Source organism: Chenopodium album, chromosome 3 (genome assembly GCF_948465745.1).
Source record: "Chenopodium album chromosome 3, dcCheAlbu1.1, whole genome shotgun sequence".
Taxonomy (NCBI): Eukaryota; Viridiplantae; Streptophyta; class Magnoliopsida; order Caryophyllales; family Amaranthaceae; genus Chenopodium; species Chenopodium album.
The window spans coordinates 10,494,043-10,565,271 of record NC_137836.1 but is presented as its reverse complement, the minus strand read 5'-3'; the positions used below and the strand labels follow the sequence as shown (position 1 = coordinate 10,565,271).

The 71,229-nt window shown below is 38.7% G+C and overlaps 7 protein-coding genes across 7 annotated transcripts; 1 reads left to right on the top strand and 6 right to left on the bottom strand.

Annotated features, from left to right (window-relative positions):
* Window positions 1–14,132: 14,132 nt before the first annotated feature.
* On the bottom strand, window positions 14,133–14,597 carry LOC145624827 (uncharacterized). Its single transcript, XM_081677915.1, has one exon. The coding sequence runs from the start codon at window positions 14,595–14,597 to the stop codon at window positions 14,133–14,135; it is 465 nt and encodes a 154-aa protein (XP_081534041.1).
* A 10,486-nt stretch (window positions 14,598–25,083) lies between these two features.
* On the bottom strand, window positions 25,084–25,956 carry LOC145624826 (uncharacterized). Its single transcript, XM_081677914.1, has 2 exons — window positions 25,344–25,956; window positions 25,084–25,103 (listed from the first exon to the last, which is right to left on the bottom strand). The coding sequence occupies exons 1-2, from the start codon at window positions 25,954–25,956 to the stop codon at window positions 25,084–25,086; spliced, it is 633 nt and encodes a 210-aa protein (XP_081534040.1).
* A 134-nt stretch (window positions 25,957–26,090) lies between these two features.
* LOC145624825 (uncharacterized) lies at window positions 26,091–27,235 on the bottom strand. Its single transcript, XM_081677913.1, has 2 exons — window positions 27,034–27,235; window positions 26,091–26,869 (listed from the first exon to the last, which is right to left on the bottom strand). The coding sequence occupies exons 1-2, from the start codon at window positions 27,233–27,235 to the stop codon at window positions 26,091–26,093; spliced, it is 981 nt and encodes a 326-aa protein (XP_081534039.1).
* A 6,419-nt stretch (window positions 27,236–33,654) lies between these two features.
* On the top strand, window positions 33,655–35,524 carry LOC145611500 (putative 6-phosphogluconolactonase 4, chloroplastic). The gene is made up of 3 exons (XM_081666835.1): window positions 33,655–33,993; window positions 34,081–34,216; window positions 34,921–35,524. The coding sequence occupies exons 1-3, from the start codon at window positions 33,830–33,832 to the stop codon at window positions 35,383–35,385; spliced, it is 765 nt and encodes a 254-aa protein (XP_081522961.1). The 5' UTR covers window positions 33,655–33,829; the 3' UTR covers window positions 35,386–35,524.
* Window positions 35,525–38,024: 2,500 nt separating this feature from the next.
* LOC145623824 (uncharacterized) lies at window positions 38,025–51,539 on the bottom strand. The gene is made up of 6 exons (XM_081676699.1): window positions 51,118–51,539; window positions 49,741–50,323; window positions 49,339–49,649; window positions 39,017–39,064; window positions 38,489–38,919; window positions 38,025–38,342 (listed from the first exon to the last, which is right to left on the bottom strand). The coding sequence occupies exons 1-6, from the start codon at window positions 51,391–51,393 to the stop codon at window positions 38,288–38,290; spliced, it is 1,704 nt and encodes a 567-aa protein (XP_081532825.1). The 5' UTR covers window positions 51,394–51,539; the 3' UTR covers window positions 38,025–38,287.
* Window positions 51,540–53,104: 1,565 nt separating this feature from the next.
* On the bottom strand, window positions 53,105–55,576 carry LOC145611491 (putative homeobox-leucine zipper protein ATHB-51). Its single transcript, XM_081666826.1, has 3 exons — window positions 55,290–55,576; window positions 54,099–54,454; window positions 53,105–53,492 (listed from the first exon to the last, which is right to left on the bottom strand). Exons 1-3 carry the CDS (start codon window positions 55,381–55,383, stop codon window positions 53,268–53,270), a joined length of 675 nt encoding a protein of 224 aa, XP_081522952.1. The 5' UTR covers window positions 55,384–55,576; the 3' UTR covers window positions 53,105–53,267.
* A 3,731-nt stretch (window positions 55,577–59,307) lies between these two features.
* Window positions 59,308–67,114, bottom strand: LOC145623822 (F-box protein PP2-A15-like). The gene is made up of 3 exons (XM_081676698.1): window positions 66,597–67,114; window positions 65,990–66,108; window positions 59,308–60,080 (listed from the first exon to the last, which is right to left on the bottom strand). The coding sequence occupies exons 1-3, from the start codon at window positions 66,912–66,914 to the stop codon at window positions 59,621–59,623; spliced, it is 897 nt and encodes a 298-aa protein (XP_081532824.1). The 5' UTR covers window positions 66,915–67,114; the 3' UTR covers window positions 59,308–59,620.
* Window positions 67,115–71,229: the final 4,115 nt, after the last annotated feature.

Genomic DNA, 71,229 nt, shown 5'->3' with positions numbered 1-71,229 from the left:
CCATTTGAAGGCTTTTTCCGCAACTATGGCTCTTAAGGGAGTAGATGTGACACTCTTCCCTACGGTGTTTCCTCTTTCCTTAGAGCATGCCTGTCAACAGTGGTTCTATTCTTTGGAATCCAAGCATGTCGCGACCTGGGAGGATGTTGCTGAAAGCTTTATGAATCGGTACAAGTGTAACATCCAGGCCAAGACTTCTGAACGTGAACTCTCCATTCTCAAACATAAAGAGAATGAAGGCTTCACCACTTACTTAAGCAGGTGGAGAGAAACAGCTGCGCTCTTGGTGGATCCTCCCAAGGAGAAGGAAATGGTTCGCTTGTTCATTGCCAATCTGACTCATAAGTACAAGCAACACTTAAAGTTTCTGCCTCTAAGTACCTTTGAAGCTGTATACGATATTGGAATCAATATCGAAGATGAACTGATGAAGTCTGTTGGTAGTAACAATAACAACAGCACTTAGAAAAACAAGAAGAACGACACTCCTTCTTCTTCGTCTTCTAAGCCCAATAATACTACCAACAATATCAACATCAATGATGTGTTGGCCCTTAATGCTCCTCCTCAAATATTCCAAAGGCAAAGGAGGGTTTATACACCTTTGGGAATGACTTATGATGCTGCTTATGACCGTTTGCATGGTCAGGGACTGATTATGCCAATCGGACCATTTCCAGAACCTCGACCTGAGAATAGGATCGCTAGCTATGACCCCAATGCTTATTGCAAGTATCATCAAGGCAAGGGTCATAACACTGAGAAGTGTTGGAGGCTGAAAGATGCAATCCAAGACCTGATTGATGCTAACCAACTTCCTGTCCCTCCAGGGGGCAAGAAGCCTAACATTCAAACAGGTCCTCTTTCTGATGCTTTGGCTATCATAGGAGATGAAGTCTCCTTTGATCCGTCAATACTCATTCAACCTGTGAATGAACCTCTGCTGGAAGTTGTATTTATCTCAAGTACTGAAGAAGTGAATGGGATCTGGGATAGTGATAATGAATTCGTCTATCTCAAAGACATAGCATGTTCATCTCCCAGCACCAGTGAAGATGTTTGGGGGGACTTTGAGGTCAAGGTTCTCACCAGAAGTGGACGGTTGCAACAACCTAGCCCACCTCCACCTCCACCACAATCACATCCGATAGTTGATCCCATCGACCCTGTGAATAGCGATGTGGTCAAACAACTGCAAAAGACCAAGGTGGAGATGAATGTATGGAAGCTTTTGGCCACTTCCCACGAGCATCGAAAGGCTGTTATGAATGCTCTGGTGAAAATAGGAGTCGATGATGACATGACTCCTCAAGGATTGGTCAACTTTATCACTACTGAGCTGCCGAGTACTAGCAATCTGATTTCCTTTTCTGATAAGGATCTACCCCCGGAAGGGGACCAACATAATAAGGCCTTACACCTCACTGTAGTGTGTAGGCAGATGAATGTTCCTATGAGCCTGGTTGATAATGGCTCTGAAATCAATGTGTGCCCACTCCGTACTGCAAAGAAGTTGGGTATAAAGAATAAAGAATTGACTCCCTCCACTCAAGGGATTCGAGCTTACGATAATACTCGCCGTCAAGCCGTGGGTACTATCATATTGAATATAACTACTGGGGCCATTGAACGTCGCACCAAATTTCAGGTGGTGGATATTAAGGCCTCTTTCAATCTGTTGTTAGGACGCCCTTGGCTTCATGAGCTAAAGGCGATTCCGTCATCGCTTCACCAGAAAGTGAAAGCCATAGTTGGAGGGGTTCCGATTACTATCGATGCTTCTCCTATGCGCATTCAAGTTATTGATACTCCTATCGTCCATGTTGAACATGACGAAGAAGATGAAGATCTTTGGGGGTTTTCACTAGATGATGTTCTTGTGATCAAAGAAGAGGAAAAGTGCCATCTCGACTACGATCCCTATTCAAACACCAGTATCAATGCTATTCTGAAGAAGCAAGGTCACTTCCTTGGAATGACCCTTGGGCTCAAGAAGACAATGGCTAAATCTTGGGGCCATCCTGGTGCGCTCAAGAAGGATACTTTCGGCTTAGGATTCAAGCCAACAAAAGAAGATCTGAAACGAGCTGCATTGAAAATGAAGGCTCGCAACAACGCTCGAATCACGAAGACGGAAATGGCCATGGATCCATATCCGTTCACCCTTAATGGCCAGTACATCAAAGAAGGGGAAGACTTCCCATGCTATGAATTCCCCGAACCATTTGTCCATAACGGGATCCGTGAACCGGGATTCGAGGTGTTCCTCGATTGTGACTTCATCGATGAAGAGCTCTCCACAGCCGAGAAGCCAGCTAGCCTGAACTCTGATGATCTGGGAATCAACCTTCTTTTTGGAATGGAGAAAAATGAATCCAAGGCCGTCTGCAATGATAACAAGGATTTTGACCCCTTTGAGTTAATCGTCCAAGCTGACAACATTTCAAGGGGATGGCGCAAGACATTGAGGATCACTACGCCGAGTGGAGAGAAGTTGGAAATAACCGCTGGCGAGGGTCCTATGTTTGATGAGTCTGAGTCGTCTGGGTCTGAGTCCGAGTCTGAGTCTAAGTCTGTAGACGAGTCCTTAGAGTCTGAGGTCGACCCTCTTTCTGCTATAGAGTTCAACCCTGAGTCTCTTGTTGAGTCCTCTCTTTCTAGTCCTAATAATTCTGGTGAGGTCGCAGCCGACCTTGCCTCTCTTAATGTATTAGCTAGTGAATTCAATGAAATGAGTACTTTTGCTTACGATGCGTGCCACTCCCCTAGCCCTGATCAATATTGCTTTGCTAATGATAAAAATGACAAAGAAATAATAAAAGCAATGGAAGAACACGAAAATAAAACAGCATTTATTGAAGATACAGAAACAGTTAACATTTCCAATGATACGACTGTTAAAGAAGTAAAAATTGGATTAACACTAAGTCAAGATGAACGCAAAGAGCTAATTAACTTGCTTAGTAAATTTGTTGATGTATTTGCTTGGTCATACCAAGATATGCCAGGAATTGACAGGGATATAGCTCAGCATACGATACCACTCATTCCAGGTATGAAGCCTGTCAAACAAAAGCTGCGCCGAATGAAACCAGATGTGGCTCTCAAAATCAAGGAAGAAATCAGGAAGCAATTGGCCGCAGGTTTCATTAGAGTATCCAAGTATCCGGAATGGATAGCAAATGTGGTTCCAGTTCCAAAGAAAGATGGAAGGGTCAGAATGTGCGTTGATTACAGGGATCTCAATAAAGCAAGCCCAAAAGATGGGTTCCCTCTACCTCACATTGACATTCTGGTCGATAATACAGCAAACCATGCACTCCTGTCATTCATGGATGGTTACGCCGGATATAATCAAGTGTTGATGGCCGAAGAAGACATGGAGAAAACCACATTCATCACGCAATGGGGTACATATTGCTATACGGTAATGCCATTCGGGTTGAAAAACGCGGGTGCCACCTACCAAAGAGCAGCTACAGCATTGTTACATGACATGATGCACAAAGAGGTGGAGGTCTATGTCGATGATATGATTGTCAAGTCTAAAGATCGCCCAGGCCATATTGTTGCACTTCGCAAGTTTTTTTAAAGACTCCGTAAGTACAACATGAGATTAAATCCAGCAAAATGTGCATTCGGAGTCACGTCAGGCAAGTTACTTGGATATGTGATCAGTTCTCGAGGGATTGAAATAGATCCTTCAAAAGTAAAAGCGATCATGGCCATGCCACCACCCAAAAATGAGAAGGAGATTCGAGGCTTCATTGGAAGGTTGCAGTATATAAGTAGGTTCATATCAAAGCTCACAGCAATATGTGAACCTATATTCAAGAAGCTTAAGAAGAATGTCCCAGTCACATGGGATGATGATTGCCAAAAGGCTTTCGACAAAATCAAAGAGTATTTGGCAAACCCACCCGTGCTAGCGCCAGCAATACCTGACTTTCCTCTTAGACTCTACCTTACGGTCACAAGAGAAACGATGGGGGCAATGCTAGCACAAGAGATCGAAAGCAAGGAGAATGCAATCTATTGCTTGAGCAAGAAAATTCAAGGGTATGAGACGCGATACACACCACTCGAGAAGTTGTGTCTCGCACTTGTATGGGCCGCACAGAAACTAAGACATTACATGCTCACTCATACAGTGCATGTCGTGTCCAAGATGGATCCTCTCAAATACTTGTTCGAGAAAGCAACACTCAACGGCAGATTATCAAGGTGGATAGTCAATCTAGCTCAATTTGACTTGAGATTTGTGCCACAAAAAGCCATCAAAGGTTCTGCAGTTTCTGACTTCTTAGCAGACTTTCCGCTAGAAGAAGCTGAAAAAGAAGAAGATGAGTACGATTTCCCTGACGAAGATTTACTCATGACCGAAGACGATAGTTGGACGCTCTATTTCGATGGAGCTTCAAACCAAAAAGGATGTGGTGTAGGAGTCTTACTCGTATCACCCAATGAAGAACACATCCCAATTTCCATGAAGCTCGACTTTGATGTCACCAACAATGCCGCAGAATATGAAGCATGCATTTTGGGGTTAGAAACAGCTATCGCCTTGGGAATTAAGAAACTCAGAATCTATGGTGATTCTTCACTAATCATTAACCAAATCTCTAAGAGATGGAAAGTGAGAAGTGAAAGTCTCGCTGCGTATCAAGCTCATTTGGAAACTCTCACGGAGCAACTAGATGAAGTGGAATATACGTATTTGCCAAGAGAAGAAAACCAGTAAGAAAACCAGTTCGCCGACGCACTAGCTAAATTAGAATCAATGGTGCGAATTCCAGCTGACACAATCAGAATGCCACTGACCATAGAGAGAAGATATGAACCAGCTTATGTTCATGCACTTGACGATGAACAAGAACCACAGGAAGAAGATGAAGAACCATGGTATACAGACATCCTTAATTATGTGACAAGAGCAGAATACCCTCCTGATACTGATAAAAGGGCACGTCGTGCTTTGAGGCTCCTGGCCTCACAATATGTGCTCATCAGGGGAGAACTCCACAAGAGAACTACAACGGGAAGGAATCTCTTATGTATAGCCAAGAAAGAAGCACATAAAACCATGGAAAACCTTCATGCTGGTATATGTGGAACTCACATGAATGCAAAGATGCTAGTCCAAAAGATTCAACGACAAGGTTACTATTGGACTACTATGGAAAGAGATTGTCACGAATACGTCAAGAAATGTATGAAGTGTCAAATCTACGCAAACTTACAGCATGTTCCACCTTCGCTTCTCTACACGTATACTTCTCCATGGCCTTTCTCCACTTGGGGCATTGACATCATTGGAAAAATAACACCACCAGGACAAGGGGGGCATGAATTCATTCTCGTAGCAATCGACTATTTCACCAAATGGGTCGAGGCTGCCTCATATGCCAAGCTGACGGCAAAACACGTAGCTCAATTCATTGAGAAAAATATCATATGCCGCTATGGGGTACCACATGAGATGATCAGTGACAATGGAACACATTTCCAAGCCGAATGCGCGGAATTATTGCAAAAATATCATATCAAACATCACCGATCATCACCTTACAGACCACAAACAAACGGAGCAGTCGAATCGGCCAACAAAAATGTGAAGACCATCATCGAAAAGATGACGGAAAATTATAAAGATTGGCCAAGTAAGCTACATTTCGCCCTTTGGGGTTATAGAACCTCTGTTCGTACATCGACAGGGGCTACCCCTTTCTCTTTGGTCTATGGAGTTGAAGCTGTACAACCAATCGAGCTCGAAATACCTTTTCTTCGAATCGCATTGGAAAGCCAACTAGATGAAGTCGACTGGATTAGAGCAAGATACGACGAACTGGTCTTGCTTGATGAAAAACTCTTGGCAGCTTTGCATCATGTCCAAACCTACCAACAGCGTATGGCACGACATTTTAATAAAAAAGTCAAGACCAGAAATATCAAAGAGGGTGACCTAGTGCTTAAGGCACTTCGTAAAAATGTGTTAGATCCAAGAGGAAAATTCAGACCGAACTGGTCAGGCCCGTACATTGTTAAAGCCATCCTGTCTGGCGGAGCGGCACAATTGGTAGACATGGATGGTAACGGCTTCCATAATTTGACCAACTTGGATCAACTCAAGAAATTCTATGCCTAGTCGCATGGGTTCATGACCCAATAGAGCTACGTTTGGCCTGATTCCTTTTTAGGATACGTAGGCAACCCCTCAAGGGGGCCTGGCCACTTTAAAATAAAAAAATCCTCCCTCTGTTGATCAAATATGCGCGTCGGTTCAGCATTGCGTCACGGTACTGTTCACCGTGACACGGTGGGCCTGAACGAAGAAAAAAGGAAAGAGGGACTCCCGTGACACGGGAATTTATCCCGTCTGACGGGAGAAATGTCCCGTGCCACGTCACCCCCTGTCAAAAAAAAAAAAAATTTGTCGTCACGCGGGAATTTGTATCGTGTCACGGGACCCTTTCACCGTGACACGGTGGAATTTCAGTTTTCCCGTTTTATTTTTAGAATATTGGCGCATTCGTTGCGAATTCATTGTTCAAGTTTTTATTTTCGTTCTTCCATTGCGTCCGACTCCTTGACTCGGATAAATAAATAATGAATAAAAGTCATTGTAATTTTTTATTTTTAAGGCTGAAATAAATGTGCTATTATTAAAATAAATGCGACTACAAGTATTGGCATCATATGCCTTATTTTAAATAAAAATTATAAATAATAAAAATCAAAGCACTATTGATCTAATCTCTCTTCTCTTTAGGAACATCCTTCTCATGCTCAATTAGGTCGGCCTTCACCATTAATGTGTCTTTTGTAGCCCGAACCGTCACACCCCTAGTCGAACTTTCACCCCTTTCACCTTTCTTGAACTTTTTCGGTTGTTTCTCCCTATACACCATCTTTTCTTTACCCTTTCCTTTCACATAGGTCTTCTTTCTTGGCATCTTAGGAGTCTTAAACTCAATTCCTTGTGTTCTCGGACCTAGATGATCTTTAAGAGGAGCTTTCTTATCTCCAAGACGACTCTTTACATCAGACTTGCGTGATCCAAATCGTTCCCTCCTACTTCTAGGATTCAACCATGCCTTGTATGCACTAGATAAAGGAGGAGGAGCTTGGTCACTTGCAGAAACAGTCCATAAAGGTCTTCCAATCCAATAAGCCTCGTACTTGTGAACGTTACTTTCATGCAACGATACTTCACGAGGACTATCGTTGTAGCGTGGAATTACTTGTTCAAGTCCATACTGCCGCATCAGTCGAGAGGGACAGTAAAAGGTCAGTTTGGAGATACTAGGAACGCGGCAATATGGAGTTTCATTCGTGCCAACCATCCTAGTAAGCCTCCACCAAGGCACCACCCAACGAATGGAAAATTCCCTCTTTGCAAAGAAATTTTTCCAATCTTCATACGACATGTTCGCAGAGTAATTCTTTTTCCTACGGACTAAGTCGTTAGGGCCATATTTTTCAATATCGTCGGGGGCTTCAAATAATTTCAAACGCTCCGTCAACCAAATCTGCAAAAAAAGAAAAGAAAAAAAAGAAAAATAATAAAAAAAAAAAAATGCAGATTCCCGTGACACGGCAGTTTTAACCGTGTCACGGCAGACACCCACCGTGACACGGTGCCTGTTTTGTGTCACGGGGGCTATTCGGAGCGTGTTTTTACCTACAGTAGTACCAGAGAGCCCTTCCTGATGGCTTTCCGGTCAGCTTTTGCCTCGTCAAGACCACGAAGTGTTTCTCCAAGGCACGTCGGCATAGGAGATCTTCCGGATTCAACATGCTCAAGCACAGACGCTAGACAAGCATGTCCTACCCTACCGTTTGCAAATAGTAGCTTGCTAAACATGCAAAAAATATATGCCCTTCTACGATATACATGATAAGACTCAGAGATAGGGCGATTAAAATATAAATTAGCAAGTTTTTCTAAGTCTACTTCATTACCACAAACAATTCTATTTAAATCTGGATCTGTTAGATTCAGATGGCGTTCAAAATCTTGGTAATAATATTCACGTAAGGTAGGCATGGCAATAAGATTTCTAGCAGGATATTCAAAGATTGCACCAAATTCCTCCGGCAGAGGACAGATTTCATCATAATCAAATTTGAAACAGTGTGTTTCTGGACTCCAATAATCTAATGCTGCCCTAAGAAAATCATGTTCAATAGCTACGTGTCGCAGGGCTAGCAAACCCCTGACATGAAATAATTCTAACTCTCTTTTTTCAGCATTGGTCAAAGAATAAGACCAGTCGCGCAATGTATTATCAAAATTCTGAGACATGATTATTGAAATATGAAATTCTAAATTATTTTGTGTTTCGTAATTATGCATATCATGAATAATCTGGTCTTATTTTATAGCAAAAGCGCTCGAAACTGCCCAGAGTTTATCTTTTCACACGCGTAAAACAAACCGCTGGCTAATACGCGTCCCGTGACACGGAAAATTCCACCGTGTCACGGGAACCTTTGCCGTGACACGGCAAGTTTTGCCGTGACACGGTGTACAGTGCTGTGTCACGGCACTTTACGCGCTTTCTTTTTTCATCTTTTCCCGTATCTATCTGGATTTTTTATGATTTTTTTATCTTCACCGTTTATTTTTCAGTTTTTTCTGAGAGTTTTATTTCTAATAAAATTTTCACCTTTTTTATTTTTATCTTTATTTTATTTATTTTAAGATTTTATTTCTTTATCACACTATTTATATTTGCTTTTTTTTTTTATTATTATTATTATTTTGGGGAAGGTAATTTCATTTATTCTATTTCTTTATCATTTTATTTTTGTGGAAGGTAATTTTTATTTATTTCTTTATCATTTTATTTCTTTTCTTTTATTTTTGGGGAAAGTAATTTTATTTTGCATGTGGTCCACCCTGTGCATATGGGAACGGCGAACCGAAGAGTCCCTCGACCATCCGAGTACGGGGAGTAGCGTCCCTACTAGTCCCCGTAGGCCCAGCAGTAGCCAAGCTCAAGGCAGGACCCGTCCAGCCGGAAAACGGAGTAGACTGGCCCAAAGATACTGGAATCGTCGGTGAAGGCATCGTCCCATACATCGGAACCGAGAACAAGCCCGACATCGGTGGAGGAATCCCGGATAATGGAGCTGAAAATGAACCAGGATCCAAAGGAGACCCAAACTCGGGAACTGGAGGCTGTGAAAATGACTGACGCTGCCCCTGACTCTGGCCCGGAAAACGCTGAGAAGACTGACCCTGCTGCCACTGAGCCTCATGAAATGGCTGAGTAGTCTGAGGCTCTCGCTGAGAACGGCGGTGAGCCTCAGGAGATCGTCTACCACGACCAAGCTCCTCCTCGTCCGAGCCTCTGGGCCTCGAGCGCGAGCGGGACCTCCGTCGCTCCTGAAAGATACAAAATCAAAAGGTGTCAACAATGCAAAAAAAAAACAAATGGTAGAAATGAAAAAAAAAAAAACATAAGTGATACCTCAAGAACGTCGCTAGAGCTCCGACAACTCGCACCACGCCGAAGCTTGATGATGCAATACTTCATCGCGTCCACCAGCTTCATGATTCCCATCATCTCCGGGCGGTTAGGCTGAGGATAAAACAAAGAAAAATCAGTAATAAGCAGCATTAAAAGGGTGGATAATGCGTCGAAGAAAACTCACCGGCTCAAAGACCTCGGGCAGAGACTCCTGCGCCTGTCTATAACCCTCCGGCGCGTCAGCAATATGATCCTCCGTGATACCGATCGGCCCGGGGTAGCGGACAAACTGAGGAGGAATCTCGATCCTCCCCACAGGGCGGATGGTCGTCTGAAAATATGATCGAATAATCAAGTTATTCGACTATTTAAAACAGAGACTAGTAAAGAAGATTCTCAAAAGAAATCATACCTTAGGAAGACGGGGTGGAGTAGCCAGAAAGGGAAGCAAGTCCCGCGCATAGTCACTCTCCATGTGAACCAGCTCCTGCTATGGAAGAGTATAGCGCTCTCCCCTGTTGATCAACTATCTGATCAAGCGGGAGTCCAGCATCGACTCTGGTGGGGATGAAGGCACCACAAAGCGATCGCCGCTATGCTGACGGACGACTCGCTCCCCCAAATACCAGACAAAGCGTCCGGTACCAACCAAAATGGTACGGTACGCTGAAAGACGCAGGGCCTCAGGTAGATCAGTCATCCCGGCCCAAGGACGATACTGGACATCGATGGGAACCTGGAAACCATAAAAAAGTTAGGCGTGAAACAACCGAAACAACATCAGAAGGAAAGAACGCAACAAAACTAATCCTTACGCCAACGGAAGAGGTGCCTCGGCGTAGTAGCCCACGAAGTGCCGGAACGGACTCCACCCGCGACTCTCCTCGGTCACGCCAGCTGGCCCCGAAAGGGAAATCATGGACCGCTCCGGGACGCCGGCGAGGAGCCAAGCCTGGGAAGTACTCGTAGAACCATAGCTGCGATAAAAGTAATCTTTAGCACATGAGTCGAACAAGCTAAAGTGAAACAAAAAGGAAAAGATCATCACCTCTACGACTCTCCACAGGCCATAAACGGTGATAGGGGACTCGTCATCCAGCTGCCGGCAGCCATGACGTAGAGACAAAAGAAGATCCGCGTACCCAAGACTGGCCCAGCTATAGGATCCTATCTCGGGGATCCTGGCCAAAGAGGGGAGGTAGCAAAGGAGCACGCGTGAACTCCTGTCGGGAGAGAGGGTCATAGAAATCAGGATCAAGATGAAGATCCGCACCCGCTGCTCAGCCGTCGTATCCTCCATCTCGAAGCCGCGAGCTAGAACTGAAGCCAGCTCCGATCGTCCACTCCTAGGACCACCTCGAGATACTGTTTGGGTCCTGATGTGCTGAACAATCAGACCCAACAAATCAGCTACCTCAGCCGATCCCCAAGATAGATCGGACATCTGACCTACAGCCCGGTCGGTGAAGCGCAGCCTGCTGATCATGCTGAAGTCTAAAGGGGTCACCGTCATCTCCCCCCAAGCAAAATGAAAGGTGTTGGTAGTATCCCAGAAATACTCCAACAATGCGCGAACGACTGTCGCGCCGCAACCCCGGGGGCTGCAAAACCCTACAACCGCCGCGTAGAAATCGACCAAGCCAGCCGATTCCCATAAAGCGCTCGTAGCAGGATCCCTCGTAATGACCTGGTGAAGTCGAGGGATCAAATCGCCGGCTCCGGAACCATTTTGGCGAAGCGTGCCATCGACTATGCCGGAGAGTGCGCGATGAGAGACGTGGTTTTCACGGCAGAAAACCAACTGGTCCGGAGTCCACGGAGGTGGAACCCACCTACCCCTACTCGTAGAAGTCCGAGGCTCGGACTCTTAGACGTCGTCGTCCATGCCCTCAGGGACAGTGGGAGTGTCCTCCCGGAAAGCCCGACGCCGGCCGCGGGTAGAAAGATCGCAATTTCGTCGTCTAGGCATGCTATTATCAAAATATAAATGTTTAGCATCATTTCCTAAACATTTAATTCAAGTTGCAAAAATAAAAATACTTAGCATCATTTCCTAAGTTATTTAATTATATGCTAAATTTTTACCTCAAGGCTAAAATTTGGCAAAATTATGGTATTTAGTTTCTCCATGACAAACTAATACTACAGTTCTCCTAGCCGCATGATACTATGTTCTCCATGACAATATAGTACATACGCAAAATATGAATCAACACATCATTTCACAAGATTCACCACCATTTCAAGAGCAAAACATGAACATTATTTCACAAAGTAGCACCCAAAAAATGGTGATTTGCTCAATTCTCCATCAAATCATGCAATTTTTGTCTCAAATCTCTCACAAACACACATGTATACATATACAAGTAAAATCATGGCAAGAATTTTAACATAATTCAAAATAAAAAACCCCCAAATTGATTTTTTAGGGTTTGTCATGAAATTATTTATGTCAAGCAAATTCAAAGCAAAAATCAAAGGAAACTTACATGGATGCTTGTAGAGGGTCAAAAATGAGGAAAATAGCAAGAAATTACAGCAAATTGGTGAAAATTCGAACTCCAAAAGCACGAAAAAACTTCCGGCCACCAGCAGGACCGCCGCGACACGGCGAGCTTCACAGGCGCCGGAGCTCTGGCGGTTCAGACGGCAGCTCCGGCGGAGACAGCAACAGCAGAAGCGAACAACAGCAGCAACAAATCGCAGCAAAAATTAAAAAAATAAAAAAATAAAAAAAGATCTGCAGAACCGCCGTGTCGCGGTTGCCGATTACCGTGTCACGGTGAGCTTCGACGGCCGGCGGTTTACCTTAAACGTGGCACGGCAATTTTTGTAAGCAAGAAGTGAAAATAGAGAAATATAGAGGAGATGAGAAATGGCGAAGATGTGAAGCAAAAATGTGATTTTAAAGCAAAAAGTAACCGTGCAACGGACCCCGTTAACCGTGCCACGATTACCGTTATTTTGTAACGGCACAATTTGACGTGGCGCGTTGACCAATTCAAACAGCAAAATAAAAAAAAGGGGGGGAAAAAGTTCCCGTGACACGGGATTCTGTCCCGTCTGACGGGAGTCTTTCCCGTGTCGCGGGAAGTATTTGACATGGCGCGGCAATTCTGCACTTGGTTAGGGAATATTCCTGGCCTTTTTTGACTAGTTTGACTGATTTTTCGAGATTATTGAGCGGTTATTTTTCGCTAGAATTACGCGGAAAATTCCAACTGATATTTAAGGGGGACTAAAATTACCATTTTACCCCTGGCAAGCGTCAAAGTCCATTTTTCGGCATTTTAAGCATTTAATATGGTCAGATAATCGGCTTAAAATTGTGAATCATCTGCGACCCACGTTCGGGGATAATCGAACCATCATACACTTACCAATTTCAGCAATCGTCAGCTTTCCTCATGGAAAGCGTTATCGGTGGATTTTTCATCAAGTATAGAAAACCGCCAAGTCGGCTTTCCTCAAGCTTGGAAAGCGTTATCGGTGGATTTTTCTTCAAGTATAGAAAACCGCCAAGTCGGCTTTCCTCAAGCATGGAAAGCATCATCGGTGGATTTCTTCAAGCATAGAATGACGCCAAATTCATACGTCGACTTTCCTCAGGCATGGAAAGTATTATCCGGTAGCTTTCTTCAGGCTTAGAAAACTACCAAACTCTTCAGTCGTCTTTCCTCAAGCATGGAAAGCGTTTCAACAAATGTCACTCGGTGGATTCCTTCAAGCTTAGGAAGTTGCCAAATTCGTTTGTCACCGATACACTGGTGCCAGATACGTATTTTATCCCTTTACTCTTTTATTTGTGGAATTAACATTTTTCTACAGGTATCGGCGTATGCAGAGTGATTTAGGATCGCAGAACGTCTTAAATCATTCTCCGTCCCTATCGGCTACTTTGACTATCGTTTTCGAAACTGACCTTTCTACAAACTCAGTCAAAGTCCTAGGCATGTGTAGACACCTAAAAATGTCTCCCCAAAACCAAACCCGATGATAAATAGCCTTTCACCGCCACTATTGGTCGGGTTTAGTATTTAATCCCGAGAGTGCTTAAAAAATCGTATTTTATTAAATTCATACTTTTGAACGGTCCATGGATTAGTCTTGATGTTTGGTAAAAGCATAGTTTTAATTTCAGCCCAACTTATTTTGGCCCAAACCTTTTTATTTTATTGTTTTTTATTTTATTTTTGGCCCGAACCTTTTATTTATTTTTATTTAATTATTTTCTTATTTTAGCCCGAATAATAAAAGTCAGAAAAAAGCCCGAAATTATCAATCGACACTTAAAAAGCCGAAAGAAATTAGGGTTAAAAATGAATTTAGACGGAAAAATGGACTGGAAGTTCCCACGCCACTCTTTTTGTGGGGTGTGCTACAAAACAACAATCTCATTGATGCTTTGTGTTAAATTTTGTAATTTATAGCTTAAGTAGCAATTGCATTTTAGTGAACACAGTGGCGGAGCCAGGAATTAGAACATGGGGGACAAATGGACAACGCATGAGTTAACAAAAATGTTAAAAAAAAAAATAATCAAACGGATAGATAATTTAATAGTCGAATTTTTACAACTCAAAATCCAAACAAACAAAGTCATACAATCCCAAAAAAAATGAAAAAAAAAATTACATAAACTTTAAATAAAAGTTACAATTGCATTCTTCGAGTCTTCATTTTTTGAAAGCGGTCAATGATATCTTCATCGGTGACTTGTAGGAACACATCCTTCTCAATAAAAGTTACCAAACAATCATTCATAAGTTGATCACCCATGCTATTTCGCAACTTACTCTTGACATAAGTCATTGAGGAAAACACTCTTTCAACACTTGTCGTAGCAACGGGAAGAATCAACATCAACTTGATAAGCAAATGTATAAGAGGCCAAGTCTTATGCCTCTTAGTTTTAACAAGCATCATGGAAAGAGAGTTAAGATCATACAAATTATGAAATCTTTCATCGTTTAGCATATTCTCCATGAATACATCAAGTAGATTTTCAAGAGTCATCAAATCAAAAGTTGAAAATTCTTCGGGATAAAAAGAAGCAAGTTTGAGTACCTTTTCTTTGTCAAAAGATGAGAAGTTATCTTTAGGACTAAGGCAAGCCATGTGTTTTGGGTAAAATTACCCTGCCACGTGGCGGCCTGAGAGCACGACACGTGTCAACCCATTATTAGGACACTTGTCCTTGCCATGTAGGTCCATGCAAAGGCCAATTGATAAGTGACACGTGGACACCACTGTCACACCAAGGAATGACGGCTTTCAAAGCCCAATTCCCCATGACTTGTCATAGCCCACCAACTCTAGGTCACATGACCTAGAGTAAGGGCACATTTTCCCATGACCCTATAAATAGGGAGAGATTCCCCTTTTTTGGGGGAAGAGTTGATTCAATCATTTATTGCATCACCTGCATTCTCTCAAACATCAGAGAAAGCACCTGATCTCGGGATCTGTAAAGATCTCACCTTTATTTCCGCACCTTTTTACTCTCCTACGCGTTCTAACTTGACCGTCGGAGGTGGAACTCCAACCAACAGGAGTTTCCGTTGTTTTGCAGGTACAGGCCGCGCCGGATTCTTCGAGCTGTAACTCTCCCGAGGGACTAAAAACACCCAAAACATTTGGCGCCGTCTGTGGGGAGAGTACCTCAAGATGGTTCAAGAGTCTGTACCACATTCTGATCCTACCAACCTGCCACCGGTTATCCAACCGGAAGGCCAAGAAAATCCGCAACCGGTTCCTCGACCGGAAAGCTCTGGTATTCCTCCTCCAAACAGTCGCCCCCAACCAGAGGTTGTCACTGAGGATGAGGATGATGATGATGATGAAGTGGAGACATATATAGCCAAGGATGGCTCCTTTGTCTCAAGATACAGACGTTCCAGAGACCAGCTAGAACGGAACTTTGACCAGGCGGGTCCAAGCAAAAGGCCCCCTGGAAAATCAGAAGGGAAAGCCCCCAAGAGCAGTGGGGACACCCCAGTCACTCGGGAGGAACTCTTGAAGTTCATGAACTCCTTCAAGGGTGAAATCAAAGAAATGATCAGCAAAGGCAAGGTTGGTTCTAGCAAGAGCCACCCGGCCAAGAAGACTTCCTCTTCTGCAAGGATGAAGCCAGTCAGGGATAGGCAGCCGACTCCCCATCCAAAGGAGAAGGCAGCCGCACGACTTGACTGGACTAAGATCCTCCTGCCCACTGGGCCTTTGAGGAACATCCGGCATGATCAGCCGGAACCCAGCAAAAGATCATCTCCTGACGCTCGGCACATCATCGAGCGAAGAAGACATCAACAGCTGTCTGAGTCAGCCTCAACCTCAAACTTTCCAGATAGCTTCAAGGAAACCTCTGTAAGGAACTCACTGTCCTTACATGAGAGTGGAACTGGTGGCAAGTCCGCTCAGCTTGGTCCCCAACTGATTGGACGCGCCCCACCTGCGCCTCAGGCGCCATATGGTCAGTATGACCTTCAATTCATGCAGTCGGCCCCTTTTGGAGGTCAGGCGGCATATGTCCAGCCTCTGGACTGGCAGCTCCGTCTGCTTAGACTTGGTGAACAACCTTCTGCGTTCACCAGGGAGATAACCGAGGCGGTTCAACCTGCCAAGGTTAAGAATGTGTTGGTTGGTACCTATGACGGTACCACCAACCCAGAAGACCACCTCATGGCGTACACTAACCTCATGTATTAACAGGGGTTGGATGATGCCACCTGGTGCCGTTGCTTCCCGGCCACATTGAAGGGCATTGCCCAGCAATGGTTTGGCAATCTGCCAGCCGGATCCATTGATAGCTTCAGGAAGCTAGCCTTCTTGTTCGCTTCCAACTTCTCAATGAACATCCCTGCAAAGAAAACAAGTCTTGACTTGAGCACCATCAAGCAGGGTGAGAAGGAGGGCCTTCCCTCATACGTCAGGCGGTTCAACCTGACCCGGATTCAAATCCAGGGGTTGTCTGACGATGTAGCTTTCACAGACTTCTTTAAGGGTCTGAAAGACGGGTCAACATTTAAGTTCGACCTGGTTAGGAAAGGGGCATTCACCCTACAGGCGGCATTAAGGGAGGCCGAAAGCTTTATACAAGCGACCGACCTCTGCTCGTCTGGAAATCAGTCGGACCCTAAGAAGTCCGACAAACCAAAAGACAGTCGGCCTAGCCAGCCGGCCAAAAAGAAGGAAGAGAGCAAGAAAAGAAAAGAAGTCTGGGCGGTGGAGGACTCAGATCAACCGTCCCGGAAGAAAAAGAAAGAGTTTAAACCGTACGTCCCCAAGTACGAGTTTAACAAGGATTGCAACTCCATTTTCATGGAGATCAAGGATAGGCTATCCCTTGAGAAGCCGAATCCTATGAAGAGTTCCCTCCAGAAGTGGAACAAAAATAAATTTTGCCAATTCCATGAGGAAGTCGGCCACGATACCAATGACTGCTTTTGTTTACAAAGGTCGTTGGATCGTCTGGCGGACCAGGGGATGTTGAAATCTTACATCTCCAAGTCCAAGGGGAAGAATCCAGGACAGGCGTCAAAGGTCGTCCAGCCTACTAGTAGTACGGACACTGATAAAGATCCGGTCTACACCATAGCAGGTGGATTCTCCTGCGGAGGCCCAACTATTCGGGGCACCAAGAGCCATCTAAGGCAGATGGACTCGGTTGTTGATGAGGAGCAGGCGTCTGCTAACAGCACCTTCCCTGATGTCCTGATTACTGAGAAGGACAGGGGCAGGGTTCGCCGCCCGCATGACGATCCGGTTGTCATTGAATGCAAAGTCGCCAACCAGCTGGTTGGACGAATACTTATAGACACCGGTAGCTCCTCAGACATCATCAGTTACAAGTGCTTGCAAAAGCTTAAGTATAAGCCCAGCAGCATGCACCCGGTGTCCCACCCCCTGGTTGGTTTTGGGGGTGGAATGGTGTACCCAGCCGGCCGAATTGACTTACCCATCCGGCTGGGAGAAAAAGGAGAAGGGCGACACTTGGTCGTCAAGTTCTTGGTCGTTGAGGAATTAACCGCCTATAACATTATTTTAGGACGGCCCACCCTCAACGAAGCCAAGGCTGTAATCATCCTTTCGCTAATGCTGATCAAGTATGAAAAGGATGATGGCTCTGTTGGTTCCTTGAATGGGGATCAGAAGACGGCCCGGGAGTGCTATCTCTCGGCTGTCAAAGATACAGTGGCCCCAGATGGTCAGGGGCAGGAACCAATAGACTTTGACGAAGTCAAGGATGCCAGCCAAGCCCCACCAGCAGCCGGAAAGAAGAGAAAAATGACCCAGCTGGTGGAGGTGAAGAAAGAAAAGAAATAGCAATCACTGACCGGAGAGCGGTCAGATGAGCTCCGTCCGCAGCCGGCTGGTGAGCATATCGATCTCGCTCTGGATGACTCTCGTCCGGATCGAACTGTAAAGATTGGGACGGCTGCTTGTGCTAAGTTGGGTGTAGACTTACATCTTCTGCTGAAAGAGTTCAAAGACATTTTTGCCTTTGAAGTGGAGGAGATGCCAGGCATCAGCCCGGATCTCGCTGTCCACAAACTCGCCGTGGATCCAAAGAGAAAGCCTATCCGGCAAAAGAAAAGAAACCACGGCGAGGAGAGAAGTCAGGCGGCAGGCGCCGAAGTGAAAAAATTGTTGGACGCTGGGTTCATTCGGCCATGTAACTTCCCTGATTGGGTTGCAAATGTGGTGCTTGTGAAGAAGCCGAATGGTACCTGGCGCATGTGTGTTGACTATACGGACCTCAACAAGGCATGTCCCAAGGACAACTATCCTCTTCCAAAGATCGACAGCCTTGTCGACTCTACAGCCGGTCATGCCTTGATGAGTTTCATGGATGCCTTCTCAGGTTTCCATCAGATCCCCCTGTGGAAGAAAGATCAAGAGAAGACGGCCTTCGTCACTGATCAGGGGTTGTTCTGTTATACGGTGATGCCGTTTGGTTTGAAGAATGCGCCTGCTACTTTCCAACGAATGATTAACACGGTTTTCATAAATCAAATTGGAAGGAATTTAGAGGCGTACATTGATGATATGATAGTCAAATCAAAGCTCCAGGCGGATCACCTTGCTGATCTCCGAGAAACCTTCACCACACTCAGGCGACATAGGGTTATGTTAAATCCCAAGAAATGTGTTTTCGGTGTTGAGTCTGGGAAGTTTCTCGGATTTTTAATTGATCAAAGGGGAATAGAGGCTAACCCCGAGAAGATACAGGCGGTAATTGACATGAGGTCACCCCGTACTGTTAAAGAAGTTCAGAAGTTAACCGGTTGCCTGGCGGCCTTGGGAAGATTTCTCAGCCGGTCAGGTGACAAATGCCTCTACTTCTTCCAAGCTATCAGGAAGAAGACTAGGTTTGAATGGGGGGATGAGGCTGAGACGGCCTTCCAGAAATTGAAAGAACACTTGCACTCTTTGCCAAGGCTAGTTAGCCCTCTGCCCAAAGAGACGTTATTCATGTATCTGGTTGAACGCTGAGCTCCGGTACCCCATGGTTGAAAATTTTGGCCTCGCTCTTTATATGGCATCCAAGAAGTTGAAACCATACTTCTTGGCGCATCCGGTCGTTATATACACGGACCAACCTCTCAAGCGGCCAATGTCAACCTTGGAGTCATCCGGTAGAATGTTAAAATGGGCTATTGAAATGCAAAGTCTTGAAATCACTTACGAACCAAGGAAGGCAGTGAAGGGTCAGGCGTTCGCCGACTTCATTGTTGAAATGACACGTCCGGTTCCCCCGGATAACCCTAATCAGGTTTGGAAAGTGTATGTGGACGGGAGTTCTACAAAAAATGGTTGTGGTGCAGGCGTTATCTATGAGTCTCCTGAGGGAGATAAATTTGAGTATGCATTACGATTCAAGTTTCAAGCCTCAAACAATGAGGCGGACTATGAGGCCCTACTAGCCGGCATCCGTATGTGTAAGGCGGCTGGGGCAACAAAAATTGACGCCTACTCTGATTCGCAATTGGTTGTTAGCCAGTATGAGGGTGTCTCTGAAGCAACCCATCCGGCTATGATCAAATATCTTCAGGCGGTCAAAGAGGAAGCCGAGACACTTGAAGAATTTCATTTGAGTCAAGTTCCCCGGTCAGACAACAATCAGGCGGATGCACTGTCTAAGTTAGCATCCTCCGCCTACTGTGACACACCTCGGTCAGTCTTTTGGGAAGTTCTGGAAAGAAGAAGTATACATGAAGAGCCCATTGGATTCCTTGACCGAAGTTCCACCTGGATGGATGGCATTCGGGGTTACCTTACTGATGGAACGCTTCCGGATTCACCTCAGGAGGCGGCCATCCTGAAAAAGCGAGCTGCAAACTTCGAGATGAGAAACGGAGAACTCTTCAAAGATGGTTTCCTTAAGCCACTCTTGAAATGTGTTACCCCAGAGAAGGGGAAGGAGATTCTCGAAGACCTACATGCGGGGTTCTATGCCTCTCATATAGGCGGCAGGTCTTTGGCTGTCAGAGCCAGACGACACTACTTTTGGCCAACTCTTGAATCTGATGCCATGGAAATGGTTAAAAAATGTGACAAGTGTCAAAGGTTTAGCAAAATGATCCACCGTCCGGCTACTGATCTGACGGCAATCCACAGCCCGATCCCGTTTGCTAAATGGGGCATGGACATCCTCGGTCCTTATACGCCTGCTCCAGGCGGAAAGCGCTACATTTTGGTGGCTGTGGATTACTTCACCAAGTGGGTGGAGGCAGTCGGTAGGGCGAATGAACTTGGAAAGTTAACTCCCAATAGAGAAGGACCCTACCGAATCTATGAGGAAGTGAGAGACGGCACCTACCGCCTGGAAACTCCAGACGGTAGGCGGCTACCCAGAACTTGGAATGTAGACAATCTCAAAAAATACTACTTCTAAGTTGTAAATTTTTGTAAATAGTAAGCCTATGAATGAAAAGTAGCTTTCTGTTTTCATATTATGCTTTTGTTTTATCATGTTGTTTATTTAACATACATGCTCCCTTTTTATGTAATCTATCTGCTTAAAACACAGACAGACCCGTTTGATCGATATAGATCTGAACAGGAGGCCAATGGCCAGAGATCAAACTAAGCACAAAAAGACTTAGTGGCTACACAACCGCCCCCAAATGGGGCATGAGGCTCTAAGCCGGATGGTTGGATATTTTATAAATTCGCCTGCTCCAATGTGAAACATGGCGTCCGGCGACGCCCCTCCGGGTGTTATCGTCGCAGAGAGCATTCTTTTGTTTGCTCTACCATCGCATACAGACGGCAAAGATTGAACGGTCTAATTGATAAACTCATAGCCGCCTGACCATAGTAACTTGAAAAACGAATCAGTCTTAAGAACCCGGATGATCATTGTATCACCCAACAATTAACTAAAGTTTTAACTCAGGTTACCCTTAGAAATTATACAGTCTCCCAAATGGGGCAAACAGGCTAAGTATAATTAGAAAAAACAATGTAGTTATCAACCTACACAAACGGACCAATTCTAAAAATGGCCCTGGAAGGATAACTGAAACCTGTTGAAGGCACCTGAGGCTGCCTGGAAGATACAAGCCGTCTGCTATCGTAATAAAATAATAGCAGACGGAGCCATCAAATTTTATATTCAAAATCATGCACTTGTAATAAATATAGCATGACTAGTCATTCGATAATGACATCAAGGTCGAAAGACCACCTGCATTCAGCACCGTCTGATCGTATGGCCGACTGCGTGTTTGGCTTGGGGCAATCACCTTAGTGATTGATTGACTTAGAAATTAACCATACCTTTCCTTTCGGTATCACCAATTTCCAGTCAATCAACCAATTGTAAACCCAAGCACACAGCCGTCCAGGGGCAAAGCATCCGGTACGTCATAAACATCCGGAATGCCATACCTATCAAAGCCTAAATTCAAATTCAAATGCAAAAATGCAACATTCAAACACAAAGTATAAACAACATCCGACCTAATGGCCGAATGATTTCTTCATAAATTAAAAAGACTGACCCCATGGCCAGCCAAAAGTTGTTAAAACGGCTCAACAACCGGTGAGATAAAAAAAAATTGTTAAGTGACCCGACCCCACGGTCGGTAAAGAGACAAGGTTACTCGGCACACAGGCCGGAGATGCATAAACATGGCCATACGGCCGCAGAAATAATCCAGGAACAGCTCAATTAGCACTAGGGACCGACTGCTCAGCATTATCATCCGCCCCTTCCTGCTCATTGGAAGTATGAGTGACCGTTTGATCTTAGGCCGGCTCCTGGTGCTCCCCCTCAGTGGCTCCCTCCTCCGCCTGCTCCTCCTCCGCCAAGGGCTACTCCGGCTCCGCATGCTCCTGGTCTAAGGCGTCGGTCGCCTGCTCATAACGATACTCCCAAATGGAGTAATCGTCCTTAGGAAAGAGAGTCTTCCATGCCATCTTCATTCGAGTAACACAGTCGGCCTCATTCTCCTCAATGAGCCGGCGCTTTTCATCCTCAGCGTGCTCCTCGAACTTGGACCTGAGCTGCTCCTCCTGTTTGGCAAGCTTTTTTCTTAAGCTATCGACCTGACGACGGAGACTAGATGTGTCCCTGTCGATGTCTTGTAGCTTGCCAAGCTCCACCTTGGTCGCCTTCAGCTCCCCCTTCAGCTCCACAACTCTCTGCTGAGCCGCCTCCAAATCGTTCTTAACCTGCAAGTTGGCAGCCGTCTGAGAATATAGTATATCTCGTGTTAGCAAGTCATTCTTGTTAACATCAAATTGCGCTCTGTTAAGATTGGAGGCGGCCCGAAGGTTGGCAGCTCTTACCTCCTTGGTCTTCTCGTTGAATGGCTTTTTAAGGCCATTCACTCGCAGCATAGCCTGCACCCGGACAAAAGAAAAGGGTCGTTAGTAAAACAGACGGTCCGAATGAAATTAGAAGTTGAAATATTTTAAAGTCTTTACCTCTGCGAGAAGAGCAAGGATGGCATCCAGGTTCATGCTGCCAACTCCCCGGATGGAGGCACGTTGCTCAGCAGTAACTCCTCGACGGAGCATTTCCTTAGCAACTTCTCTAAGGTCTGGAGCTTGGGAGGGGGCTTCTGTATATCAAGAATTAAGTTGGGGTGTTACTTAACACACATCCGGCAAGTGATAAGGCCGCATGATAAAGGCCGCATGACATGCTCTACTTGACAAAAAAAAAAAAAAAAAAAAAAAAGAAGGGAAGTCAAGTACCTGAAATGATAACCAGGTCCTGGACCTGCTTTCCTTGGCGCCTGCCAGGGGGGCCTTCTCGAGCAGACGACGAGTCCTTGGATTCGGATGCCTCCTTGAGAGCGGAGAGAGTAGCCGGCGATTTTCCGCCTGTGGAGGGATGCGATCCGGAGTCGCTGGCGGAGGACTTATGAGCTACCGTCTTCCGGGAGCGTTTAGCAGGCCTCTGCAGTCCGCTTGGGGGGTTTGAGATTAACCCCAGGGACTACAGGAGGCTTCACTGAGCCCTCTTGTTCAAGAGAAACTCACTAGTGAAAAATATACTAAGTAAAAGTTATAATTGAGGCCGGATGAAGGGAAAACTTACATGTTCAAGCTGCTCCCGCTTGAAGATCTGGTTTTTCTTGTTCATCATCTGGCGGTAGGCGGAGGCGGAGCCGCTTGGTTTCTTGCTGGGAGGGAGCTGAGACATCGCTTCTTCTGCAAAAGGCCGAATGGGTGGTTAGAAAACAACATCAAAACTTTTGCAAAAAATAATGTATGATGTGACCCTCATCCATCTACCCACCTCTTCCTTTCTCTAAGCTCAGGCCACAGGCGGCCAAATAGGTCGGGTCCTTGAGCCATTCATACTGGGGGATGTAGCTGCTGAATTTTATTTCCTTCTTAGAACCTCCCTCTACCGCCTGTACTTCTACCTTAAACAAACCTGGATCAAGAATTTGATCCCATCCTTCTTCAGTGACAGGCGGCAGTAAGGCCTTTTGGCCAAGGAGATAGGGGTTCTGGTTCCAAGAGTTGAACTTGGCATTCCGACTGGTATCAGGGGAGGAAATAATGTAGAATTTGTTCCTCCAATCCTTCCACTTGGATTCCTTACCAAGTGTCATCATGTACCCCTTATTGCTTGTAAGGGTATACCAACCGGGGCCAGCTGACTGAGGGGCTTTGCTCAGATAATGCATGGAAGCAAACGCCTCAAAGCCAGGTTCAACATTTTGCATCCTGCAGGCGGCCACATACCCCGGGATGTTCACCCATGAGTTAGGGGTGAGCTGCCAGATCCCCAGGCGGTATCCATCAAGGATACCCTCAATGGCCGGATCTAGGGGAAACCTAAGACCCGCCTGGATCACTGCGGCATAACAGCCGAATGCAGTGTCCTGATAGCTCTTGTTAAGGGGCCAGACTACAGCATCCGTCAAGGCAGACACCTTGACTTCATAACCGGCCCCTATGACATACGTATCCCTAAACTCATCCAACCCCTTTAGCATGGTCTTTTGGGTGGAAAGGGAGATGTGTGAGAAGTAGGGGGTGTAATCATCTTGAAGAGAAGATGACGCCTCACCTTGACCCCTTTCAGGGGAAGCGGCCTCCTCGTCAGGCTTTTTAGACGGCCCATGTTCAAATTCAGAGCCGTCTGAGGAAGAATTTGAGGATGAAAGGGAAAAAGATTGGGGAGAGTCCTGGTCAGATTCAGCCTCATGCTGACCAGGCGGTAAGTCCAAGATAGAATCATCCGGAGTACTCAGGGTTCCAGGCCTGTCATAATAAACCTCGTTTCGAGGTACCCTGATAGAGCCATCCCCCTCATCCCCCCTTGCGGTTCTTTTCGTTCTGGCCATAGTGTCCTGCACAGACACAGAGTCGGTCGGATTCGGGGACGAAGGAAGGGTGAGGCAAACGGCACCCCTAGTCCTAGATTCAGCCGTCCCTGGTGACCGACTGATAACTACTCTAGGCCGTGCCGAATGTGTTTGAGAAACCATTTTATTGAAAGAAAAAACAAACACAGGCGGAAAAATTTTAAAAGAACAAACAAAAGAAAGTCAGACGGTTACCTTTAGAAAGGTACGGTTGACTTGGAAACGAGCTGGTTGGTGCAGTCGGAGAGTAACAAACGGCAGAGTACACACTTTTTTGTGAAAAATTCCCTAGAAAATCCTCTCAAATTTCAACGCAAGATGCGTGAAAAATGAGGGTGAATTTTCCTTTTATAGAGGGGTAATTTTTGAGGGGTTGCCTCGATATTACCCCAGAGAGTGAACAGTAACTTCTCTTCGCCAAATGAGACGCTGACATGTGTCACATACGCCCCGTGGCGTGCCACGTCACCTCTGTGACAGGGGCAAATGTTTTGAGTAAAATTACCCTGCCATGTGGCGGCCTGAGAGCACGACACGTGTCAACCCATTATTAGGACACTTGTCCTTGCCATGTAGGTCTATGCAAAGGCCAATTGAGAAGTGACACGTGGACACCACTGTCACACCAAGGAATGACGGCTTTCAAAGCCCAATTCCCCATGACTTGTCATAGCCCACCAACTCTAGGTCACATGACCTAGAGTAAGGGCACATTTTCCCATGACCCTATAAATAGGGAGAGATTCCCCTTTTTTGGGGGAAGAGTTGATTCAATCATTTATTGCATTACCTGCATTCTCTCAAACATCAGAGAAAGCACCTGATCTCGGGATCTGTAAAGATCTCACCTTTATTTCCGCACCTTTTTACTCTCCTACGCGTTCTAACTTGACCGTCGGAGGCGGAACTCCAACCAACAGAAGTTTCCGTTGTTTTGCAGGTACAGGCCGCGCCGGACCAGTCTTCGAGCTGTAACTCTCCCGAGGGACTAAAAACACCCAAAACACCATGCATGTAAGTAACTCCATACTTCTTTCATTAAAGCGATTATCAAGCTCTTGAAGATGAAAATCAATCACTCCCAAAAAAATTCCAACCCGGAAATGATGTAGATTTGTAGCTTCTTCAACAAAACGCCTTGATCTTCCTTGAGGAACGTAAGGAGCTTCCATATTAGGAACATCTATGCCATGTTTAGTGCAAAATGAAACAACCTTGTTTAAGAGAGTCTCCCACCCTTGCTCCCTCATTTTTTGTAACACACTTTTTGTGAATGTAACAAGTTCCATGGCATGTACAATATCTTGATCCTTTCTTTGCAAAGCAACACACAAATCATTAGTATAACAAAAAATAGTCATCATCAAGTGAGCTACAAAAATAAAATCAAATGACTCTAATTGTCTTAAAACAATTTGAGCTTTGAACTTATCTTCCGATGCACCATGCTTCTCAATACGCACAAGCACCTTAATAATTGTAGGAAACAAACGGATGATGTTTATAAGAGACTTGTAATGAGATCCCCAACGAGTATCCCCGGGCCTCTTCAAACCAAGCTCTTGATTTAAACCCGATCCACTAGCAATTTCTCCCAAATCCAATGCTTGAGCAACCTCTTGAGCTTGAGTTTCACGAATCATTTCTCTTCTCTTACAAGACACTCCAACCACATTCAACAAGTTTGCAAGTATCTCAAAAAGCCAACCACAACTATCATTTTTTTAGCAACGGCTACTAATGTTAGTTGAAGTTGGTGAGCAAAACAATGAATGTATTAAGCTCTTGGAGTATCATTCATAATCAAAGTCTTAAGACCATTTACTTTACCCTTCATGTTACTAGCCCCATCATACCCTTGCCCTCTTATCATTGATGGACTTAATGAATGTTCCACAAGTAAAGACAAAATTGCATCTTTAAGAGATAAAGCGATAGTATCACCAACATGAACAATTCCTAAAAATCGCTCCATTATCGAACCACTATCTCTATCAACAAAGTGCAAAACAAGAGCAAGTTGCTCTTTTTTAGACACATCACTTGACTCATCGGCCAATATAGCAAAGTAATCATCACCAAGCTCTTCAATTATGCACTTAGTTGTTTCTTTTGCACAACAATTAATAATGTCTTTTTGAATGGGGGGAGAAGTCATTTGACAATTTCCGGGTGCATTGTCAAGATTATTTTCACCTACTTCCTTAACCTTTTCTCCTAACCATTTCAAAAGCTCAATGAAATTACCTCTATTATATGACTCATCACTTTCATCATGTCCACGAAATGTCAAACCTTGCCCCAAAAGAAATCTCAAGCAAGTTAAAGATGCCTTCAAACGAATAAAATATTGTGCTTTAGCCACATCACTTGCCTTTTCTAACACATTCACAATTGATTTCTTTTTCCCATCTCTTAAATTCACATACTTCTCATAAGAAACATTATGAGCACTATTTATACCCCCAACATGCTTCTCAAATCTTTCTGGTTCATTCCATGCCCTAAACCCACCATCTACAAATGCATCACCCCCCGCAATTGATTCAATTTCACCTTTGAACAAGTAGCATACAAAGCAAAAGGCGGCATCTTTCTCAATACTATATTCAAGCCAATCCCATTTTAAAACCAATTAACACTAAAACGACGCATTCCGGACACTTGTATTTTAGGAAAATCATGGGTTTTTGGTTGACAAGGTTGTTTGAGAATGTAACCTCTTCTAACCGCATTTCTTTGATTAGGGGGATAATCCATAATGTTCATTCTTTTCCCAGGATCATGAGGAAGGAGTTCCACATCATATACCAATTCATCATCCTCCGGTTCTACATTACTAGCATTTGAACCACCAATTTCCATTTCATCTTCTTGAGTTTGGGGAGTACTAAATGAAGGGGGTACATCTTGGGATTTCATTCTTTTAGACATAAATTGTCGAAGATTGAGTTTTGACATCCTATTAAATTAGAAAAAATAAACTAATTAATTACCTATATAAATTAATCAATTACCATAACTATTAAAAGACAATTAGACAATTATTCAACCAAGTAATCAATTACTCATTCAACAAATTGTAATCAACATTCAAGAAATCAGTTTAATGGAACAAGACAATTAAACAATTAAATAGACAATAACATAAACAATTAAACAACAAAAAACTGATTTTAATAAAATTAGGGATTTAATTAGGGTTATAACTTACTTTGAAATTAAATTGGGGATGTTGGGAAAGTGAAGGAGCAACCGAACAATCCACAACAGAAGGTCAGAAATTCGACGGTCTAATCGCCGCCCTCGCCGGTGGTCTGGTCGCCGCCCTCGCCGGTGGTTATGTCCGCTGGTCAGTGACTCAGTGGTCACGATTCACGAAAGTCCTAATATTGGTTTTACTGTTTTAGTCTTTTAGAACTTTTGATTTTAGATTTTAGACTTTAGTGGAGTAATGGAGTTAGTGGGGGACAATAACTTATTTACTCTGACAATGTTTTGTCATTTTGTGGGTTTTGTTTACTACTTTACTCCAACTTCCAAAGTCACGGGTTACCTTTTCAACGTTCAATTTTTTTTTTCTTTTAGAAAAAGTTGATTTTTTTTTTTTTAAAAAATGGGGGGACAGCTGTCCCCCCATGTTCCTATAGTGGCTCCGCCACTGAGTGAACATGTGATTCCCCCCCACCCCCCTTTTCCCTTCTGTATTGTTATGGAAATTCGTTAACGTACTAAGTAATTGAAATCGAAGTAGCATTCATTATTATGAAAGGATTGTAGAGTTAATACTTTTATTATACATGCAATTCAATATGCTAAGATATGTAATTCTAACTACATGCCCTACAGGTTATATCTTAAATATTACGTGGCAACACTTTTAAGACAATATTGATCATGGTCCAAAGGCATAGACTTTTATATACGCAAGTTACCACGAATTACATTTAAAAAAATTATTTACCTACAACTTAGACTAACCCATACTATATTCATTATAATCAAAGTGAGGGTGGGTATTTACGTTAAAATGGTCCACGCAGCTTTCATTTTACCAACCCTCCAATTATCTTGTTTGCACCACCCACTTTGCCAATCTTCCAACCGTCATCATCGCACCACCCAGTTTGTCAATCCTCCAATTACCCCCTCAAACCAGTGTGATTTTTTTTTTTCATTGATTTTAGTTTATTAATTATGATAATGAATTATTTATTAAATGTTTGTTTTATACACTTTTCCTCAAGTACAAGTGAAGTAGGTTTGAGAAGTGAGTTTTGGTTTTGAAGGAATTTTTTTCTCTTCTTATAAGATCCGAGATTTCTATTAAAGCGTTGAGCTTTCTCTCCTCCATTGAAGTTTATTTTCCAATTAATGAATTTCAATTTCGATTTGGCAAATAAGGTATTGCTAATCTTCCAATTTCCCTAATCACTAAACCCAAGTTGCAATCCTCCAATCGCCTTGATCGCACCACTGAGTTTACAAATCCTCTAATCGCCTTGATCGCAACACCAGTTTGCAATCCTTTAATCGTCCTGATTGCAACAATCAGCTTACCAATCCTCCAATCACCCCCCTTAGCCACCACCATTGGTGAGACTCAACTTTGAGTATTGAAATACAAAATGAGAGTATTGAAATACAAAATGAGTTGTTTTTACCTCCAATGGTGATACCCAACCCAATTCTAATGTCCCTTTCAATTTATGGCCTACCAAATCATATTATAAATTTTTTTTTTAGTAAAAAAAAAAAAATTAATACTTAAATAAATTACAAAACATATTATCATATTGATAAGGGCCCACATTTTTTGTCAAATGAGACTCAAAGTTGAGTATCTAACTCACCATTAGAGATGATCTTTTATCAGTATAATTTCCTTCTTTTCACTGATTTTATTTTATAATTTTGATACTTGGGTCTTGTTCAATTTATTTATTATTGTAATTAATTATGATATTGGATTTCTTATTAAATGTTTTGTTTTATGCGGTTTCCTCATGTACGATTGAAGCAAATTTGATAAATGAATTTTGGTTTTGAATAGAATTTTTTTTCTCCTCTTATAAGATCCGAGACTTCCATTAAAGTGTCGAGCTCTCTATCCTCCATTGAAGTTTATTTTTCAACCATGAATTTCAACTTCAATTTGGCAAATTGGATGTTGCCAATCTCCCTAATCGCAACACCCATTTGCAATAGTCCAAACGCCCTAATCGCACTACTCAATTTGCTAATCCTCCAATCGCCTTGAACGCACCACCCATATATTTTGCCAATACTCTAATTGCCTTGATCGCACCACTTAATTTTTCAATCCTCCAACCGCCATCATCGCAACACCCAATTTGCCAATCCTTAAATCACCCTTATTGCACCACCCAGTTTGCCAATCCTCCAATCGCCTTGATCTCACCACCCACTTTGTCAATCCTCCAATCACCCTGATTGCACCACCAGTTTGCCAATCCTCCAATCGCCCTGATCTCAACATCAAGTTTACCAATCCTCCAATCTCCTTGATCATACCATCCAGTTTCTCAATCCTCACACCTTTATCACAATTAAACCGATAAAATAATGATTAGCATATAACATAAGCTAATTAAATGATAATAACCAATCAGAGATCGCCAAATTGGGGGACTGCGCGCCATTATTTATGATGATGCAAATTTGTTAACAAAGACATTTTGTATGCATATAGCTTTTTCATTTCATTTAAAAGTATCCTTTCCACATTTGATCCCCCAAGTGATTAATTTTAATTCGTTTAAAGAAAAATTCTTAAATTTGATTCTTATTCATAACAACTATTTTTGGCACTAAAACGTTTAACATCTACCCATTAAATTTCGAATAAAAGAATTTTACAATGACTTCTACTAATTTTGAAACCGTGAGTAATCTATTGAAATTATTTTGCTAATCAACACACATATACTCCCTCCGTCCCCAAATGATAGTCCTTTATGGGCAAAAATCACGTGAATTAAGAAACTTAAATAAAAGTAGTAAAATTACATTGAAAAGATAAATTTTTATTAGGTATGTAAAATAGTTGAGAGAGAAAGTAATAAAAGTACATTGAAAAACATAATTTACACGGGAAAGTTAAATTTGCACAAATATTGTTGCAATTGGAGGGAATTTTGTTTAAAAAATTGATATTAATGGTACTTGAAAAAAGCAAATGGGACTATCGATTTGGGACTAATAATAGGCCATAAGGGACTATCATTTGGAAACGGAGGGAATATTACATTAATTCATTAGCAAAACAATCCATTTCATCAAATTTCATTTTTGTTCAACGCTAATAAATATACCTGGCTCCGTTACCAATATAACATTAGAAATAATCTACACATACAACAATGACTGATTACATATTAATCACCGAGCAAAAATCACCAAATTGAGGAACCGCGCGCGTAGCGCGCGGGCCAACAACTAGTAACCAATAAATAAGCAATAAGTATTCAATAAGATCAAAGAGACAAGTTTAGAGACATAATACTGAGTAAGGACAGGCTTCCTTGTTCAGCAGGGTTGCAGATCCATAGACAAAAGTAGAATAAGGCCCTGTTCTTTTGAGCTTCTGGGCAGAGCAGAGCAGATTTCAGCAGAGCAAAGCAGAGCAGAGCAGAGCAAAGCAGAGCAGAGCAGATTTCAGCCGAGCCGAGCCGAGCCGAGCAGAGCAGATTTTATTGTTATTATTATTATTATTTTATTATCATCATCATCATCATCATATTAATTATTATTATTATTATTATTATTATTATTATTATTATTATTATTATTATTATTATTATTATTATTATTATTACTACTACTACTACTACTACTACTACTACTACTACTAATATTATCGCATTATTATTATAATCATTAAATTTTTAAAGTTAAATATTAATTATTATTATATTAATTATAATTATTATTAAATATTATTTAATTATTATTATTAAAAATTAATAATTAGTATTATCTTTAAATATTAGTCATTATCTTAATATTAATTGCTATTATAAAAATCAATTATTGTTATTATAATTAATATTATTAGTTACTAATATTATTATTACTGTTAGTATAATTACTATTATTATTACTATTATTATTATTATTAAATATTAATTATTATTGTTTTTATTATTATTATTATTATTATTATTATTAATTTATTATTATTATTATTATTAAATATTAATAATTATTTATTATTTTTTTTATTTTTTTATTAAATATCAATAATTAATTATTGTTATTATTATTATTAAGTATTAATTATTATTATAATTAAATATTAATTATTTATTATTATTAAATATTATTTATTTATTATTATTATTATAAAATATTAATTATTATTATTAAATATTAAATATTAATTATTTATTATTATTAAATATTAATTATTATTATAATAATTTAATATTAAGTATTAATTTTAAGTAGAGCAGAGCAGGGCAGAGCAGAGCATATTGAAGCAGAGCAGAGCAGAGCAGAGCAGATTTCAGCAAAGCAGAGCAGAGCAGAGCAAAGCAGATTTCAGCAAAGCAGAGCAGAGCAAAGCAGCTCTAAAGAACGGGACCTAACTAGTTTATATTGAAATGCGAGTGAGCGTACATGAGTGTTATAATGTCTGACTTTTCCTATTTATACCTAGGAACTCCTAGGGTTACATAGATATTGAAAATATATTCAAAGTGTAGGAGATCTCTTTAATTTATTCCATTCCTTGTTCTGTAGGTGTATTTTTGGCAAGTATCTTCTTGATTGATATTCTTGATCTCGCTTTCCTTGCTTGTTTCAATCAAGCCGCTTTGTCTAATTTGTTGTACTTCTTGATCATGAAGTGGTGCCCTCAATGTAATGGGTCGTATATTAATACGGAACCAACATCATCCTCAAACCTGGTATTGTGAGAACAATTTCGCCTTTAGAAGTCAAAATGGGTGCACAAAAGTTGCCCATTTGAGATATATAATTATTCATTAGATAATACAATTCCTATTCAACAGCTAAAAATGTTACACTTCATCTTAGTACTTGTCTCTTGCTACGTACTCTATAATTAACATACATATTTTTTTTAATTTTAAAAATATATACCGTAGCATATTTGATATCAACCTTTTTCTAGTATAATACTTGTAAATATAGTTGGTACAATTTTGAGTTGTGGCAGTAAGGTACTCCTTTAGGAAAAACAACACGTATCTAGAGCTGTCAGTTTCTGACCCGAACCGTTAAACCCGACTGTTTCGAACCGATCCGAAAAGGAATTGAACTGTTTAAAACCCGTTTTTTGGAAACCGAAAACTGACCCGACCCAATTTTTTCCAAACCGAAACTGAACTAAACCGAATTTGTGCAAACCGTTACTAACCCGACCCGTTATCAAGCCAAACCGTTACAACCCGAAACTGAAAGCAACCCAAACCGATTACGTTTAAACCCGATAGTAACCCGACCCGTTTTAAACCGAAAACCGTTAAAACCCGATAAAAATCCGATAAACCTAAATCGTTCCAACCCGTAACCCGTTGTGACCGAACCGGTTATAATCCGTAACCCGTTGTGACCGAACCGTTTACGACCCGTAGCCCGTTATGACCGAACCGTTTAAAACTCGTAACCCGTTATGACTGAGTCATTTACGACCTGTTACCCAATATGTTTATGATCTAATCTGTTTCAACCCACTACTCGATAAACCCAACTTATTTATGACTTGACTTGATTATAACATGACTCGTTCCTACCCATTATATGACTAATTCGACTCGGTAATCATCCGACTCAATTTTAACCCGATATGATTTGATTAGAAACCCGTTTCAAATTGAGTAAACTCGTTTTCAAACCAACCAAGTTCAATCTAAACCGATTATAACCGAAACGATAATGGTTGGACCCGATTTCACCCAATCTATTTTGAACCGAAACCCATTTTCGAACCGACCCAGTTAAACCCAAACTGATTATGACCCGAACCAATTACGACCCGTCCTGATTAAGACCCGAACTGTTTTTAACCGAAACCCACATTAAATGGGCTAAACCCGTTTTCAAACCGACCCAGTTCAACCCAAATTGATTATGACCCGAACCGACTAGAACCCGACCCGATAAGGACCCGATCCGAATAGAAACTGCAATTAAAAAAACCAAACCGAACTGACCCGATAATTTTCAAAACCGACCCAAACCGACCCGTTTATTATTTCAATCCGTTATAAACCGACCCGTTATAACCCGAAACTGATAAACCCAACCCAAACCCGAACTGTTTAACCGAATTGACACCCCTACACGTATCACATAGTACTTACACGAGGAACTCAACATCTTCGTGCTGATTAATGTACCAAAAAGTCAAATCAACCTTTTATTCTATTCTACAAATACTCACATTTATTTTCTGACTAAAACCATCAAAATCCAGAACAACAATCTTTCAAATACAATAAATATATACTCGTAGATCAGAAAGCGTCAATGTCAGAAGTAAAATCTCCTGTTAATGTGAATATCTTAGATTCTGAAGAAGTTGTAGCTTCAGAATTGGCAAAATACGTCGCTGATTTGTCTGATAAGTTTGTCGGAGAGAGGGGCGTTTTTACTGTTGTTCTTTCTGGGGGATACCTTATACAAAATCTCAGGTATGAAATCTTTTTTTTTTTTTCATGTATTTTTAAATTTGGTTGATTGGGTTTTTAATATTTAAATAATTATTGGAAATAATTTAGGAAATTGGTGGAACCACCCTATTCAAATTCAATTGATTGGTCAAAATGGCATGTGTTCTGGCTTGATGAGAGAGTTGTTCCTAGAGATCATCCTGACAGTAATTATAAGCTTGCCTTTGATGGTTTCTTGTCTAAGGTATATTTTTTTCTAATCTTATTGATTATAGTTACGATCAACAATTCCAATAATTTGCATAATATTCAGTGAGGCCGCCCCAGTTATCACGGAGTAAAGCCGCTAAGTAGCAGTTTTAAACTTGTTTATCACGAAGATAAACTTGTATGAGAGTGAAGGATGACTCAAGTGATCAGAGCTTCCCTCTCGGCCCTAAGAGATCCTTGGATCGATTATCACCACCGCCCTTATGGCCCTCTTCACACCTTAAAAAAAAATTAAAAAAAAAATAAAACGAAGATAATTGATGATCGCTTTTAATTTTCACTATTTTTTTTTTTTTTAAGACTTGAATTTTCACTATTCATATATAGCAACTTTAACAAATGTTATTATGCAGATTTGTGTTGGTTTGTTGGATTAGTAATAGTGTATATTTTCATAATAACAATTAGAGACAAGTGTGTAGTGACTGATGCATTTCTAATGAAGTAGATGAGTAAGGTTTAGTATTAGCCAAATTTAAAATCTATGTATCGAGTACAGATAATGATAAAAATCTGTTTTGAGATTAGTTTAACATTATTGTTAATTCTTTAAATACTACTTACTCTGAAAACTGTGACAGAAAAATCTAGAGGACAATTAGACTGATACATTGAAGAATTTGATGCATATTTTTCATATGACTATATATCACATGTTACACTTCCTAATTATACCAGGTACCTATCCTAATTGGGCAAGTTTATGCCATCAATGACGCACTCTCCCCAGAAGGGGCAGCTGAAGATTACGAAACCCGTATCAGAAAACTCGTCGAAAGCAATGTGATAGCAACATCACAAGCTACAGGCTTCCCAAAATTCGACCTTATGCTTTTAGGCATGGGTCCAGATGGACATGTCGCGTCTTTGTTTCCTGGTCATCCTCTCCTTAAGGAGCATAAGAAATGGGTTACCTTTATTAAGGACTCGCCAAAACCACCACCAGAGCGAATCACTTTCACCTTTCCTGTAATCAACTCTTCTGCTTACATTGCTCTTGTGGTTTGTGGATATGGCGAGGTCAATGCAGTGAAGAAGGTGCTCGGTGACAAGAGTACTACTGATGTTCTGCCAGCTCAAATGGTTTCGCCGGAAGATGAGATGACTTGGTTTCTAGACAAAGAAGCAGCCTCGTTGTTGTAGATCATATCTCATGCTTCTAGATGCATCAATATGTACCTCCTATTGTGAGGACTGGTATGACTTTGATTGTATGTTTACTACTAAATAAACTTGATGTCATGAACTTCATGAACTATGACTTGTACTATAAAAATAAGAAGTGAAGTTACCCAGCAGTAATTGGGTTAGCTCTATAACATAATTGCTTTGCTAATCAGGTACATTTAACAGCACATCCTGTTTTTATTATGTGTTAAACGGTATGATTATCTATCCTACTTTATTACACAAGTCTTAAGCCATATGGTTTTTATATAGAGACATTTGTTTGGAAGGAAGTCCAAGTATCATGTAGTTATCTTTTAACATATTTTTTCTTTGTCTCTAAAAGATTGTCTTATGCCTCTAATTTTTGAAAGGAAGTCTGTGAAACAATGCATCTCTATGCATATGGCCATATGGGAGGATACAATTATTGATGAGGAGAGGGATAGAAGGAGAGAGCAAGTCGAGATGTAAGTGGAAAAGCTTACCAATTAAAGTGTAGAATAAATCTTTGTAAAGACTTTACACATATGTATAGGACAATCTTTTAGGGACGAAAGGATTAATTTTAACATGTGAAAGTGGTAAATAGTGAAAGAAATCCTAAATTTGATACTAGTATTTGTATTACGCAACTAAAACAAAAATACCCACTTCGTAATATTTCTCCACATGTATTGTTGGATTTTTTTTTCTTTTTTTTTTAATTTTTTTTTAATGAAGTAACAATAAAATAGAGAAGTCTTTTTGTTTCAAAAAATAAAAATAAAAATAAAATAGAGAAGCCTTGGGATATAGCTATATACTTATTTCTCCAAATTGCTATGGATTTGAAAAACTCTATGGTGTCGTTTGGTTGCTATGGGAAATTACTTCTCATAGGAATTTGTATTTCATGAAAATTAAATTCCTACATCAAAATCATGGGAATTGTATAAAGTTGTTTGGTTGGCATGAGAAAAGTTGCAAATCATGGGAAGTTTGACTTACCTAGGGGGGGTTAGGTAATTAACTTCCCATGTTTTGTGGGAAGTCACAATTCCCATGAATTTGCAATTTCCTCATTTACACTTTTTATTGTCAACCAAATAACTCATGTATTTTCAAATTCCCATGATTTTCCACTTCCCCCATTTTCTTTGTGTAACCAAACAACCCCTATATATATATTTTTTTATTGGTGCAAACGAGGGGCTATGCCTCGAGAAACCAAAAAAAAAAAAAAGGGAGAACAAAACATGGCATAGCCACCCCCACTACATCATCATACATAAATCTTCTTAAAGCTAAAGGAGGGACTTGAAATCTTGAATCGTTCAGGCTAACGCCTTGATTTGCCAACCAATCCGCAACACAATTTGCTTCTCGGTAGATGTGATGCACCTCAATAGTCCAGCTGCTGTCCTCCAACATCTTGCATCTAGCAATGATATGCACACATTCTCCATTATACGGCATAGGTATTGTTAAGCACCATCACCAAGGCTTGACTATCAAGTTGAACTTGCAGCTTCTCATTTCTCACTCTTACAGCTAATTCAATCCCATACTCCAAAGCACGAGCCTCTGCCATAAAGGCCCTACAAGCACCCAACTTCAGAGAGAAAGCACACCATCTGCCCCATTTAATCCCGGATTACACCCCCACCTCCATCGGTGTTCAGCAGCATGCCCCCTTGAGGGGGAGCAATCCATCTTATAAAAGCCTCGGTCCTCCCCCATAGCTCTCCATGTTTCTTCAAAGCGATTTAGCAGGAATTGTTTATCAATTGGGTTTTCATTCTCTTCCCAAAAGCCACATTGTTCCTCCACCTCCATATCCACCAAAGAACCATAGCAAAATAAGTAGGCCAAATTTCGGGGGACATATCGTTTCTCTCCTGAAACTTGAGGTTGCCTACTATCCATTGCTGTAAAGTTCCTGTTTTGAAATTACTTGTATTAGCCGAGCCACCTACTTGCCTCCATACTTCTCTAGCCATTCTACAATCTCTTAACACATGAAGTGAAGTTTCATCACAAGTAACTCATGATTTGCATTTAAGATCCTCAGCTAAGTTTTTCTTGAAACAATATTGGTCATTATGCCATCATGGAGAACCAGCCTTACGGAAAACTCTATAATTGTAATAATCTTTTATTCTTTAAAAATGCACTGATAACTCAGATTATTTAGAGGCATTATTGATTAAATTAGACATAAAGGTAAAAAATATATGTGCAGAGAGTAATCCGAAGTAATGCAAATCCGAATCACGAAGAGCACAGATCTTTTCAATACAAACTCTCGAAAATTAAACATACTACCTCCGCTACACGTTATGCGCAACGATTTGACATAAAGTAGAGAGGGAAAATGTCTAATCGTTGCACATAACGTGTAACGGAGGTAGTAGTAAAAAAGGAATAATAATTAGATAAATTCCTAATATATAATGATAAGCTGTACCTATGTTCAACCAACTCGGATCAAAGTTTGTAGATTCCTGTCAAAAGCCTTCAGTACTTTCCACAAATTAGGGAAAAGAAAAAAATTATTGTCAGTCAATAGGGAACGGAGTTGATTAGACTGTTCAGTAATTCTCTCGTGAAGAATCAAAATTCGGAGGTTGATATCAACCCCATTAAGGAAAAGACCTAGATTAACAGAAAAGCGAATAATACAGTTGACAATGTATAACAGAGATGCGTGTACTCTTTAAGACAAAACCATTCCTTTTAAAGAAAAGCAAAGCAATAGTAGACAAAATTTAGATCAATGTCATTAACAAATCAATAAGGTTGGTTGCAATATGGTACATTAATTCTCTTTTCATAATCGACAAGGTATCAACAAAACAGAACCCATCAACAACTGCCTCAAGATTCGCAATAAAGTTCAGAATCGTTCAAGGGCCTTTCCTTTGGAGCTACAGCTCCGGTCAAGGTTTTCCCTGCACAATAAAAGAATGCATCGAATCCCACACCATCCCACCCAACATCAGATCGAGCAACAGACAAGATTTTTAGAGTATAATAAGAAATTTAGAATGGTTAGGTTTGGAAGAAAGTTTTGCTCCAGCACAGAGTAGTTTCCTACCTGGATGAACCAATTACAGCCGCTTTTGAAGGTTTAGGAGAGGATAAAGGTTGTTTGCTCGGTTTTAAGTCTGTACTGATAGCAATACTCCCCATGCCTTTCTCCATCGCTTCTCTATCATCCTTTTCTTTCTCCGTTTTATCTAGAGCAGTAGAATCCACTGCCTGACTTTCAGGTGGCGAAGGCTCTACACGAGGAATGCCTCCAGCAATCCATGGATGAGAAAGGCATTGACCAGCAGAAGGACGCTTGTCAGGAACAAAATCAAGAATGGGAACTAGAAATTCTGCAAGTTCATTTGCATCTTGTTCATTGAACTCATACTTCTCAACAAGGACCTTGTTTAATGGCCAAAATCGAAGCCGACGTATGTGTCGCAAGTCTCCATATCTGTTGAAGAAGTCCCGAGAATAACGTCCCCCTAATGCAATCTGGAAATGATTCATGGTAAAATTCACAGCTTAGGAGCAAATGCCTTGAAAAATTTACTGTAAAACATTCCCTGAAAACACTAAAATATATTATTACCTTGCGCGGCATCATTCCCAAGAGCTCCATCATTAAAGCTAAGTGATCCTGAAGAAAAATGTGTCAAGACTAGCTCATACTTATGTATCAACTCATTAGATATATGAAGAGTAAAAACTACAGGCATCACCAGTGTTAAAGATGTGCGCACGAGGTATAATAAATAAGAATTACTTTACAATAGCCACAAATATGTTTTAAAATGTTGAGAAGAATTCACAAGGGATGCACATCTATTAATATTGGGATACCTCACTGATATTTGTAAACACTTTAATTACAAGTGTGCTAAACAGCACTCACGCACTAGCACACTCACACTTGCTAGCTTAAACTTAAGTCACTCATACATACATCACAACTACTAACACTTGCTTAGCTGTACTTATACAGTGCTAATCTACTAAAGTCAGCTAAGGCTTTGTAGTGACACCCAACAACTAATCAAAAACACGTCTACCTATTATACGCATGCTATCTAGATTTTTCTAAAGCTAGCCACATGCCAACCTAATGACAATAAGATGAATGTGGCCTCTATATATATTCTTTCAAGACTTGCGGAGGTGAACAGCTTATTTGCTGCTTAGGTAGATTATTCTAGATTTTCTTTCTCACTCTTTTCTATTACTTTCGAACATGCTCAGCAAAATATCAAAACCTATCACTACAAAAACTGCAGTGGTTAGTGAGTACTATTACCACACAACAATATCAATTATCAAGTAAAAGAAATTAAAAGGGACAGGTAGTTAAATATTGTGTGTAGATTATTTCATAACAGAAAGCCTGCAAATTAACATATGTATTTCACTAATCTATAAAAAATGGAGAAGAATAAAGCCTAAGAATCAACAATAACCAGCTAAGATGAGAAATGAGGTTTTGGCCTTTGGGGATATGCTAGGACCTTAACCAGTTAGGCAACTACAATAACTGAGATAAAACATTCCAGAAATTCAACTAACCAATAACTTGTTAAAAATTATTTTAAAATTACTACAGGGGCAACTCATGGCACGTAGGCATCCCTTAAATGATATAATTGTTACTCATGGTCCGGTTTATAATTGTTACTTAAAAATTATCAACTCATGGTCCTGTTTATAATTATCAACTCATGGTCCTGTTTATAATTGTTACTTAAATATTACTTATACAATCCAAAAGGTCTGCTGCATTTTCTCAACAAATGTCACAGCCACTTTCTGAAAAGGATATGGAAGAATTGCAATCTACTTTGCCTCCGGATAAGAAGCTAAAAGCAGGGGGGAGCATTTGAGACTTAGAGACTTTATGTAATTTTATGAATTATTTGTTATATGTAATTTATGTAGTTTTTGTGATTGATATTTTCAGATTTTATGTAATAATTAAATTATGCAACACAAAACAGGTCCATGTGCAGGTCCATATGCATCCAACAGGTTATTTATTAAACAAAAAATAAATAAAATGCACAAAACAGGTCTTTTCAGGTCTGGACCTGACCCGGACCTGTAGAATCAGGTCTGGTCTCCGGTCCTTGAAATTTGCTGATTCAGGTCCCGGTCCAAACAGGTCCGGTCCGGTTTTGGACCGGTGTACAGCCCTACTAGTAGCACGCATAGGCATTAAGGCCAAGGTTTAAACCCACAAAATGGTCCTACTTATAAAATCATTTTGTCAATAAGCAGCTAATGGAATCCATTTGACAACGCCTCATAGCCGCAAGTGTTGAAACTTCGCACGAGTCAATCAAATTGAAGTGAATAAATCAAATCCACAAGGTTATCAATCCAAAGTTACACGCAAACAAGAAAGCTCGTCCATTTCTCTAAAAGCATCCACCTCAAAAAAAGAAAATCTAGAAGAAAAGGCTATTAAGGACAAAAACTAGATTAACAGAAAATTGACCATATGCAAAAAGCTAATCTTTAGTCTTAATTGTTCTTACAAGAGGATCCTATAAAGTATCTGACAGCAGGAACCTATGTTAATCAAACATATCATTTCACTTCAATCACCCATAATTTAGGAGCAAATGCATGGAACTTTTTTCTGACACTTGTGACAAACTAGACAAACCCCCACACTATGTACCCAAGTCTGAGACTGAATAACAAAGGTTGGAAGTGACCCTGATACATTAGTAAAGCAGGATACCCAATGACTTGTTAGAATTTGAAAGACCACCCTTGACAACACAAAGTCTACGCTCCAGGCCACTATGAGAGTAAAATTATACCTTAATCATTTGTCCCAGCCATTTTCCCGAAAAAGAAAATGAAACACCAGTGCAATGATACAGTGGAAACTGAATCAATCCTTAGTCAAATTATGAAAAGTTCCTGTACTGCAGCCATAAGCAGCAAACTACATTAACCTTTTGTATTAGAGACAATGATCGGACCACCCAAACGACCAATATGCTTTATCAGAGAAAGGGGAAGCAAGCCAACAACCAGCCACACCACAGGTGGAGGAGACACAAGTGGCACAAGAGGACAAACCCAATTAATGTTCTGATTTTCTTAACAGAAGGGTACAAACAAGTAGTGGAGCAGCATTGGAATGTGGAATGAGACAAAAACAATTAAATGTCAGTTAGCTTTTGTAGTCTTGCTTTGTGTATATAAGGAATGTTTTGATAGTTGGAGAGACATGTGATTAGACTAGTGTATTTGAGATTTTACCCACAGGATACTTCTTTGGAGAGTTGTAACCTAAAGATACTAAATCAGTCAATCAAACTACAATCTTTTGCTGGCTGAATCTCTTTGTTCTCTTTTATATTTGTGTGTTTGTGTTGTGGGTTGTTGAGTCTGTGACGCTTTTACCGTTTTAGAAAGCAGTTGGCCCAGATGAAATTCCTACTAAGGTTGAGGGATGTCTCGGGTAGGTTGGAACTAATTGGCTAGCAGATTTATTCAACAAAGATCTGGAGGCAAGATTAGAGAAAGAGCACCTTATACTAATTTATTTAAAAAAAAAAAGGGGGGGGGGGGGGGGGATGATTAGGTCTACTCAATCTGTTGAAGCAATTAAGCTTATGGACCATACCATGAAGTTGTGGGAGAGAGTGATAGAGCATAAATTGAGAAGATGTAAAGTATTTTAGAGAACCAATCAGGTTGTATACCAGAGCATTGTACCATGGAAACTTTACATTTGATAAGGAAAATGAAGATATTACTTTAGGTTGAGGAAGAAAGATTTATAGAAGATTCTCATTGACCAGGAGAGGGCTTATGATAAGGTGCTAAGTGACGTTATCTGGTGGGCATTGATTAAGAAGCCTTATTTCTTGTAAATATGTTTGGAGAAGTGAAAACAAATTCAAGGGCTTTTGCTGGAATTATGAAGGAGTTTCCTATCACCATTGAACTACATCAAAGAACCTACACAAGACCCTTCTTCTTTACAGCAATTTTAGTATTCTCCCTCTCTCCAAAAAATGATTTTACAATTTCTTTTTCATTCACTCCAAATTAAAGTTTTTTACACTTTTATTTTGAAAAATGCCTCACTGTTATTTTAATACATCTCTTTCCACTTAAAGAAATTTAGAGCTTCACTCTCGCTCACATTCAATAAATAAAAAAAAATTAAAAAATTAAAAAAAAATTAAATAAAAAAAAAACCTTCTATCTACTATAAAATTAATTTTCAATAAAATAATACCCCCTTAGCTTCCTTCATGTCGACTTTTCCAATAAATAACAATTGATAACCAAAAATTTAGGAAAAATTAGAAAAAAATAATCCCAACTTTCATAAATTTTGCTAGAATAATTGGGATTATTATGGAACAATCCGAACTTTGGGGGGTCTTCTTTTTCTTCAATCCCAAACCGGTCAACAAAAGTCAATGACCTATTATATCATATCAATTGACACGTGTCAAGCCCCTGATTGGTCCCAAAAATAATAATAATAAAAAAAAAAAACAAAACAAAAAACCCAAAAATCACCAACCACCAGCCAGCCTCCCCTTACCCCACCGCCACCCTAACCACCACCTCAACGCCCATCCTGCCACCCCTTTGTCGCCGGCCAGCCGCTTGAAGCAACCTCCACCGCGTCGCCGCCTTCCTCCCTCCCCGAAACACCCGCCATTCCCCACGAAACCACCACTTCGAAACCCCAAATCCACCAACGGAACTCCTCCCCAATGCCAAAAACCCTCAATCATTCCTCCCACCACCCGAAAACCTAAGAGGCTAGGGTTTTCGACGGTGGGGATAAGTTTTAGGGGGTTTTCGGGAGTGGGAGAGGAGTTTTTGGGGGTTTTGGAAGAAAAGGAAGGGGAAACCGGCGAGTAGAGAATGAGAAACCGGTGTAGGGGGAGAGGGAAGGGGAAACCAGCGCAGGGGAAGGGGAATTAGCCCCGCCGTTTAGGGTTAGGCGAGTGGTTGTTGGGGTTGGCCGGTGGTTTTTGGGGTTTGCTGGTGGCTGGGATTTTGGGTTTGGTTGGGTTTTTTTAAAAAAAAAATTATAAATTGTTTTAGCCAATTCAGTTATGACACGTGTCACTTTAAAAAAAATAACCCATTCAACCGGTCATCGGTTTTTGGGATTGAAGAAAAAGAGGAACCCCTAAAATTCGGATTATTTCAAAATAATCCAAAGTTGGGATTATTCTAGCAAAATTGATGAAAGTTGGGATTTTTATTTCTAATTTTTCCAAAAATTTATCACCTACAATTGTGTGTTGTGATAAGTGCCAAAACTAATCTAAAATAGAAGAAATAGATGAATCAACAACCATGGTGTATGTTGGTTGTTGATGAAATAGTATTAGTGGACAAGAATAGAATTGGGATTAATTCTAAATGAGAGCTATGGAGGCAAAAGATGGAATCTTAAAAGTTTAAGTAGGAGCAAAGCTGAGTTTATGGAATGTCTTTTTACATCGAGTCATGTAAGGATGCAGTAACATTGGATGGTAAGGAATTGTCAAGAGAGAATGTTTAAAGTTAGATTCTACGGAGGAATGGATGTATATACTAGATGTGACTCACAATGGTCTAGATGGCACAAATGGAGAGGGTGTTGAGTAACCTTAATATACCTTTAAGGATAAATAATATTCAATAGATTAGTATGAGTCATCTAGAAGGGATCATATTAATAAGATGGGACTCATGGGAGTGGTTGAAATACTTATGTTGAGATGAATGCACAGAGACACCTAAAGGGATAAAATTAGGACAAATATATTCATAAGAAAGTTGGATTAGCATTGAAAATAAATCCAGGGAGAACAAAGATGACTTTGAAGGAGTAAAATGAAAAAATTGGACTATAAGCATAAAGCACTTGATACAGGTCATGGAAGGAGAGGATCTTGGTTAACAATAGCAAGAGACGAATTCTTGGTTCATGTAGCCAACGCCTTAATTGAGATTAAGGCTCTAATACTGTTATTGTTGTATATGTTTATAATAGATATAATTTTTTTTACTTTGGAATATGAGGTTTAAATAACCATAATAAAGTTTCAAATTCCCCCTTATTCGGAAGAAAACTACTGCTCGCAAGGCAACAGCAACAATAAGTATCAGCCATATCTAACAAGCAATAAAATCATTGCATGCTCAATGGAGCCACAAAGAACACAATAGTACAACAATTAAAGTTGCTGTATATCCCAGTGTTTGAAAAAGCGCGCCTAAGGTGCTGAGACGCAAGGCGTTAGAGGTCATGCGCTTTTTATGGTCTAGGTGAGGCAACTTCAATGAGGCACAGCTAAGGCGCGCCAAGGTGCAGCCTGAGGCGCACAAAGAGTTTTTTTTCGGAATTTTTGTATTGCTTATTATATGCGCCTCACTTCAATGAGACACACCGAGGCAAACCTTAGGCGCAAGGTACTTCGAAACACCTTGGTGCGCCTTGAGCCTTTTTATACATTGGTATATCCAAGTCAGATAGCATCTCCAAGGATCAATATGTGGATAAATATTTAATAAAAACCACCCTCTCCAAACAGATTTTAGGCAAGAATCAAGAGTGAGCCCTTTCAATTCCCTCCTTGGGATGAAGCATTGATCCCCCCCCCCCCCCAGTGGGACACTTGAGGAAAGGAATAAAATATCTAATAATTAAATCTCGAAAAACAATCATTCGTACCCATCAAAACACACCATAAGATCGCCCAAAATTATTCTCATACAAGCTCCATACTCCCTATCCTTCTTTGAACCAGTATATTCAGGGTGCTCCACATTGAAATTCAAATTTCTTCTCTTAAAAAAAAAAAAAAAACCAAGTTTTCTCGTATAATAAGTTGCAGCTTACAGATAGGATAGTTTGCATATTTAAGTGACTTAAGTCACCTATACACATTAAGCATACTATGTGCAATAACATTATTTGGCAATCAAATATAAAAGTATCCTTGTACAGAAATCCAAATATGAGCCTTCATCTAATGAGAGACTTAAATATGAGGTATCAGCTATCCCTGTATAAGTAACAACTACCATGAGGTATCAAGTATCCCTATACAGAAATCTAAATATGAGCCTTCATCTAATGAGAGACTCTACCAAGCAATCTGATTTTGCATTGTTCCTTATTCCCAACAAAAGAGAACATCCTTAAATTTGTCATTATCATAAAAATAAATAAATAAAAATAAAAAATAAAATAAAATAACCAACAAATAGAAGATATCTAGACCAATGTTGCAAGGAACGGGATTCGATTCGAAACGTGGTACGGAAACGAATACGCGGAACGCTACCCGTGGTGAATCCGGTACGATTGGGTACGAAATAGTAAATTAATAAAAAAAATATAGGTGATTTTTATTAATAGATTTTATATTAGAAATTAAAATAAACACAAGTATATAATAACTCCTCCAAAAATATGTATTTAGGTGAGTGGATTGCTAAAAAATTAGAGTATATAAAATAGAAGGCCCAAGTTGCTCATTAAAAAAAGGCCCAGTTGTTGATAGAGGTTTAAGCCCATTTACCAATTGAAACAAAACCCTAGCTGCCACCCTAGTAAAATGTTACTGCTAGGGATGGCAATGGATCTGGACACGACCCGGATCCGTGGATCCAGATCCGTTTTTCACGAATCTGGGTCTTCAAATTTTGGACCCGACGGATCCGGGTCGGATCCGGGTCCTGCTGACAAAAACAAATCTGGATCTGGGTCTAGGACCTAGACCCGGATCCAGATCCGTGGACCCGTTTTTTTATTTTTCCTATTAAAAAAAAATTAAATTGTTTGTTTCTTTATTAAAAATGTTGATAATTTTAGTAATGATAAAAATTAACCCTTTTAAGAGAAGAATTTTGGAAGCTTATATTATATATACCATCGTTGTTTTTTCACTAGCTCATACTGTATTTAACATCGTATTTTTTTTGTTGTTTATAATTTTAATTCAAAATATGAGTGTATAAGTTGGTTAATTTGGGGTAGAACTTAATAGCCAACAACATAAGTTTGAAATAAATTTTTTGACCCGAACATTACATTTATTGCAAAAAATTAGACAAAATATATTGGACCCGTTTTGGACCCGACGGATCCGGATCCGGGTCTTCATTTTCTAGACCCGACGGATCCGGATCCGGGTCTTCATTTTCTAGACCCGTTGCCATCCCTAGTTACTGCTATGTAAAACATGAGAGAGGAGATAGAAAAAAATCAGAAAATTTTCAAAAATTAAATAAGCAATGCACGTGAAAGAAGGAAGAGAGAGAATATTGCACTGCAAATGTCGGGAAACAACCCATTAGAAGTCGCAGAGGGAGAACAACCGTCTTCGATCAGCCACAACTAGGAGTCGCCACCTTCAGCGTTCTGGTTCGCGACCACTAGCGACTCAGTTCGCGTTTGTTCCGCGTTCCGGTTCACACGAATCAGTTCGCGATTCGTGGCACCGTACCGCGTTCCTTGTAACGTTGATCTAGACTGGGAATGAATGAAGCACTACAACCACATGTGAATAATTTTGGCTTACCCAATGTAATAAAAGCCTCTAGGAGCAATGAGGCGATATTGTGCCTCTTTGAAATGAGGCACACAATATAAAACCAATTACGTGCACCTCTTTGAATGCACCTCGCCTAGAAAAAAAGGTGTTATACCCTAATCGCCTAGCACCTCATGCGCTCCTTTTCATACACTACCCAGACAGCTCCTTCTAGAAAATTCAAAGAGTTTGGGGGGGGGGGGGGGGGGACTACCCTTTCCCCATATCCATAAGATTTCCTAGGTAAGTTAAACCCTGCAATCTTATTAAATATGGCTAGGATAGTGATCCTAGAATACTAGATGTCAGGCAAGAACCAAATTTCAAATACTATTGTTCCCGTGCATTATAGGAAAAGGAAATAGAAGCCTAAGAAATACTAAGTAAGCAACTTAAGTACAAGCGTACCACTTTGAAATACTTCAATAAATTATTAATCAAAACTGCATTTCCTGTCTTCTTTTTAAGAATATTGATTTCTTAACATGACGTTTCCTTCCTACTTCCTCAGATTTAATTTACTTGACCTATAGCCTTTTGGCACCCAGCTAAAGGAAGGGATTGATAAAAAATAAACATACTCTAAATAAAAATAAATTAATACCATAAAACCCCCAATATATCCCTTTTATTGAATTTTGTGTGTGTGTGTGTGTGTGTGTATTAAGAACATTGTTTATCTTTTCTCTAATTTCTTCCTTAAACTGCTTGCCATATAGGTCAAGTAAAAAGACACGAAGGAAGTACATGATATACTTAAATTCACATGCCTTAACTTCACTAACACTAATAACTTTCTGCCCTCTATTTCACTATATTCTTTGCTAAATTCACATCCCTTACCTTCACTAAAGTTAACACTATTATGCCTTCTATTTCACTATATTCATTGCCTTCCCCTAATCTTCTCCTAGATTTCGGCCCACTCACTGCATAGTGTACTATGGGTACACATTTCCTAAAAAGTTACAAGTCTAATAACTGCCCCAAAAGAAGGCAAACCACCTTAATTATTAAAAATGAAAAAAAATAAATAAAGAGAGGCTACTATGTATAGCTAACATAGTGTAAGAGGTGAGAAGAAAAAACTACATACACAATATAAGGTAAGTTTTTTTTGAAGAGGTGCAAGAAAACCATCCCATAGGGTGCGTGGTTAGTAGATTCTGGATACGATTCTAAACATTGAGCAAATGGGTAAAACAGAATTGAATTTTAGATATTGTGTTTTTGGTGTTTCTATTATTGTTACATGAAGCCATCAACTGATCAACTACCCTACCTCAAAAAGAAGGAAGAAGATAAAGAACTGCAGGGGGAGGGGTTGGGGGGAAGCAGTATCTTTATGGTGGAAACCAAATAGAAAACAAAGAAATGAGAGGTTATTTATTATAATAGTTACTGAGTTAGTACATCCATGGATAATATTCACAGAATGAGCATAAAGTGCACTTCAAACATATTCACAGGCCTCTAATCAACCATAATGAGATTGATGACACTAACACAAGGATACCATCACTGAAGCTCTCACAACTCCACTATGTTTTAACAAGATTCAGATTCTCTCTTGTGGTATCAAGTGAGAAGTAGAAGATAAAATCCAGAGACTTCATAAGGGAAGCGAATAGTGGTCTACTAGCAATGTGGCAAGGTGCAGAACTTGTGGCAAAAGAGAGCGGAAAAGGAAAAGATGACTAGAAATCATAATTACAAGGAACAGATCCAAAAATTGGGCATAGAAGATAGAAAAGAAACCAGAAACAAAGTTATATAAGGAAGGAAGATCTAGCCATAAGCAATTACAGGTGGGTGCAAGTCAGATGCTAGAAAACGAGGATTGTGCTAGGTTACGACAGCATAACACAGAGTTAACTCAATCCCAAAATAATACATACAATACATGTTTACAAGCCAGGAACTATATGATAGACAGGCTATATGGCTTATCACATACCTTCTTATGTCCTCTAACAAAGTTATCATCAGATTAACTAGACCAAACACATGTGTACACAATCAACTTTATGATTTTAATCTAATATCAATCTGCTAGATGTAGGAATGCAGAGTAAATATTGGTTGTTAATGACTACTGACCTAAACAATACAGAATTGGAATCATGAAACAACCACTCTTTAATGTAGGAAATGCAGAAAGAGTTTAAAAATACAAATATTATTAGACACTATGCAACGAGCCCACAGCCACCTCCAGTGACTCTAAATATTTTCTAAATAATATTAAGAATACATTTGTCATAGTTTATATAATCATTCTCTAGTAGCCATAATTGATAAAGCAGCAAAGATATAATGATATAAAGTTAAAAAAGAAACATACCTCGTCTCTGTCGTAATTGTCACCGCTATGAGGATCAAAGAGAACATCACCAGTTGCGAGCTCAAAACAAATGCAAGCAAAGGACCACATGTCAGCAAAGGTAGAATATTTTGATCCAAGGATCACTTCAGGACACCTGTACTGCCTGGTCTGAATATCATTTGTAAACTGTTTGTAAGTCCAGCAAGCATTTCCAAAGTCGACCAATTTGCATTTGAGGTCCACAGACTCCAAAAGTTTCCGCCTTGTTGATCGGCTCCCTCTCTTATGAACTGAACTTCCTCCACTTGTCCTCTTCACACCATCGACATCTGATGATCTAACCACAGTGTTAGAATATTCAATTGAACTTTCATGCAATCCCTATTTGAAACTTTTACAATGATTAGAACTATACACCACCTGATGCATCAGGATCTTGCTCGGATTCAGCAGCAGCTTCCTTCCCAGCACACCCTTGAGCTGCACGTTTCGCCTTTCTCCGAATCTTTTTCTTTTGATTCTTTGTCAAATCTCCATTCGACAACTTACTATCCTTTGTGCTACTAGACTCATAAATAGTTTTGTCCTTGGTATTAGGAAGAATAAGAGGAGCACCAGTTTTTCTAGGGTCCTTAGATGAGTCTATCACCGACAACAACAAAATGTTTTCTGGCTTTAAATCAGTGTGTATGATAGACAGCTGCTTATGCAAATAATCCAAGCCAACTAGAATATGATAACATATCTCTTTCACCTTAGCTAGAGGCATCCCACGATAGTCTGAATACTTAATTAGTGTCAAAAGATTGTCCCCCAAATACTCAAACACCATACACACATGCTGTCCATTTGGACCGGAATGTTTGAAGTGATCCAAAAGCTTCACAACACACTTCTTATCATCTGGATCACCATCAGCAATCTGTTTCAAAATCGTTATCTCATCCATTGCTGCTTCTGTGTAATGTTGCGCACTTTTTTGCACTTTCAATGCTACATATCGCTAATTCATAAAAACAAACAAAAAAATGAAAACAAAGCAAAGAAGAAAACAGAATAACATAAACCTCCTACCCAGCATTTTCAATAAAATTTGAGTGTTAACATAATGTAGACAGAAGGAATGGAAATCAGTACATAACAATAATCCCAACAAACTTACAGACAACATTTCAAAAGAAACCTAATGGTAACTACCACAGCCTAATCTTCCGTCAACAGTAATAACGACAGCAGAATACATTCCACTCTTCTTTTCAAACTCAACTTTCTCATACTTGTGATACTCCCATTGACCATTGCCACACACCGACAGTGCATTCATGAACTACTCAGAAAACAGACAACACGAAGTACAGAAGCTTACACAAACAAACCGCGTCAATAAAATAGTATACAGGTGCAAAACCTACATCCTCATTACATTTATCAACGGTTTTTGCTAGAACTATAACATAATTTCAAAATCAACCAAAAAAAAAAATTAAAAATCGAAATTACTAATAAGATAGCCAAAAAGGGAAAAATACAAACCTCCTCAGTAGAACAATTTTTACAAATATTTTCCCAAACATTTCACAGAAAACAAACGAATACAACATACTGAGTCCCATAACATTATCAATAAGATAATGCAAGCTTCCACAAACAAATTAATCAACAAAATGATCAATCAAACACCAAAAACAAGGTCAAAAACTCAAATTCAAACAAAAACAATCCAGATCAAAAAATCTAAATTAATTTTGCAATCAAAAATAGAAATTAATCAACACAACAAAAAAATTGGAGAAATACCGAGTGTTTGGTATCCCAAGCAAGCCAAACGGTGGAGAAATGGCCCCAACCAAGCTTACTCTGAACAACATAAGCTCCATTTTTGAAGGAATCGCCGATTCGAACAGCATGATAACCTCCTCTTCTATAATCATCTTTACCTTCGTCTTCCGACGTATAATCGCTTCCACTTTCGCTTACTTCGTCTTCTTCCTCTTCTTCAACCGCCGGTTCTTTCTCTCTCAGCTCCGCTTTCTCCGCCGTGACCGCCACCGTGGATTTTCGCCGGCTGTCCATTTCCGGTGAGTTTTCCGATCTGAAGGGAGGTAAGGTATATAGTCTTTGTTTGTCAGAGAGGATGGGAAAAAAGAATGAATTAGTTGTTGAACCTTTTGACCCTTTTGATGATTGGGTTTTTTTTTTTGTTCTTTCGGGTTTATTTGTTCTTTATCATATCATATGTTTTTTTTTTTTTTTTTTTTTTTTTTTTTTTTTTTCTTTTTTTGTGAAAAATATAATATGGTAAATAGATAATTCGTTGATATTATTGATTAATAATACTCCCTCCATTTTCTTTTATTTGTCACATTTGAAATTTATTGTAATATGGTAAATTTTTTATACTTTAAAATATAATCATAATCACCTGCGGTCTTAATAAATCCGTCTTGATTTTTAGTTTCTAACTAGAGAAAATTGTGAAAAAGGACCTTTTAAGTGGTCGATTTTTTTAAAAAGGACATTTTAAGTGAAAACTTGTGAAAAAGGACCTTTTAAGTTGTATTTTGTTTATATGGGGTACTTGGGCGAGCTTGCGACCTTACGTGGTGGTCAATGCCGGAGCTCCGACATTGACTATCACATGTTAGTCACGTGACTTTTTTTTAAAAAAAAAAAAATTTTAAAAACCCAAATTTCCCTCCTTTCCCGACCTAATCAATGAAAGAGTTAGGTCGGGAAAGGAGGGAAATTTGGGATTTTTTTGGTTTAAAAAAAAAAAAAAAGTCACGTGACTAACACGTGATAGTCAACGCCGGAGCTCCAGCATTGACCACCACGGAGGGTCACCCAAGTACCCCATACAAACAAAATGCAACTTAAAAGGTCCTTTTTCACAAGTTTTAACTTAAAAGATCCTTTTTCAAAAAGTCGACCACTTAAAAGGTCCTTTTTCACAATTTTCTCTTCTAACTACTAGCGAAAATGCATTCTTTAAACAATTGCAAATCCATACAAGATTTCACATTTTTCACTTGCTTAGAGTGGGAATCAAACTCATCTCATAAGAGTAGAAGGAGGACTTTCAAGCTCGAGCAATGCTTTGAATTTTTACTTTGATAGAATCACTTACGGGGTTTATGTTTAACAACGGATTTGAACTTTAGACTAGAGTGACATTTAAAAAAGCTTAAGAGACAGTTGGACAACCAACTAGCTACACTTAATTGCTTGTCATAAAGCTGCTACAAATTTTATTGTAATGAAAAATTTAATAAGATTGCACCAAGGAATTATATAGTGAGGAATTTCAACAAAATTCTAATTGGTCTCAAGTTTAATTCTCACTAATAACTTAACAAGAGCAGTGAAGCCATCTTATCTCCAAATTGTCAGGTTTATTGTCGTTGCCTGGAATAACTTGCAAATGACAACCTTCCAACACCGGTAGTCTGGTAGATCATTTAATTAAGTTCCACCCACCTGCAATCTTGTGAAGATTTGATCCTAAGGCCTAAGCTTACTGGCCACCGATCAACTCAAATTTGGAAGGAAAAAAAAAAGTTTAAAAACCCGCTTACAAAATCAAATGAGATGTCACACTAAAACTAATTGATAATAGGAGAATTAGTCCACTTCGGTTAAAGTGAAAACACTTTACGTAATATTTTATTTTTAACATGGGGCATATAATACTCACATACTTGAACTTGACACAGTACAGTCAATCCTAATTCGTAATACTCTAGTCTATAGATTGAGCAAAATATCCAAAGTAGATTTGGTAAGAACATCATCATGTTATAGTAGTGAAGCTCTCAATTACTAGTAGTACATACATACAAAAGCACCCAAAATACTAGTTGCACCACTAATCAACATATCTTGCTAAATAATTTTTCTAATAAAAGTTAGATTATATAATTAAAATTCAAAACATAAGGTGTGATCAATCATGCAAGAGAACCCCAATAAGAAGGTGATGATATTGCGTTGTAATTGTCAACATTGAAGAGAAAGTGACCCTCTTTGTTGTGCTCACGACCAATACTTTTGTTTTGGTTTGCAACTGCAGCTGACGTACTCTCAACGGTCTCTTCACATGAGGCTTCTGTATAGCTGTTGTAGACTTGCTTCTTTGTAGCTTGTTCCTTTAGCATAGACTTTAATTTTTGTACCTGTTCATTCATTTTATTTTTAACTATTAATTGATTGATGTATAAAACTTGTACGGACTATAACATAGCATATACACGTTGAAAACCTCATTTAATTGACGGCCATTAGGCTTTAGAAATTAGAAGTAACCTTTAACATGCAATTGAATTTGCGTACCAATTCGTATAAAGATACCAGGTTATCTAAAGCTAACTAGACTTTAACTAATCCGAATTCGAACGGATCAAGCCCCAATCAGTGGATTAAGCTCTCCCAAACTAAATTGGAATAAAACCCTTATCAACTTATCCAATCTCTTAGCCAGTTGATAATTTATGTACTTGTACCATTTTTCGTCATCATAATCATTGCTACCTTTGTCTCAAATAATTTGTCACAAGTAAAGTCACAATGTGATTTCAAATTAAATTAACAATGTCCAAACTTATGTTAGTTATTAACAGTGTGACATTTATTATAAACATGACAATTAACCGTAAAATAATGTTATATGTTTATGGTATTTATAATCCTCATCATTTGAAAAGAAAATCATGCAAAACTAAAATAACACATAAATGTAAACTCTTAGGGCCTTAGTCTCTAATAGAAGGATAGATGCTAACCTCCTCTTGGAGCTTCAGCTTCTCTTTGGTCACAACTTCAAACTCAAGCTTAAGAGCATCATACAAATGCTCAAGCTTCTTAGCCTTCCACCTTGCTCTCCTATTCTGAAACCAAACCGCGACTTGCCGAGGTTGAAGGCCGAGCTCTCTAGCAAGCCTCATCTTTCTATCAGGGTCTAGTTTCCTCTCTTCATGGAAACTACTCTCCAGTGACTCTAGTTGATTTGTCGTTAGCCGCCTTTTCATCTTTTCTTGATTGCCAAAGCTCATCATAACCATGTCTCTTTCCATATTTGATGGAATAACATTTGCGGTCATCATCTCAACTGCACCATGATGCTTCATCACCTCCAAACCTTGGGGAATATAAATAATGAGCAAGCTAATATAAGCTTTATAATGGTGCATATATGTTTAGCGTATGAAAATATCTATACTCAATAGTTGTTATACAAGATTATGAACATAACTTAAGTTAGGTTTGTTCCGTATCACTATTTGTACTGTTATAAAGATTGCAAAAGTTAAATGAGTATAATAAAAGTTAGTAATGGGAACTCAATATTATTGGACAAACTCATAAAAAAATAATATTTTATTATTTTGACATATCCATGCTTAATCAAACTACAAAGCTAAACAGTAACAAAAGCTAAAATATTCATGTTAATAACACCAAAGGCAAAATAAAGGAGTTTGTTTAAAGCAAGGAATCAAGCTCCTCTAAACCTAATACTTCGTACTTCATACTAATAAGATTTTCAGGCCACATGATAGCTCATAAACCGATGACTATAATAAAATATTTCAGGCCACACGATAATTCATAAACGGGTGACTATTAGAAGCCTGATTCAAACCAACTTGTTAAACTAAAGAAGAATTGGAGAAAATGGCTTACCTTGTAGTGATATTCACAAACTTATACTTCGTATGTAGTACAAACTAAGGTTACCTAAAACTCCTAAAAGATATTTACCAAAGATAACAATACGGAGTAGAATATTAACATAATAACCAACTGACTTCTAATACTTGTTTTATTTAAAAAAAAAAAATAAATAAAAAATCCCAACAATAGCATAAAAACATGACTTATTCAATATGCTTGAAATACCTTTAAGATTATATTATCTACAAAAATGTTAACAAAATGAGAATATATACATAAATGTAACAGTGAAAACTCACCAGAAAAACGATCATATTGATTACAAGAATTGTAAAGTGAGTTGGTGGAAGAGATCTCGGGAATGCTCCTTAAGATTTTAGTATTCCAATCCATATTTGGTTACTTTCGACTTAAAACTATCCCAAAATATTTGGGTAACTTATCATTCAATTGTTTATTTAAATCGTTTGACAAAAAAAAAAGGACAACAATATAAAGAAAGGGACTTCACTCTAATAATTTCAAGAAATGTTGGCTTAAAGTTTAGGATGTGAAAATTTTATCTTTTAAAAAAGGGCTTTCTCTAAGGATGGTAGGCTAAAATTGCTACTGTAATAATTAATACTTTTAGCTAGCTTGGGATTGATGCCTCTGCATAACTTTGTTTTATGTGCTAGATTTTTCTAGACGTGAATTCATGCTGTCCAAAATTGATTGTCACGTTGTTAGTTTTGTTACAACCTGTGATTTTGTGAAGCATGACGTGCATCATATTTTGGTAAAATGTTGTTCAATTACCTGTTGTTTTTGCGCATGCCTCTCCTATTGCCTTATTCTTTTGCGTAGTCTCTTTTAAGTTATGTGACAGTTTAAGACTGCTAGCAGCAACTTTGCATAGATGATTTACCAAGGCTGGTAGATAAAGAATGGTGTTATCATGTATAATACTATGAATTTAAGCACAATATATTCTTTGTAATAGAAGAGATTGTTGAACTTTCTCTCCATCACCTATTTAAACAAGGTTGAAGCCACAATAAAAAATTTAGTAAAGTATTTGACTCTTTATCCTTATTTAATTTTTCTAGAATTTAGTTTTATGATAGCAAAATCTCTTAATAATTTGTGTTACTCTCAAACATAGATAAATAAATAAATAAATAAAAATATTTCAAACCTTTGATTTGATTTTGACATAAATCATTATAAGAAAATCACTAAATAGCCGAGTTGGATAATTGAGTACGTATTCTCCTAAGTCTAAGCAATACAAAATAGGTTTACTTTGATTTTAGGGTACTTTTTCGATTACTCTCATCTTTGTGAAACTAACCAGTAATAACCTAGTGAAATTTAAAATATCAATCATAAAGTTACATCATCTTTTCACAACATAAACTAAACTGAAAGAGGAATAAATTTTGAAAGGGCATTACTACAAAATAGAGAGCCTGTTTGGATGGCATCAAAAGTCACCATCAGGTCCCCAAATTCTGGTCTTAATTAAAACAGACAGCCTATGAATTCCTCTTCTCACGCCTTCACAGCCAAACAGAGCTCTAGCAGTTAACAGAGAAATAAAAACATAGCATAAGACAATTTAATGGAAGGTTGCTAGTATGTGAAGCATATAATGAGTAGATGTTACCTGCAATTTTTTATTTTTTTTTTTTGGTTTAAAATATTTTTTCATAACTGTTAATAGAAAAAACAAAATTGAGAAAGAGATAGTTGAAGAATGCAGAGTACTGTATACTGTGTTTTCATCAATCCCGAGTCATTTGCTGCTTAAATACAGTGTAAACCCTTAATTCACTTGCAGTGTTAACAGAAAGTTGTCTCCTATACTTCTACTTGTATGCTACACGTATGTCATACTTGATACTTGTATTGGTCCACAATTCAAGTGACAGACTCGGCTATTTTACATAAACATAAAGAAAAAAAAAAGAATAATATTGCTTAATTTTTACGCACAAGTGTTGAGAATCTGACAAGAATACTTGAGGTAAAAAAAAAAAAAGAGTTTATATAAAAGTAACAAATATTCTCTTAATCTTTCATTGTTGAATTTAGGGCTGTGCACCGGTCCAAAACCGGACCGGACCGGGACCGGAACCTGGAATCGAATTTTTTTGGGGACCGGGACTGGACCGTAATAAACCGGTCTGGGTACCGATCCAGACCTGTTTATTCTGGTCCGGTCCGGTTTTAGACCGGTTACATTATTTTTTTATTTTTCTTTTTCATTTTAGTATCTTAATATATACATATATTTTTAACGTCTTGTTTTTGTTTGCGTGTTTTCCTATTTTACACTTAGAATTTATAAATTACAAGTTTTGTACCTAAATTTTTTAGAAATTTAAACATAAAATTTAAAATTTTCACCCAAAAAATTACAAAAATACACATTCCGGTCCGGACTGTAATATTCCGGTTTTTAACCGGACCGGAAACCCGGAATCCCCAATTTGTGAGGACCGAAGACCGGACCAGAATCAACCGGTCCGGTCCCGGTCGATTTTCCGGTCCAGGTCAATTTCTGCACACCCCTAGTTGAATTGGTTATATTTGGGTATTAGTTTTGGGGCTAATTGCAATCAGTGAAAAGTGTCAGGAGTTCTGATGTGCTGAACTGCTGGGTATCCGAGTAGAGGGATAATTGCTACTCTTCTAGGGAGTCAAGATTGTTGTAGAACTGCTCTTGTGCAAATTTAATTTTGAGTGATTGTGATATGTCATTGCGTTATCTCTAGACTTTAGCATGAAATATACTCCTTCGTCCACAAATAATCTTCTTGTACGAGTATTTCTTAAAATATCTACAAATATCTTCTTGTTACTTATATTGACATTTTTTTTTACTCATCGGCTTATATGAACTGGATCCTAAAACTAACACACTTCACACACACGCTTTAACCTTATCCTACTAAATTTATTTATATGCATGTTGATGGATGTGAGTAAATAACAAGGTTACATACTTTAACTAATAAGGTATTAAGACTCTTATACAGATTTACAACGAGTTTTCTTGAAAGGAAAATCATTTCTAAAGAAACTATAAATTTACTACCATTTCTTATTTGTGAATTGGAATATATTGAAACAAAATTGTTACAATACTAGTTTTGATTACATTTTATTTTTATGATAAGGAGGCTCATTTGAGAGGGGATTAGAAAAATCCCTTATACAATCCCATGAAATTTGATCCCTAACCTTTAAGCCTCACGGATATAAGATGAGGAACGATATCACTACTCCACTAGATCCACTACCTCAACCTCAACAATTTATCTTTTTGTGGGTTTCAAAAACTTGTCTAACCATCTTGTGATAACTCCTAACTTCAGCTCTTTATATGGCACTAGTCTCTTTCATTAGAGAATTTGTTATATATAAGAGTACAAGGTACTTTTTCGGCTTATTTTATCTAAATTCATCTACTGTATAACTAATAGTACAGTACAATTTATGTATGAAATACGCCTATTATGCTTGAAAAAAAAATAACAAATCACTCCTCTAGTTTGAATTTAAGCTAATAAAAGCTTACAAAGGGTCGAATTTAATGAATGATGACATCTCTCTTTAAGATAACCATTTTCAAAACTTTAAATATACAATCTATAATAAATAGCCAAGTTTACATAACTACAAACAGATGGTTGGCATCATATCAGCAGGAAATGGCATCAGTAGTAGTTACTGATGGCACTGATTGCTGCAGCACAGTTGCAGCGGGGAAAGTTGCTCTATGTGATAGGCCACCCTCCCCTTGAAAAGTTACTGTCTACAGTTTTAAATCTTACCATTCAAGAGTGATAAGTAAAAAAAACCGGCTGTATGCACAGCCCACAGCCAACCAGGAGGCCTCATGCCAGGTTTTGCATCCAATGGGTTCATGCTAGCAGCAAGCTAAGCCAACATGGCTCACTGCCATCTTTTTCTAGGTTCATACAATGCAAGGGCAGGAAACTAGTGCAAGAATAAAGATAATCATGCTTACTAATGCTGCAGAAACTTAGACATAATTACTAAGACAGTCAAGCATCCATAACTATTATCGGCACATCCTAGAGCATTTGTTCACCAACATGCTAGACCGAAGATGGGTGTTGGCATTCTACCCACTAACCAAGACTTTAATGTATATCTCTACGAAACCTATCTATCATCTCTTTGTAAAAGTTCAAGTTCAAGGTGTTGGCAATAATGTACAGAAAGGTGAGCTTATAGAAGTACACCAAATAAATGATGGTCAGCTAAGATACTTTGCAAAGTTACAATCCTTTCAAGACATCGGTATAACGAATGTGGTGATAAAAAATGCAACAAATAATTTACATGCTCAAAATGCACATCAGAGCAAACCCCAGTTAATCACAAGCTCATCAAGCATCTGAGCAAACAAAAGCAGTATATATTCCTACATTCTTCCTCTGTAAATTTGTGTGTAAAATAAAGCAAAATAAGGCGACCTATTTCAGTGAAGATTACAGAACCATATAGATACGATATTCCTCATGCAACAAAATTATTATAAGGTAAGCAGAGCATGATAGATACCAAGTTCCAGACAGCTAACTTTATAATAGGCATGGTGATTTGTTTGATATAGCTAATTTGAAAGCAATCTTCTTCTCTCTCTTAAATCACTAGGAATGATAGATACTGAATCTACACAAAGACCACCTTTGGAATGCGTGCAATCAATCTGCTTCATGGAGAACCTGACTTCAGGTACAGGATCTGTATCTGTGACAATAAATTCACCAACTTTGTACTCTATCCAACACCCACGCTTCAGGCTTTCCTTCATCTCATCCGATTCTGAATCATCCAAGTAACACTCAGAAGTAGCATGCTGATTATCCGAAGTGGTAAGCTCAAATCGGACTGGCTTTATATCCCAACCATGTGTGTGTTCAAAGTTAGATGTGCGACGTCCTAGTCTCTTTGAAAACTTCCCCAAATGTAACCTGAAGGAAAGAGTGTAGATATCAGGAGGTAAAGGGAATTGTACAGCACCATCAACTTCAAACCACCATATTTGCTGAAGATAAGCTATCACCTGGAACCTGGAAAGGAAATCATAGATGATAATTAATATAAAGAAGCTACCAACAAGAAAGATTGAAAAAAGTCACTGCTTTAAGACCACAGTAAAAATACTAATTAAAGTATCAACATTAGACCGTTCAAAAGAGGCAAAATGAAAATGAGCTGACTGAAAGACCCATTTAGTTCAGTATCAATTATTGGAAGGAAGAGTAAAAAGGATATACTTCTGGAATATAATATTAGCACAACATTGCATATAGGTATAGGTTACCTATATAAAGGTGTTGCAATATTTGTAAAAACTTGTTAAAAGGCAATCTTTGCAATACTTATTAAAAGGCAATCTTTGCAATACTTGTTAAAAGGTAATCTTTGCAAACCTATTAAAAGGCAATCTTTGCAATATGCAAGTAATATTGCACACCATACTTGTGTCCTTAATCTTCATCTCGTTAGTTAGACCAGTAGAAGAGAGGAGTTTAGATTGTATACCATATAGCTTGACATATGCAGTCCAGAACATAAGGATAGCAGACAAATAAATAACCCAATCATAAAAACCAAAAGAAAAGAAATGCCTAAATGAAAATATTGATGCTGATGGTCACTAGATACTATGACCTAAGAAGAGGTTTTACTCTTCTTTAAAACTCCAAAATTTGCTTACCCACCATAAAACTGGGCTTATACTTGCGTGCTAAGTTTAACTAGCCCAATTTATAACCAAGGTAAAGGGATAGCATATTCAGCATCTTGAAGGTCAACTTTTATCATGAGCAGGAAGACATGCACCTGCTAACTTAGCTAAGTTGGTTAAGCAGGCACCTGATATTAAAACCAATAGGGAAATTCTCTGTAATGAAAAACAAAGGAAACTGTTTGAGTCAAATAGTTAGATTGCATTCTAAAGTAAGGTAGGCAGAAGAAAAGAGAGGTGAAAATGGGGTTTGAACTAAGAAGAGTAAGAAGTAAAATTTTCAATAGCTAAATAATATGAAGTACAAAGGAAGTTGAATTTTCATTAGCTAAATAATACCAAGGGTTTCTCTATTCCCCACCAAAGACGAGATCAAGACACCAAATATACTTGATATAATAAGGCTCTAGGCTCTACCTCTCTGATCCAATCAAAAAAATTCTTTTCAGATCCCCTGAAACCGTAGCTGCCTGATGCTCAAGGCAATGAAACATGGTTTGCAATATTACTAAACAGTCACTTGACTCATGAACTTACAGATAACTCCATGTGCTTTACTAAACAATTTGGGGCAACAATTTAACTCAAAAAAGACTTTCATAAGGCAAATTCAATTTGCTATCAAGATTGCTAAATTTCCGATCAAATGCTTAGGATGATATGTTCCATGTTCCACACAGGCGGTCAATCCCAATCTTTAGCAGAAGTTTTAAAATTTAAAATATTCTACTTTTGACTGAAAAAAGGATCCTAGGATCCAACATTCTGATGCTGCAATGTTTGTTATCTCATAATCACTTTCTTAATACATCCATTTTCCTCATTTAAACTAAAAGTAATGTTTATTATCTCATAATCACTTTCTTAATACATCCATTTTCCTCATTTAAACTAAAAGTATGCTACACTTCTCATATCATCATTAAAATATGACATCGAATCACAGTATGGAAACTAAAAAGCAAGTTTTAGTAATTGTTTACATCACTTACAAGAAATTCTAAACACAATGGAGTTTCAATAGTCATTATTAAGGAATTGAGTATACATAGATCTTATAGCTTTGTGATTAATCCTGCAATCAAGTATCCAACCCTGTATACCTTCAATAAACCAAAACAGAATATTCATCCTAGCTACTGTTTGGCTAACCAAAAAGGAAAGGAATTTGCCCGTTAATTCAGTAAACGTACATCTAGCCCATTAGTCCATTTATCATCTAAAATTAATGTAACACAATTTATAAAGGCCTTTATATTCACAGTCTCATTCCTGTTTACCTAAAGCATCCAATTGTATTCCTATTAAAAAACAAAAACTTTTTAAGTACACAGAAGACCACCATCTCAAAATGCTAACTTATTCGGCATCCTATAAACATTGAAAATAATATAACCTCTGTTTCTTCTTGAGGAATGTAGAAGCCCATTTGAATTGACAGGGCATGTCCAATATTTCTCTGGCATTCATTCATGGATGTCCTAGATGATAGACATCTGCCCTTCTTGCAGCTAAAAAATTAGCTTCCAAGTCCCCAACAAAGACATAGAACAGGGCAACTGCTACATATGTTACAACACCTTATATTTTATGTTCTCAACAGCAGCATTTCCACATGTTGCAAGAGTTCTGGTTCCCCCAAAAAGTTGACACCTGCTCTTATTGAACTAAAAAATTAGATCCCAAGTCCCCAAGAAAGACATAAAATGAGAACACTACACTATTTATGTTCCCATACCTCATTTTTCATGTTCTCAAGTGTCAGAATTCCCACATGATTGCAGAAACCCCATTCTACCATCTGCAGATCTCTTGGAAGGAAAAGGATTTACAACATAGAGAGATGAGTAGATAACATTATTACACTATTAAGGTCTGATTAAACATTAGGGACAAATTACCAATCAAATCCTAATGAAAGCATGCCTTTACAATTGCAAACATGTCATATGACTCCATCCACATCTAACACTACCCCTAGCCCACTATGGTGGAAGGGAGCCAGATAATGGATTTTCATTGTTATTAGTAGCAAGTGACACACACAACGAGTAAGCCAAAAAGTTATAATTATGACATGGTTCCAAATATTGCCAAAGTCATTAATATAGAACTGAATCAAAGAACAAAAGAGTGATAGGTGAAAAAGAAGTTATTAAGGCTTTGTTTGGTTCATTGTTAGTAAAGGAAAAGAAGAGAAAGGAAAGGAGGGGAAAAGAAAGGAAGAGAAGGGAAAAGAAGAGATTTTATTTCCAATGTTTGGTAAATGAAATGTTATGAAGGGAAGAGAAAGGAAATATGCTTTTATTTTCTCTTTTAAGTTAAATTCCTCCAAATTTGGGAGGAAAGGAAAGCTGAAGATTTGTAAAGAGGCTTTCCTTTCACTTCCCTTTCTTTCCTTTAAATTTTCATGTCATTCATCAAACCAAACATGAGAATATATTAAAATCTTTTCCTTTCTTTTCTTTTCCTGCCAAATCCCTTCAACCAAAAAGGGCCTAACAAAATAACGATAATAATAGCATAGGTAAAATAACTTAACAGGTTAGTAAGAGATGGGTGTGACAATTTTTAGATACTAAGAGGTACTTCTTCCGTTCTTTTATGTTCTACTCGGTCAATGTATATACGCAATTAAGAAAATCATGAAAAAGGTGAGTGCCGTAAAATAAATTAAAAGAGAGAAATGAAAAGGTGGGTGGATGTAAGAAAAAGATGAATAAAGAGAGGGTGTGTGGAAAGGTGTAGTTATCATGGATAAAAAGCATACGATAGTAAAGAGGGTAGGCCTAAAATAAAATAAAGCAATGTGAGTATAACAAAAAAAGAAAAAGAAAGGAGGGAGTACAAATAGTAAAATCGATGCCACAATCAACAAAGATAATAAACACTCACTCCCATAGTAAAATCTTTACAAAATAGTGAATACCAGTCAATTGAGCACAAAAGGTCATCCATATGGCTGATAGAATCACTATGCACCTCACTTAAGTATATAGTAGTAGACTAGTAGCCATTAACTAAACATAAGACGAATAAGAGGTAGAGCTATAATCCATTTACATTTAAAAAAAATTTAATAAAAATAGAAGATAAATTAATAAAAATTAAAAGATTCATAGAACAAGACATGCGCATAATTTGATAGGAAAGTCTTAATTGTATATCTATATGATTAATAAAAGAATAGGTAATGAATTATTACAGAATTCAAGACCAATCATATTTGATGAAGTTGGAGGACAAAATAGACTAAGGAAATTGCAGAAGGAAAAAAAATGAGTACAAAGGTGAAAATAAGGACATTGCAGCAATTAAATTTTTCAGAGATATCAACCATACAAATATTAAAAGTTTATTAACAACATTGTAAGTTGTATTCTATAAAGAGACCCTTAAATCTATTAGTGGTCCCTTGGGAAAAAAAAAAAGGTTAATTGGTTAACTATAGAAAACTCCACTTACATAGGTGTCCTCAGTAAACTCCAATTCTGTAAAGCATAACTTCCTATGTTCTGCCAACCAAACAACTCTCCATTCTTCAAATTCTTAGGAACTCCTACTTCCTATGTATATTTGTGTCGACCAAACAAGCACTTGAATCATACTATCAAATTATTCATCATCACTTCAATAATTTGAAGCTAAACAAGTGACATACAAGTTCAGGGGGCATCAAGAAACGAAAAGGCAATTAGAATCCCCCTTTCCACTCTTCTCTAATTTAAAGTTCCAACACAAAACGTTAAAGATTCCCTTTCCTTTCCAATAAAAATTGGAGGAATTTTGTTTCCCCGCCCTCCCTACCCCTCTCCTCAAGCCTCAAAATTTTTTAGCTCAAAATTACCACCATGAGTCTATGGCCTAGCACTTCCACTCTCTTAACAGCTTCTTCCCCACTCAAAACCCAAAAATATCACTTTCCTTTCACAACAAAATTGGAAGAATATCGAAAGAAAAGAAAGTTTTAAAATAATCAATCGAATTAGGCTTGGTTGGAGCTTTAGCTTTACTTCCCTATTTTTCTAATTGTTAGATGATATTAATAAGTTACCAATTCCCTCCCTTCTTTTTCCTTTTCCTTCCCTTCCTTTCAAAATTCTTTACACTTCAATAATAATATTTAAATTTATCAAAAAAAAAAAAAAGAAAAAAAAAACCCAAACAAGGTGTTATAGAATACAGCACAAAATGTGAATTAATAAACTTTATATTTCATCAAAATACACCTTTAAAAAATTTTAAAAACTCGTAAAGTTGTAATTTGCTGCAATGGGGTTTAATTGCTGCAAAATCATGCATTATAGGCACATACAACTCCACTAGAACAATCTTCCATTCTAGACCCTATGTTTCATTTTTACCAATATTTAATATTCGATTTCGATTTATATTGTTTAGTTTGATTGGTTTGGTCTTTCATGGATTCCAATAATTATTGGAATGCTTTCATTAATTAATTCGTTAGGATAGTTGGAGTAAGGAGCAAGACCACTTTAATTATCAACGGAGACCTAGGGTCACAAAATCACAAATTTAGGGGATTAGTTTTTGGGTTTCAAATTCAAGAAAAAAATTTGGATTGAGTTTAGTTTTTCATTAATTGGAGATTTGGAGTAGAGAATTTTCAACTAGAATTCACTTAAAACTAATCCATTTCACAGACCAGATTTAAGATTCCTTGGCCTTCCTCCTAAATACAATTGCTCTAATCCATATCTGTCAATAAGGCCTTTATTTCATAGCTCTGTTCATCTTTGGCTCATCGAGATCCATATCATATTTTGCCCTCAAACACCACAAAAAAACAGTTATCCAACTACCCTCTTAGCATTATACAGTCAAGTAATCTTTTACTTGATTCAAAAGACAGTCAATATATTGTTCACCACTACAGTGTCTACCAAACTTCAACAAACCACAAATACCTAAGCACCACCAACGCCTTCTCATTGATTTAACAGAAACTAAAAAAGGCCTGACCTCAAAATCAAATTTCCAATAAAATGGTGGCTAGTAACCCAATACTACCTTCTTACATATATATTTATACACCTTGAATGTCAATGGCTCATCCCACTTCCACAAGTTTTTCTTCCAAATTCTTAACTTTTAAGAGTTTCGACCGAAAATCCACAAGAGAATTCCACCAAATGGGTTCATTTACAATCCCAAAAGAAGTTCAAAAATGAATAAAAAACAGTAGAAAAACAAATCCCATTAGTTTACCTGGATTCTTCAGTAGGAATCCAACTCCAATACCTCCTATCTTCAATCCCAGTTATCGACATTGATCTCGCCGATATAGATAAGCACACCCTCCCTGTCACTTTATCCACCCACGCTTGCTGCTCAATGAAGACAGAACAGCAAAATTAATCCAATTAAAAAAAAAAACCCAACTCTTCACCACCAATAAAAAAAATAACCATAATTGCTAAGACCTATAGAATTAACACACATAATTATAATTATCATTGATCAAAATCCCCAATTACATGAAAATCCCAACAGATAAGCGTTAAACAGGGATCAAAAAATTCTCAGAATCACATAAACTACGATTCCCTATAAACCCATGAATCAATCACAATTTTCTCAATCCATAAAACAAAAAAAAAAAAAAAAAAAAAAAAAAAAAAAAAAAAACACATTAAAAAAAAATGGAAACCCAGAATCCCAATAGTAAAATTAAAATTAAAAATAAAAATAAAAATAAAAAAATGATTATCTCAATTAAACCCAATTTACCCAAAATGAAAACCCTGATCAACCTTAATCAGAAAATTCCACAAATTGATATAATTCAACAAAAAAAAATTCACAACCAGATTACCTTGGTGTTGTCATCAAAAGGGATAGATCTTGCAAAAAGGGCAAAAATGTCCTTTTTAGGAAGATCCTGGTAACGATCAAGAGGTAGGAGAAGAGCAAGCAGATCTTGATAATTAGAGGGAAGCTTCGATTCCCAAACATTATCAGACGAAGCAGCCCCACGAAAGGCACGATTAAGGCGAGCAAGGTTACAAATTTCCAGCGGAGTAAGATACATGAATACACAAGCTATACAGGCCTCCGGTATGTCACCAAGGCCAGGGCCATATTCTCCGCCATTAGCGCCGCCCTCGGCTGAATTCGAGAGCGACGCTCCCATTTGATTGTAAGAATTGGATCAAAAGAACAAAGAAAAGGGCTGAATTTGAAATGGGGTGTTTTAGGTTTGATGGGTCGCCATTGAAGGGGAGGAGAGAGAAATTGAAAAAAAAGGGGAAGGATTAAAAATGGAGATTAATTGGGGAAATGGGTTTAGGAAAAAGAGAGAGGAGAAGAGGAAGAAGAAAAGGGGAGAAAGGATTTTGGTGGTGGTGATTTTGTTTCTCAACTGCTATTTGTCGCTCCCAATTTATCAGGTAACGCTCCCTTTTTTACTTGAATGGACCACTATGCCCTTTATGCAATTTGTGTTATAAAAAGGACCTTGTTCCCCATTTGGACACAATACATGAAACGGTCCCCTCACTTCACGACATTGCTGTCCCGAGCCTCCCAAAATCGGTCCCCACGACCTTGCAACCAAATCGGTCCCCACGACCACCTAAATTTTCTATTTTTAAAAATCGTGAAATTTTCCGACGGGTCTTGGGTCATGGACGGCGAGTGGAACATACGTACGCCGGAGAATGCGTCGGATCATTCTGTAAGTTTTTTTTTTATTTTCGGTAATTAGGACATCCGCCTAAAATTTCCGGATGTCCTAGGTACATCCGCCTAAAATTTCCGGATGTACCATGGAACATCCGGAAATTTCAAGCGGAAGATGGGATCCGCCTAAAAAATCCGGATGTTCCATGGTACATCCGGAAATTTTAGGCGGATGTACCAAGGGACATCCAGAAATTTTAGGCGGATGTCCCTATTCATATTTTTTTTTTTTAAATGTTAAGTACGTTTATTTAATTTTTTTATGTTTATTTAGTTTTTTTTTTTCTATTTTTTTTCGTGGTCTTGTGATTATTGTTGTGATTTAGTATTTGATAATTAATGTAATTTTGTTGTATTAATATGATTATTAGTAATATGTTTATTTTTTGTTTCATTATTATTATTATTATTTATATTATTATTATTATTATTGAAAATATTATTATTATTATTATTATTATTATTATTATTATTATTATTATTATTATTATTATTATTATTATTATTATTATTATTATTATTATTATTATTATCGTAGTTGTTGTTGTTGTTGTTGATATTATTGTTGTTGTTGTTGTAGTTGATATTATTATTGTTGTTGTTGCTGTTATTTTTATTGTTGTTGTTGTTGATATTGTTATTATTAATTAGTAGAAATATAATTTTAATATCATTATTATTATTATTATTATTATTATTATTATTATTATTTTTATTATCATTATTATTTATTAATTAATTAATGTTATGGTCTTATAAATTGTTTTGTAGTTGTTATTATAATTTTTTATTATCATTAATATTGTTATTGTTTTGTATTTGTTGTTATTATTATTAGTATTGTTATTAGTATTGTTATTATTATTATTATTAGTAGTAGTAGTATTGTTATTATTATTATTATTATTATAATTATAATAATAATAATAATAATAATTATTATTATTATTATTATTATTATTATTATTGTTTTTATTATTATTATTTTGACATAAAGCATGTTTTGTTTAATTTGTATAGGATATGGAATCTGAGGAAGGCGGTGACGGTGTGAATTATAGTGGGAATTTTGTCACCGATACGTTTTTTCCTACATTTGACGATGCAGTTACATGGGCTGATGGTGTTTCCATAAAATTGGGATTTATATTGGTGAAATCGTCTTATAACAAAACCAGAGATGGTCGGCCGTATCGGTATTTGCGATGTGATCGGTCACGAAGGAGCAAGCCGAGAGATTTGGAGAACGCGATACAGAAGGACACCAAAACCAAAGCTAATGGTTGTCCATTCTACATCAAGATATATTATGATGTGAGCACCGAAAGTTGGAAGATCATTGCGAAAAATGATCACACCGGGACACATAACCACCCAATGATTGTGTACCCAAAGGGTCACCGTAAAGTGAGCGGATTGAGTCCGGGTGCAAAACAGGTTGTGCGGGACATGACAAAGTCCAATGTCCACTATTGCCGAACAATTTCCTGATGATCATCCAAACATCCGACACATTTACAATTGCCGAAATGACTTCAGGATGGAGATGTCCGAAGGAAGAGGAGTTGTTCAGCAATTTCTTCATCTGGCGAGAGAGAGTAAATACATTTACTGGGTCACGAACGATGATCACAACGTTTTGCAACATGCATTTATGGTGCACCCGATCATGGTCAACATACTCCGCACATACCCACATGTCATAGGTATGGATTCTACTTACAAGACCAATCGATATAACATGCCTTTCTTTGAGATAGTAGGCGTGACACCGACAAACCAGAATTTTCTAGTTGGATATGTTTTCATGCGCGACGAGTGCACGGCTAGCTATCGGTGGGTGTTGCAGAGATTAAGGGAGTTGATTAGGTTTGATATAGAGCCATCTGTATTTATTTCAGACCGTGATCTTGGGCTATGTGCGGCTTTGAGAGAAGTCTTTCCAGGGACGTCACATTTACTCTGTCTATGGCACATCAACAGAGATGTGGAGGCTAAGGTGACGAAGATGTTTGGAAACAAGATGGTTGGTGTCAGTTTTAGAGCTGGGAGATGGTTCAAAATCGTGAATGCAACAACACAGGCGGAGTATGATCGTGCTCTAACTGCCATGCAAGTGAGGTGGGGAAAATATCCGGAAGTGATTCAGTATGTTCAGAGAACATGGCTTTGTCATAAGGAGAAATTTGTGAAATTTTGGACGAACCAGATTCTTCATTTTGGTAACACCACCAACTGCAGAGTTGAGAGCCAACATTCAGCAGTGAAAACTTGGTTTGAATCATCCACAGGTTAGTTGTATTATTTTATTAGTTGTTCTCGTTGTTACGTAATTGTAATTGTATTTGAATTTACTAATTAGAATCATTGGCAGGTGCTTTGGATACCGTATGGGCCCGAGTCCATTGTCATATCGGTAATCACATCATACAAATTCGTAATGACTTGGAGGCATCAAGGTCTAAAATTGGTCAGATGTACAGACAGTTGCCACTGTCACGTATAAATGGCAAAGTGTCTTAACATTGCTTGAAAGTTCTGGATAAGGAGACGAAAAGGATGCGGGATTTGAGTTACCAGGTCCATGAACGGTGCGGATGTGCTATGCGTGTGACCCATGGTCTTCCATGTGCTTGCCAGATACATGATTCGATAGTTGCACAGACAGGATTGTATAGCAGCCAAATTCATTCTTTCTGGAAGATACTGGTTATTGGTGATGGTGTTAACATTCCTGAAGTGGTAAATGATTCGACCGAGGAGGGTGCACATTTTCGGTCCCTAATTGACGAAGTCATGGAAAGTGACCCGGCGGTACGTCGAAATGTAACGCGAATCATTGAAGAGGAGCTACATCCAAACCATTCACACCTTGAAGAACCACATATCAACCTTAACACTCGTGGTCGACCGAAGAGAAATAACACTAGGCGTGATCGTAGCTATTTCGAGCATGTGAACCGTCAACACACTCAACGTGGTGGTGACCCAGAACCAGGTAATACTAAAATTCTATATTTAATATAAAAATATGTAAACTTAATACTTGTAGCTTTACTAATAATTTATCTTTTAATTTTGTGTTGTAGATCCAAGTGACATTAGTCAATGCAGGTATTTGAACTTGCTTCCAGCCCCAATGTTGTCGTACATTATGTCTTGGAAGGATGTCATTGGTGATGGGAACTGTGGCTTTCGTTGTGTCGCCGACTTCTTCTTTGGCGATCAAAATCAGTGGTTTGACGCTCGGGAAACAATAGCGAACGAGATCGCTGGTCATCCTGATTTGTACGAACGGATTTACGGGCTTGGGCGACTTTGGATGAACGTGGAGCGTATTCGATGGGATGGTGGGGCTGTCGGGGAGCGGCATTGGATGGTTACAATTCAAGATTTATTTCCTATTGCTACGTGGTTCAACGCAAGGGTGATTTGTCTCGGGGTAGGCCTAGTACCAACTTGCTACTACCCATGCATCACAGTCTTACCGCTTAGGGCACGCAACGGGGTTCGGTCACCGACTCGAGAGTTTGTGATTGCTACAGTTGGTGGATCACATTTTATCCGTCTTGACCTTGTACCTGATTCACCACTCCCGCCGATCGCCGGTTGGTGGACGGAACACCACGAGGATAGTGTTAATGGATGGGATCAAGCATATCAATTGAGAAGGGACATGTGGGATGCATTAGTTAGGTAGTTTGTAATGTACATTCACTAACTTTGAACATTTGTAAGAAAATTAGAATTATGAAATTAATTTTAAA

What these genes read in the sequence shown, in the direction of transcription:
- LOC145624825 (XM_081677913.1), bottom strand. Translation starts at nt 27,235, where the DNA reads ATGAAATCCCAAGATGTACCCCCTTCATTTAGTACTCCCCAAACTCAA. An exon ending in AAGAAATGCGGTTAGAAGAG is followed by an intron (nt 26,870 to 27,033) that starts GTTACATTCTCA and finishes ACTTGTTCAAAG; the next exon opens with GTGAAATTGAATCAATTGCG.
- LOC145623822 (XM_081676698.1), bottom strand. Translation starts at nt 66,914, where the DNA reads ATGGGAGCGTCGCTCTCGAATTCAGCCGAGGGCGGCGCTAATGGCGGA. An exon ending in CTTTTGATGACAACACCAAG is followed by an intron (nt 66,109 to 66,596) that starts GTAATCTGGTTG and finishes TTCATTGAGCAG; the next exon opens with CAAGCGTGGGTGGATAAAGT. An exon ending in ATTCCTACTGAAGAATCCAG is followed by an intron (nt 60,081 to 65,989) that starts GTAAACTAATGG and finishes TTTCCTTTCCAG; the next exon opens with GTTCCAGGTGATAGCTTATC.
- LOC145623824 (XM_081676699.1), bottom strand. Translation starts at nt 51,393, where the DNA reads ATGGACAGCCGGCGAAAATCCACGGTGGCGGTCACGGCGGAGAAAGCG. An exon ending in GCAAGATCCTGATGCATCAG is followed by an intron (nt 49,650 to 49,740) that starts GTGGTGTATAGT and finishes TTAGATCATCAG; the next exon opens with ATGTCGATGGTGTGAAGAGG. An exon ending in TGGGAATGATGCCGCGCAAG is followed by an intron (nt 38,920 to 39,016) that starts GTAATAATATAT and finishes AATCATTTCCAG; the next exon opens with ATTGCATTAGGGGGACGTTA.
- LOC145611500 (XM_081666835.1), top strand. Translation starts at nt 33,830, where the DNA reads ATGTCAGAAGTAAAATCTCCTGTTAATGTGAATATCTTAGATTCTGAA. An exon ending in TACCTTATACAAAATCTCAG is followed by an intron (nt 33,994 to 34,080) that starts GTATGAAATCTT and finishes GAAATAATTTAG; the next exon opens with GAAATTGGTGGAACCACCCT. An exon ending in TTGATGGTTTCTTGTCTAAG is followed by an intron (nt 34,217 to 34,920) that starts GTATATTTTTTT and finishes TAATTATACCAG; the next exon opens with GTACCTATCCTAATTGGGCA.
- LOC145611491 (XM_081666826.1), bottom strand. Translation starts at nt 55,383, where the DNA reads ATGGATTGGAATACTAAAATCTTAAGGAGCATTCCCGAGATCTCTTCC. An exon ending in TCAATATGATCGTTTTTCTG is followed by an intron (nt 54,455 to 55,289) that starts GTGAGTTTTCAC and finishes ATATTCCCCAAG; the next exon opens with GTTTGGAGGTGATGAAGCAT. An exon ending in AGCTGAAGCTCCAAGAGGAG is followed by an intron (nt 53,493 to 54,098) that starts GTTAGCATCTAT and finishes ATGAATGAACAG; the next exon opens with GTACAAAAATTAAAGTCTAT.
- LOC145624826 (XM_081677914.1), bottom strand. Translation starts at nt 25,956, where the DNA reads ATGATTCGTGAAACTCAAGCTCAAGAGGTTGCTCAAGCATTGGATTTG. An exon ending in TAATCGCTTTAATGAAAGAA is followed by an intron (nt 25,104 to 25,343) that starts GTATGGAGTTAC and finishes GAGAGAATGCAG; the next exon opens with GTAATGCAATAAATGATTGA.
- LOC145624827 (XM_081677915.1), bottom strand. Translation starts at nt 14,597, where the DNA reads ATGGCTTGCCTTAGTCCTAAAGATAACTTCTCATCTTTTGACAAAGAA.